The following is a 72089-nucleotide window of genomic DNA, read 5'->3' on the forward strand; positions in this document are numbered from 1 at the left end:
AAGTGTGGACACAGATGAGTGTGGATAGTATGTATGGATGTTTGACAGTGTCTTATGACAAAATGAGTTCTATGTTTTTTCTTTATGGTGTTATTAACTATGTTGCACGATGACAACCAATCTGAGCATTATGAGTGTTATTTATTAATTTTTTTATGCCCCCACCTACAATAGATGATGGGCATTATGTTTTCTGGTCTGTGGGTCCGTTCGTTCGTTTGTCCCGCTTTAGGTTAAAGTTTTTGGTCAAGGTAGTTTTTGATGAAGCTGAAGTCCAATCAACTCGAAACTTAGTACACATGTTCATTATGATATGATCTTTCTAATTTTAAAGCCAAATTAGACTTTTGACCCCAATTTTACGGTACATTGAACATAGAAAATGAAAGTGGGAGTTTCAGGTTAAAGTTTTTGGTCAAAGTAGTTTTTGATGAAGCTGAAGTCCAATCAACTTGAAACTTAGTACACTTGTTGCATATGATATGATCTTTCTAATTTCAAAACTCATAACTGTTCCAAAAGTATTCTGATAGAATTTCAAGCATTTTAAGCCAATATTATCAACATCTACTAATGAGTCTTAATATGTCTACATATCTAAAAAGTCATAGTATTCAACAGGTAATGCAAAACTATTCCTTTTCATTTTTTTTTGTTATACGGATACACATTTGAGTGATACATGTACCAATACAATATTTGTTGTGGTATGAAAGTGCAGTAATTAGCATTTACTGTAACTATGTTAATTCACACAAATTGAAAAATAAACAAATGAATGGACCAGATGCTCCGCAGAGCCCAGCTTTATACACCTGCAGAGGTCGAAGCCTGAACAGTTGGGGCTAGTATTGACACAACATTCAAGCTGGAAACAGCTCTGAGTTTGGATTGTGATTAAATAGATGACACAGCTCAGGTTTCTGACACAGAATGAATGTGGTCTAATGAACTTAAAATATTTGTTTTGCTTTTGGGATAGGAGCAATTCACTATGCTGTTGAATATTAATCCTTTCAAACAAAAATATCTGAAGAAATTTTCTTTTTAATTTCTGAAATGAGAAACATTTAGAGGAGAAAAACTTCAGTTAAGAGATCAGAAACTAAAAAAATGTATAATTTTTCCATTTGTAAAAGGGCATACCCTAGAAAGTGCTTGCAATCACTGAATGGTTATTAATGACTGCTTTAATTTATCAGTTGGTAATAAAGTGAATATTGCATTGTATATTGTATAATTGATTTAAGTTGACTGAACAAAGAAAGATAACTCCAATTTTCAAAGAAGATTTCATAAAGCATTGGTATTAGGTAATTCAACAACCATTCTGGACAAACTCCAATTAAGGGTCTTGAATTTACAAAAAATGTTTGTTTTTGGTCCGTAATTATTAGACTGTTTGTCCCATAACCCACACAATATATCTGAACCTTCTACTTATGGTATGAAACATTGTGGTACAATTTCAGAACAATTGAAATACTTATTCACAACTTTTTAAACCGACACTAGATTAAGGCTTGTTTTGGGTACCTTTGTACCCCTTATTCCTAAACCTTAGGGACCATAACCCCCAAAATCAATACCAAGCTTCCTTTTGTGGTTATAAACGTTGTGTTATAATTTTGTTGATTTCTATTTACTTATAATAAAGTTCTTATCCAGAAACCATCCATCTTTCGGACAGGATACCAATTTACGACCCCAAATTTTTTGTGGTTGTATAAAAATGTTGAACATGTGCAATGAAGTATAGTTTTAGAAATCGATTAGACTGGATAGGCCTTATAATTTTTTTCCCTCCTAATTGAAGGACCATTTACACTCAGGGCCGAGTCATCAGCAGGCAATACAGATGTATTAAAACAACCTAGCATCATATTGCTAGTAGTGGGAGTAGCATTGTCCGGTAAATTTGTTCCCACTTTTTTTTTTATAAAATGTATGGTTCAAATCAAAATAGAATGCTTTTATCTCCTGAATACTTACATTGTACATAGAGATGATACTACTTTGACAAATCCTTGTCCATTAGAGTTGTCTGTCAAATCTTAATTTCACAAAGAATGAATTGCATAACAATGAACTGAGCTCAAAGCAAAGTACTTTAATAATACACTTAGACAAAGAGCTAAATCCAGTGATATACTTTGTACTACATGTCCTTCATGACCATCCATCCACCCAAACCATATCTCAATAACATTCCATACTACATGATTGGATTCAGAAGTCCTGAAAAAGACATGACTTTTTTTTTTATCGTATTTTAAGTATATATGCACAGGTTAAAACTTTACTGTGGTATAATCATTCAGTATCCAGCAACTATCAATTTGCTTCATGCACATATTGATATAGGTTGATTGCTCCGCTGTTGGAAATTAAAACACACCTCCACCTAATTTTAGTCAACTGACGAAGAAAAATTCAAAATTATATAAAATGTTATCTAAGACTTGTCAGTGTCTATTTCCTTTGCCACTGAATAAGATTCCATATTTACAACCAATGAAAATCAAATATCCCCCTTATAGACTTAGCATTGAAATCTAAAAAAATTGAAACAATATATCTTAAATATTTCAAATGCATGTACATTTAATAATTCTCCAAAATTCACTTTATTTTACCTTTTTTGGTTTTCTGTTGGAGAATGTATATTGACCTCTATGTAGCCTTTTCAACTTATAAAAAGGGGGATACATTTGGGATTTCCATTGAATTAAAATTTTCTGAAAGAATTGAAACCATTTATTTTCAATAAACAATAAATATTGAAGTCTATAACAGGCATCTGGGAACAGGCTCAACATTATTTCTAAACATGTATTAATATATACCAAAATGTGGACAAACCTACATTAAATATTCTACTTCAACGACTTTAATTAGTGGAGTAGATCAAATTAAAAAGTCACAATGGTTAAAAACTCCAATGGCAGTCTTTCCTGCTAAAATCTGGATGTGTAGAATTAGGAGATAACTGTATTGTATTTTAAGCTTGGCCTTCGTAAAACGTAGATTTTACTGTCGCAAATTGAGTTTACCTAGCGACGCGGAGCGGAGACAGGTAAACGGATATTTGCGACAGTAAAATCAAGTTTTACGAAGGCCAAGCTTAAAATACAATACAGTTATCTCCATTCTAATGCCGCATCTTAAAATAAATGTTATTTTTTGGCTTAAAAATGGCATTAATGAAAAAGTCCGCGAAACTGTCGCATTGTTTTTAGCATCTTAACAGTGTGACGTCATGTGTTTAATCTGGATGTCAAACATGAATTCTAAACGTATTTTTACTTTTCGTACACTTCATAATGGTTTCAATATAGACAAAAAGAAGATTTTGAGGCTAAAAACGAGAATATATTGTTAATTTTTTGAGAAATTACATATCCAAAAAAAATCGGAATTCAAAATGGTGGCTTTCTTAGTTACGGACTGGTAGAACGTGGAATTTAACCACTCAAAATATTTATCAACGTCCAATGAAAATTATCGTTACAAACTAATTGCATTAGAATGTGATATACCATTTTTGGGTCTGTATACTGTCCTTTAAATTTAAGTCATTTTGACACAGCAAAATATGAAAAAAAATGTTAATTATGGTCTGGAAAGCACACAGTTTGTGATATTTTAAGGTATCTTTACTAAGAAAACCTGCAAATCTCAGTGGCAGATCCAGAACTTTTCAAAAAGGTGTGGGGGCTCTTAATGGGCCAGAGGGTTGCCCACTCCATCAAGCTTCAATGATTTCTTACATATATGTCATCAGCTTAATTTCCCCCACCCTGTGGTCTGTCTATGCATCTGTTTATCGTTCTGCGAAATAGTACATGGTCAAATGTGTTCAATATGAAAATTGAAATTAAGATGGTAAAATCAAATATTAGCCGTTACTGTAAATGGACTTATTTAAAAGTATGACTTTTCAGCAAATTTAAAGGGAAATGACACGGAAGGGGCCAAATAGTGTTCAAGGGGAGCAAATGCTGTTTAAATTAGTATGCAGGTTTTAAATATAGAGGGAAGTTGAGTCATCTTTTTGGGTGAAGTTAAATACTGACTAGTGTGTGGGTCTGATTGGGTCTAAGCGTGACCAATATTGACAATTTTTCGTAAGCGTGAAACGTGAAAGTCAAATTATTGTGTCATGAAAACGGGAAATAAGGTCTGTCGTGAAAACGTGAAATGGGGTTCTGCAGGACCCCGGAAATGACAAAAAAATGAAAATTGCTCATGTACATAGTGTAAGCGGGATATGGGAATCTGACAAAACAGTAAGTGGGATCTGGGATCAGAACCCCCCCCCCTTCCCCCCCCAATGAGACCCCTTATGTAGATTTACCTTCTAATTCTATATAAAAAAACACAACTAAGAACTACGTTTAACTCACTTTGACTACTGATATGCAAACCTAGAAATATTTCATAAAATAGTGATTGACAGATTCATAACACTTTGAAAGGATAATTCAGACACGTGTTACGCGGGAAGCATGTTTTAAATTTGTTTACAAATAATTATGTCACGTGATGGCGCACTGACCTCAAGTTGCATCGCCCTTACAATTCACTAATACATGACCATTTTCATGCAAACATGCAACGTGAATGTGATTGGTTATCATATAATACAGAAATAATGCATGCACAGTTTAAGAAAAAATTAGTTCAATAAATTGATGCGATTTTCACTTTTGACACGAATAGGTCGGGTTGACATTACTGTCATCGGAGATAGTATTGAGATAAATGGGATAAAAGATCATAAAACGGACCGTCAAAAAGGTCTAGAGAAGCACATCAGTAGAACCTTAACATTAATAAGTAATACTTACCAAAATTTCTCTAATTAAAGAACTACATAACTGAAATTTCACAAAGATAACGGTAAACATTTTGTTGATGGTGATGATGCTATTATTCAGGGTCAACGGAATTTTTTGCGTTGCGTTTAAATCATTGAGGCCATCTATTTTTATTGCGGGTTCCACACATTTAAATCGGAATTAAAGAAAAAATGGAATGTTGTTAGCAGAATCAAAACAGAAATGATGAACATTGCAACATTTTCAGCAAAATATAAATAGGATGGAGGATCTGTGTATTCACATTATTTGTAAAACTCTCCTTATTCATGTGAAGCGTGTGCTTTACATCGAGGCTTGCTATGCTTATCATTGACGCCACAGTACTTCAACCAATCAGACAATGTTTATTTTGGGCATTTGACTTTTTTTAACTCAGATTTTGGAATATTTTAATCGAAATTATAGAAAAATGGAATGTTGTTAGTACATATAAAATATAAAATGATGAATACTTTTAGCTAAAGATAATTTGGATGGGGGTTCTGTGTATTAACATTATTTGCACAACTCTCCTTACTGATGCCATATTTTGGAATTTCCGTGACCTAAATGGTTCGCGAAAATTAATATTTTTATATATAGTATAGTAATGAGGAGATGGATCCTCTGAATCCGCTAGTGCTACCAAATTACATATTGAATTACAAAATATATACCTTTACTCCTCTGACAAACAATAGATTACGAAGCATCAGTTCTCCACATTTTGGAAATTCCCGTACAAGTTGTGACATGCTTTTGTCAAGATCATCATCATCAATATCTGAATATGTCCTAATACCAATACCATATACTCTCATTCTTCTGTACAAAGTGCTTTCAGAAATAGAAAGTAATTTGGCCATATCCTTCACGGAAAAATTCGCCTCTATCAGGTGTTCAAGTATGGATTCGCTTATGTTATACTCCTTTTTAAAAGATGTCCCAGATCCAACTATTTCTTCATTGCCATATTTTATACATTCTACCCTCAATTTTATCATATCAGCTGCATTAGTAAGACCTAACGAAGTCAACTCATATTTAGATAATTTTCCAACTATTCCTGGGTATATTTTCTCTTTTAAAAACTTTGAAATGTATGTTTCCATTCCCAATTTCCTCAAAACTGTCTCCATTATCAAACATTCAATCTCATGTGATTAATAATCTTATGAATCCTGGCATGTTTAATATTTAAAAAAAACGCTTCAAAAACCAAGATGTGGAACAGCTTTATTAGGTTTTCACAGCGTTTAGGTTAAATCTGCGTGAAATTACAGTTTTGAATAACGTAATATGTGTTTGCACATAAAGTACATAGTAATTGCACATAACGTGATAGATATTTGCAAATAATGAAGTTAGTGTTTGCAAATAACGTGACAGGTGTTTGGACATAATGTAATAGGTGTTTGCACATAACTTAATGGATGGTTGCACATAACGTAATAGGTGTTTTCACATAACATAATAGATGTTTGCAAATAACGTAACAGGTGTTTAGACATAACGTTAAAGGCGTTTGTACATAACGTAATAGATGTTTGCACATAACGTAATAGGTGTTTGCACAAAACGCTATACGTGTTTGCAAATAACGTAATAGGTGTTTGCACATAACGTAAAAGGTGTTTGCAGATAGCATTAAACGTGTTTGTACATAACGTAAAAGATGTTTGCAAATAACGTAACAGGGGTTTGGACATAACGTTATAGGCGTTTGCACATATCGTAATAGATGTTTGCACATAACGTAATAGGTGTTTGCACATAACGTAATAGGTGTTAATACATAACAGAATAGGCGTTTGCACAAAACGTAAATGTTCGCAAAGAAAGTAACGGATATTTGCACATAAATGTTATAGATAATGGAACATAATGTAATAAGTGTTTGCAAATTACGTAATAGGTGTTTGCACATAATGTAATAGGTATTTGCACATAACGTAATAGGTATTTGCACATAACATAATAAATGTTTGCAAACAACGTAACAGGTGTTTTGACATAACTTTATTGGCGTTTGCACATAACGTAATAGGTAGTTGCACATAACGTAATAGGCGTTTGCCCATAACATAATAGGTGTTTGCACATAACGTAATAGGTGTTGGCACATAACGTAATAGGTGTTGGCACATAACGTAATAGGTGTTGGTACATAGCGTAATAGGTGTTGGCACATAACCTAATAGGTGTTGGTACATAACGTACCGAATGAACGACATCAAATAATAACTGTTTACTGAAAGAATATATTGTTTGGCATAACGCATTTAAAAAAAACACTATACGTATAACATTATTCACATAATATAAAAATAAATAAACACAACATAAAGCCATCCTATTATAATATTATGAGGTTTTTATAGAACAAAGATGTATTAAAACAAAACGTTTATGATTTTCAACACAACAATTGTAATTTGTGATAGGACGCACTTATCATCTGATATACAGTACAAAAGAATAGACATATTATATACAAAATGTGGAAGAACGTAAAAGTGGTTGCTCATAAAGTGTAGAGGTATTTACAGAATATATAACAGTAACAAAATAATGTAATGCATATTGCAGATAACAAAGAACAGCAATGCCATATCATATAGTTGTTTGACCAATCAGACAATTAATTTGACATAACACAGAGATGCCGTGTCAGGATATAAAGGTATATGCACATGACATAAAGAAGAAATGACAGGACGTAAAGGCAAAGCGACAAAACACATGAAATATTTACACTATAAGACAGTTCCGGCGTTCCATAGTATTGATCTCTCTTAAACTGTACTACAAGGAAATTTCGGTATTGACTTGGGCTAATTGCACCAAGGGGTTTCAAAAAGTTGGAGGGTGGGGAATTTTGTTTTTTATTCTTTTTAAGGAATTCATTTCTTTATAAATTTTTGAAAAGTTTCAAGAAGAAATCTTTTAAAAATTGCACAGTATTGCGTAAAAAATTTGTACGATCCTTGACAACATTTATTTTGTATCAGACACCTATGTTATGTCAAAATATTTGAACACAATCCAAGTTCAGACAGTATCAAGCTTGAGTATTCTGTCCAAATTTGCCCCAACTGTTCATGGTGCGATATCTGTGGTCGAATCAGGCTGCGCTCAGTGAAGCATTTTATTTGTTAATATCTTGAATATTATTATTTCAAATAGAGATACAACTAAAACAGTTTTTAAAAGACAGAGTAACTATAATTGTCGACCAATCAAAACTGCTGCATCTTAAATTTAATTGTACTATTGTTAATTTATCATATTTGTAACCATGAAGAATATCCTAAGTTTAGCATCAGTAAGCAAAAAGTAAAATCCCAAAAAATACTGAACTCAGAGGTAGATTCAAACACTAATTCTTTTTGTTCCAATATAATACCATTTTGTTGTTGTTCTATTATAAGTTTGAAAATACTTCTAACGACAAAATTATTTTATATATCTACATGTACTTGTATGATGTTTACATTATGAAGTAACACACACGATTTTACACCAGCTGATTTGATGTGTACCAAGCCATTCAGTCACAGGATTCTAAGTATTTCAACCCTTTATGGGTTGATTTAAAAAAACAAAACCAAGTTAGCAATGAACGTAGTTGTAAAATTTGTTATCGCTATTTTGTGCATTTTTCTTTTGATCTTTTTTGTGATAATTTTCATATCATGCTTCTCGCTTGAGATGGAAAAATTATCACTAGAAACTAAGGAGACCACGTGCCGTTGCTAACGAAATTGACATTGAAATTGAAAACGTCGTCATAGGTAAGATAGCGATAAACAGATTATCATTGGTCATCTCAACTCGATTGCTTTTCTCACTTTCGCTGTTCCAGCTCAAGCGAGAAAATCAATCTCGTTGAGATGATCAACGATAATCTATAAATATATGCTTTTTCTGGTTCTTTGTTAAAAAATTGTTTCTTTTTGTTTTGATTGAGATTGTGACACGGCGATTACTGTTGTACCCAAATTTTGACAGTTTTACCTTTTACCTTTTATGTCTGTTTTGTTCACGCATCGTTATAAATGTGGAATTTGATACGACTCTCAAACAAGTGAGAGGTTTAGCGCTAAAAAAGCAGTTCCAACCCATCATTTTCTAAATAAGAAAATGCCTGCACAAAATCAGGAATATGACAGTTATCCGTTCGTTTGATATGTTGGACATGATATCGGACATGTTCCTAAGGTCGACATAACTACCATCCCGTTACTTTTTAACCTACCGAGTAAGATTATTTTCCGGCTTTGTAATAACATGAGGAAGGCAACAAGGAACGCATGTTGATCAGGACCTGCTTTGCCTTCCGGGGTACATGAGATTATCCGCAATTGTTGAGGGGGGTCGTGTTGCGGCTGTACCCTTATTTGTGACAGTTTTACCTATTGTGTCTGATTGTTTTGTTCAGATATCGATGTAAATATAATGGAATTTGATGCGAAATAGTGAAATAACAGTAAACATTGAGTTATCATCTTAATAATAGTCTTTGATGTTTTACTACAGTACATTTGAAGTATTTCCAACACTGACAATTATCCTTAATAGAATCTTGGAGCGGAGAGTTTAAATGATTCGACTTCAGCAATAATAAATAAGACTTTAATTACTAGAGTTGTTGGCTCAAAACAAGGTACGGGAGTAACGTTCGACTCTAAATTGACGAAAATTAACAAGTTCCCTGCTGGACTTCAATGGTTCTCCCATGGCACTCTGGTTCCCTCAAACAAATAAACATTGCATCAAAGCGTGTGATTGAGTCAATAGTGTTGAAAGTATATATTTGAATTTAAGGACAAGTTCTCATTTTCAAAGGCCTCATATCCGGCGGACGAATATACAACACAATACAATGTACATTACATGTTAAAATCATCGATGGTGAACGAATTCGTTTTGGTATGAACTAAAATATCAACAATAAGCATAATACATAATGATTGATAGGTTTTAATCGAATATATTAACAGGCGAAACATTTTTTTTCAAAGTATGATAAAAGAAATAAGTTGTTCCACGCTTCGTTGTATACTCATAAATATTTTGATATAGATCGGCAGTAATATTTTAATATTCATGATTATCGCTATTTTGTGCATTTTTCCTTTGATCTTTTTGTGATAATTTTCAAATCATGCTTCTCGCTTGAGATGGAAAAATTATCGCTAGAAACTAAGGAGGCCACGTGGCGTTGCTAACGAAATTGACATGAAATTGACAACGTTGTCATAGGTAAAATAGCGATAAACAGATTAGCATTGGTCATCTCAACTCGATTGCTTTTCTCACTTTCGCTGTACCAGCTCAAGCGAGAAAATCAATCGATTTGAGATGATCAACGATAATCTATAAGTACATTATAGTTTACAGTATATTACTAACTGTTATGATATGTTAATAATATACAAATGTTGTAATATGCAATAAGTTAAAAATTTTACCACTCCGTTTAAATACGCCCAGTTTTTATTTCAATTAATTATCATTATTAAATATTCATTAAAAGTTTTATTTAAATTGGTCAATTACTACTTATTCACTTCTCATGTGCATCTTCCCTATAAACATGATAAACAAATGTGTTACAACCATAACCCTTGGCATTAAATACAATTTCAACAAATGGATAATCAATGCCCATAATTTTGAATTCTACAACAGGTAGAGGACTTTCTAGTAGACTGGTTCCCGATCGTGAGAGAGTATGCGAATAGCTAATACCTGTAATGTAGTCCGGGAACCAGAATAACTTTCTAGTAACTGACTGATGAAGATAATATACAAAAAAGTCGTGTATAACACGACCATTATAAACAAAAACTGGACCAAAGCTGTTTGCATATACATTTATAAGTGCAATCATAACCTGCGATGTAAAAAGAGTTCACGCATATCCAGCCAGTTAAATTAGCAAGAAGTTATAAATGAAGAAACAAATGTGGTTGTTCCAGCAGAAAAAAACTACTTAGAATATCGTTTAACTATTGAAACCCAATGTTTGTCACCAGAGACCCTGGAACTCACAGCAACAATGGTGACTTTTATGTAGTGTAAGAGGTGACCCATAATGTATTTTAATTGTCGGAACCACAATCATAATCTTTTGTTCCCTATTGTAACATTACTGTGCAAGATATATCACAGAAGGTGAACTGCCATGATCGACATAACTGGTGACCGTATTGAAGCAGGATCTCACTCTTTCGGATCCTCTCCCTTATCCGTAAAACATGATATAGTCACATTATTTTGATTGCACTCTCGTTCTGACTTTATTGTGCAAGGTTGTGTTTTTAGAACGTGTTTGTTTTTCTTCATTCTCCTTTTTTTCCTTTGAGTTTATGAGTATCTTCTCTTCCGCTGAGTTATGAATGTCAACTTCTATTTACGAAAACCTTGAATTACTTTAAACACAATAGGAGCTGCTGAAAGATAATAAAAAATGATGGAACTATGCATGAACAACCAATTGAGGGATATATAAAAAAAACCTAAATGTTCCCTTCAATAATGGCAAATAGTATTAATTCTATTAAACTATGTATAAATGTATAATACAGGTGTGCCAAAAAGTAAATCATTCATACGAGAAACAACATTAAACAGAGATCAACCGACGACGACAACTAATTGAGATGATCCTGATTTCAACCAGGAACTCATAGATCAATGGTTGATCGTAGTAACGTTTCACCCCGAAGATATCACCAGCCAAGTACTTTTGTGTTGACATGAATATCAATAATATGTATTTTTATAAATTTCCTGTTTACAAAACTTTGAATTTTCGAAATAAGATTTTCTTACCCCAGATAATAATTACCTTAGCGATATTTGGCACAATTTTTTTGAATTTTGGATCCTCAATGCTCTTCAACTTTGTACTTGTTTGGCTTTATAAATATTTTGATTTGAGCGTCACTTATGAGTCCTATGTAGACGATCGCGCGTCTGGAGTACTAAATCCTGATCCTGGTACCTTTGATAACTAGCATTACTATAATTATTGTATATCCTTTAACAATGGTAAATGATAACGACACTATATGAGTTTTTTTCTTTTGGAATTTCAGGACAATACAGAGAAGAAGGAAAACATTGTATTGGCCCAATTGAGTGCTATGGGGATGCAAAGTCTTTTATATGGAGCAATTAGGAAATTTATACAATCCTTGGTGATGATTTAGTCAACTTTACAACAATTGTCTGATGCTTGGTCCGTTTCTGTGTGTGTTACGTTTCGGTGTTATGTCGTTGTTCTCCTCTTATATTTAATGCGTTTCCGTCGGTTTTAGTTTGATACCCCGATTTTGTTTTTTGTCCATGGATTTATGAGTTTTGAACAGCGGTATACTACTGTTGCCTTTATTTAGTAATGTTTCATGTAATTGAGACGATATTTGGATTATTAGAAACATGAACATAGATTCAACGAAACTTTGCCAATTTTTTATATAAAGAAATATACGAGGGTTGTCCGTAAAGTTTGAGGACACTCTCAATAAAATATTATTTTAACTTTTCTCAACGTAGTCTCCTTTCAAAGCAACACATTTTTTACATCGTTTTACCCAGTCATCAAATATTTTCTCAATCTGTTCTGTTTTCATTTTTAGGATTATGTTCATTACTTCCTGTCTTAGTTCAGGTAAATTGTCGAACCTTTGTCCACGGAGAAAAGATTTGATATGCGGGAATACCGCAAAATCCATTGGCGCTAAGTCAGGGCTATACGGAGGATGTTTCAGACATTCAAATCCAAGTAGATCAATTTCTAGACTAGTTTTTTTAGAGAAGTGTGGGCCGGTGCATTGTCTTGGTGTAATATCACTTGATCTATGTTGGCTGCTAAATAAGGGCGTTTCTTTCTCAAAGCTTGAACCAAATCTCGCCTCAGTATCTGAAAGTACAATATTAACGGACTTTTAATTGAATGCATTTTAATTAAAATAATACTGATATTTTTTTTTATTCTTTGATAAACATGTTTTTAACTGCATATTTCTTTTTATTTATGTTTTAATTATTGTATAAGATTATTCATTATTTTTAAAAGCAAATATAATGTTATATACCTTGGAGTAGTAATAAGAATTACCAGTTTGGCCACGGGGTACAGCATGTGTCAGTATCATTCCTTTCCGGTCCATAAAGAGAATAAACATATTCTTTCCCATTGATTTGGTTATCTTTTCCTTAAGTGGTGGCGGTTAGTTACAGTTTTTCCACTGACTTGACTGATGTTTAGTTTCCGGATCGTAGTAATGAAACCAGCTCTCGTCGGTTGTGATAATCCTGTCTAAAAATCGTATGCCACCACGAGAAACTTTTTTTTAATAAATTAACTTGACAGTTCCATTCTTTTTGTTAAATTTTCTGCTGTAAGAAGTCGCGGTACCCATCTAGCACATACTCGATTCATATTTAAATCATTTGCTAAAATGTGGTGCGCTGTAGTCTTAGAAATGTCACATTTGTCTGCAACTTCGCGAACTGTTAGTCGCCGGTCACTGTTAATAACGTTCATGAAAAAAAATCATCTTTAATTGTTTCTGATTTTCTGAAAGATGGCCTACCTTCCCGCTTATCGTCTTCCAAACTGTCTCTTCCGTCCCCACACCTTTTGTGCCACTTGAATACTAATGAACGACTAACTTTGCTGTGTTTCTCGGACTGTTTTAAGAACTTGTGTGTTTCTGTTGGCGTTTTTCTAAACAAAACTTGATAACCGCCCGCTGCTTCATATTTTCCGTAAACGTCCGTTTTTTCAGTGATGCCGATTCTGGATTCAATGCTTCACATCGAGATTCCGCCGCTATTTAGAAATTTTGACCATTCAAATTTATCAGGTGTAACGTCAAGACTATTGCCGACGTCACAATGCAAGTGTCATGTATTTTTGGCGGAGTTTGAAACTAAAAATAACAAAAATGTGAAAACACCAGCCTGCGTGTTGTGTGATATTTTCGCCATGCTCCGGGTCCCTATTGCTGATATTTATATGAAGTAAGTGTTATTATTTCGCATTTAAAATTGGACAAATATTGATATAACTGAACTAGGATATAGTACAGGATTACAAATATGCAAAAAAGAATTTGTCTGAAATGCTATTTTTAGGCAGACTGTAGCTTGTCCTCGAATTTTACGGACAGCCCTCGTATATATAGTAGAACATTCCCAAAATTGATGACCCGAAAGATTTTTAGATTTTCAATATACATAATATTTTAATTTTTAGTTTAATATAAATATGCAGCAAATGTCATCAGTTTTAGATTCAGATTAACAAGTTTCTTATTGAATTATCTCGATATACAAAACAAAAACAAAAAAACAGCATGAATTCTCATGTATATTTATATAAACACAGGTATAAAAAAGTATTGGTCAATATGTACAATAAGTACCCATCGTAATACTGATATTATGATTCAATATTATTTTAACAAACTTAACAAATATATTGTAGACCAAACAGTCAACCATTCTAATGATTAAAACAAAATGTCTTATAATCGATATAAAATAACGACAGTTAATCCCCTTTGCATGTATATAACTATATTGTGGTTATCTAGTAGATATACCGTTATCATATACTCCTTCCTTTCAATTACGTTCTGTTCAATTAAAAATTCGATGAGTGCTTAATTTAAAACTTGTTATTTCAATGTTATATTTCACATGGCAATAAAAGAGGGAGGTTTGGCATGCTACAAAACCAGGTTTCAACTAACATTTTTTTTCCTTTAAAAATGTCCTGTACCAAGTCAGGAATATGGCCATTGTTATATCATACCGTATAGCGGGTTATTTTCGCGGGGTGTTAATTTTCGCTTATTTTGGCGGATAAATGAAAATCGCGAAAATAAATTCCGCGAAATTTTATGCATACGTTCGGTACTTTCTCAAAGCTAAAGTGAGAACGATATTTTTTTTCCGGTCGGCAGGTCAATAACGGAATATTTTAGTTTAACATTATAAATGCCAAAGGGCATTGTACATACATGTACTTTATAAAATGACGTCGTGAGTTCTAATTAAACTGAGTTTCTTTTTCACACATGTAAAAATATCAGTTGTTTATTAAAAGTCCGAAGATGAGTAAAATTTCTTTAAACATAAGAAAATAATACCGGCTGAGAATTCTGAACTTGCTGATGTAATTGGACGATCTGCATTGACAGAAGCTAACGAACGTGTTGACAAATTAATAGGGAGCCCTTCAAATACTCAAAATTCACCAAAAACACCTGGATCTGCAAAACGAGGGAACTATTTAACTTTTTCACCAAAGGATCGTGCCGATATTGGTAAATACTGCGCACAAAATGGACCAGCCGCAACCGTTAGAAAATTTTCAGGAGCGTTTCCCAATTTAGCTGAAAGTACTGTTCGCGGAATGAAAAGAAAATACGACGAACATTTAAATACAAAAACAGGAAATTGAATTTTGAAGGGGATGTAGATGAAATCCATTCAAAAAAACGTGGCAGACCTCTCCTTGTTGGGAAGGAACTATACTCAAAAGTGCAAAAATATATAAATGTGTTGCGTGACAATGGGGCTGTGATTAACACCCAAATTGTTATCGCAGCCGCAAAGGGAATAATCATAGGAACTGATAAAACTTTATTAGTCGAAAACGAAGGTTCCATAGAAATAACTAAAAACTGGGGAAAATCTTTGCTGCATAGGATGAACTTTGTAAAACGTAGAGGTTCAACTGCTTGTAAAAGCAATAAAGTTGAAAATTTCGATGAACTTAAAAAAGAATATCTCGAACGTATTGAAAAAACCGTTGTTGACTTTGACATCCCATCAAATCTTGTTATAAACTGGGATCATGCTGGTTTAAATGTAGTTCCTGTAACAAATTGGACAATGGCTGTGGAAGGTTCTAAAAGGGTAGAAATTAGTGGTTTGGGAAATAAACGACAAATAACAGGAGTCTTTGCTGGCAGTCTCTCAGGTATGTATACCCTTATTATATTAAATAGTGTTAAATAATTTAAGTGTGTAAAGTACTTTGTCAGGTTTTTCACCCTTATTAATTAGTGTCAAATTACATAAGAGAAGTAAAGTCCTATTGATAATTTTATAACCTAATTAGTACATCAAAGGTCCGATCAATTTCATAATTTATCAACCGTAACATTTACAAGAAATTTTAACACCTGTGACAAATATCGATCTTTGTTACCGGTATACTAGGGATTAACTGCATCAGTAATTAATACATCAGAGGTCATTCAGGTAACACAAAATAATTAACTATAACAATAGACATTTATTTGATTTATAAAACAATAAAGAAACTCACTTATTATTATATTGTTTTAGGAGAATTTCTTCCTCCTCAGATAATCTATGGCGGAAAAACTGACAAATGTCACCCTACTTATAAATTTCCGTCTGACTGGGATATTACGCATTCGGAGAACCATTGGGCAAATACTGATACACAAATGGAGGATGTTAAAAACATAATTTTACCGTACATTAGAAAAATCAAACGTTCCGCAAAACTTAATAAAGACCAAAAAGCACTATGCATATTTGATGTCTTTAGAGCTCAGATGGGAGAAGATTTTCTAGCTTTCTTGGACGAAAAAAACATTAAAGTCGTGTTTCTCCCACCATGTTGCACAGACAGATTACAACCGCTAGATGTTAGTGTACAAAAAGCAGTAAAAAATAAAATGCGTAACTTTTTTGAACAATGGTATTCTAATGAAATCGTTACACAGTTGGATGGAAAAGAAATTGTTGATTCCGAAAATGAACCTATTGTGCCGGTTGATTTGTCTCTAACTAGACTTAAACCATTTTCAGGAAAATGGTTAGTACAGATGTTCCAACACATACAAAAACAATCCGGATATTGTCCGTAGTGGATTCCGTGAAACAGGTATTAGTGGCGCCTTGGATGATTATCTTGAAGACGAACTTCCGCTATCAAAAATGTCACGAGACAAGTAAATCAAAGATATATCTGTAAATATTGGACTATTCAAGACATGTGTTTTAACTAAAATATTGTTTTCAATTACCAAATGTTTTTATTTTTACTATTAAAATCATCATTTCTTTTAATTTCTTGTATTTATACAGAACTACAACACAGATGTTTCAAATGTTTTCTTCCTGTCAATTTGTACAATTTTTTTTTAACTGCAATGATTTTAGGTACCGCCAACATATTTGATTGGGAATTATAAATCCGCCAAAATAAAAACCGCCAAAATTTTTCGTATACCTTGTTGCCCCTCAATCGCGAAAATTTACACCCGCGAAAAAAAAACGCTATACGGTAGTTCGTTTCTGTGTGTGTTACATTTGAACGTTGTGTTTCCGTTGTGTCGTTTGTTTTCATATACTTTCAAGTTTGAATTGTCATTACTATAAGACGTGTCACGGTACTTATCTATCCTAAATTCATGTAGTTGTGTGTTACAATAAATGTTGTGTCGTTATTCTCCTCTTAAATTGAATGGGTTTCGCTCAGTTTTAGTTTGTTACCCCGATTTTCTTTTGTCCATTGATTTATGAGTTTGAAAAGCGGTATACTACTGTTGCCTTTATTTATATATAAAAGAAAAAGAAGTTAGATTTTTCAGTTTTGTCTTATTTTAAAAGTTGACAATTCGTATAAATCTATCATTTGATTTGCAACCATCTCAAGCAAACATTAACCTTATGAGATTATGGTTCGACATTTCCTTGGATTTTGAAAGTCTCAAAATATCATATTTTTGTATTATCATATATCCATGTTCTTTTGACTACATAACAATGGACTATGTCTCAAGCGTAACTATTTATAACGCTTCGACGGAAGAACTGATGATGGATTGTCATTATGCGTAAGCATTATTTAGAGAAAAAAAATATTCTGTAAAATAAACTCTTTTCTTTTAATGTACATAATCAAAATCAATTTCAAATGCTTCTAAAAAGGACTTCAACGTACAAGACTTAGTATATATTCTGTTCTGTTCTTAGAGCAAACTTGAAATTTGTATGTAATGTTTATCTAAATGTACTATATCATTTTACAATTTCCTAAAGAAGTTACAGCGAGTACAGAATACGGCAGCCAGGCTCGTTACACGTACCAAGAAGCATGATCATATAACACCAGTTCTTGTGTCTCTTCATTGGATCCCGGTGCAGTACCGAATACAATATAAACTTCTTTGTATACTTTCAAAATCCTGCATGGCCTAGCGCCCGTCTATCTTGAGGAACTCATTAGTGCTTATCAACCATCAAGATCTCTTAGATCGGAAAATGCCATGCAGCTTATACAACCTCGTGTACGCACCAAAATCTATGGGGAAAGACGTTTCGACAAAGCTACTGCGAGCCTCTGGAACAATCTTCCTAGCCATCTAAGACATGAACACTCAATCGAACTTTTTAAGAAAAATTTGAAAACCCATTATTTTAGACTCGCATTCAGTGACTATATGTAACTTTTCATACTGATTTTTTTTAACTTTGTTCTTTTCGTTGTAGTATAAATGCCTTTTAATTTTGATAATTTATTTTTTAAAATTTTCTGTTCCTTTTGTTTTTATTTTTTATATGTGTTTCAAAATTTTATTTCATTCTTATTGCATTGATTGTTTTAATGTTTAACACCTTATTTTTTTAACTGCATTGATTGTTTTATGTTAAGCGCTTAGAGTAATTTTAAATAAGATAATGCGCTATATAAATATTGTAAATAATAAAAATAATAATAATAAAGACGTATTGATAATATAATGATTATTTTCCCATTTATTATTTGAAAACGAATTAATTATAATGGTTTATGTCATGTATATGATATCAATACAAATGGATGTGGCATATTTAAACGCTATTAAGTAACCGATTAACCAATGAAATACTCCTTTTCAAATAATCTCAATATTTTAATATTGCGTTTTTTTTTTTATTATAGGCCTTAACAGTATAAAAACAATAACAATAAGATTGGTAAAAAAGACTTTATTAAAAACAGAAAATTAAGACGAGCTACATGTTCACTATGCTGCGAGATAGTTATCATTCAAGTTATCATGTTTTCTAAAAATGTTCAACCTGTAATGCTTCTTAATCAACTTGATCAATTTATTGATTGATATATGGTTTTGATGGTATACGCCAATTGGTGCACTTTTGCTATTACGTGCTGGTAAAATGTAATGGTACAGGCGACCCGGAGAAGTCACAAAATTGACAGGATAGTAATACAGTAGTCGAATTACTCAGAACACTCTGTCACAGATACACCCACCTATTAGATATATAGATTTATGATTTAAGGTGTACTTTTATATCTTCTTTGTTAATGGAAAAGCAATCCGTAAATTATGCAAAAGTAATTATTTCAATATTCGGTATCACTGATAATCTATAAGTTATATGTGTGACTAGACAGAAATGAAACTTTGGAGTAAAAGTATGAAGGAAAACCTGCACATGCTTCAGCTGGACCCTTAACAAAAGAATGGACTAGTTCATACTTAATTCCGAAAAATAAAGATTATATAATATATAGATAAAAATACATTTGCATTTGTAGTTTGACTTCTAGGTTTCAAGAGGACAAACTTTTCCAATCATTAATTTCTTTCAGACCCTTAAAAAAATCTTTTAAGGTTTAGTTGGTTTATATAAAGAAATCTCTCACTTGTATGACAGTCTGAATAGACACTAAATCACTATAAAAACAAAGTAATATGTAACAAAGAAAGGCAAAAGGTCAAAAAGGACATTTATTTGATAAAAATGAAAACAGGGATACACGAATTTACCATTGCACAATAACACTTTGACGGGATGCATAAGTACAAAGCTACGTCAAATAGATATCACCAAAACAGACTAATATGTAAAAGTAATATTCATTTAAGCAAATTCAGAATTACTATAGACATTATCAAGATGATAAGCAACGTCAGAACCCAAAATGTACAATTCAAGACCATCGTGAATTATTTGTGAAGATGATACGTAATATTTCTCAACTAGGTCTTGATACCTTTAGATGACTTTTTTTAAGTTATTAACTTATACATTTGACACCTTTAATAATTGCAAAAACGATTAAACTATAATAAACGAAAGGCGTTATTTTCGCATTAGAGTTCATAATTACCTATCATATTGATATACAAAAGATAGTCAATGACGGGTACAAAGCAGAATGTGATAATGCATAAGTATTAGACCATCAATCATGTTAAAATAACAAGTAATTTGTATTTGAAAATATAAAACATAAAGATTCAAATTAAATGTGTCATATTTTAGAATTGAAATCATAAATAGTTTATGAATTTGAAACACATATGTCCATCAATCAATACGTGTAATGTTTACAATTTCAATACCCTTTATACTATTGTGTTAATATTTTATTTCTTCCCATCTCGATAATGCTCATGACCTTATAAAGCAATATCACTCACATTTCTAGAAAAAAAATCCAAAGTAGAAATACTAATCAAAATAGTCACATTGAGCTATTAATGTGATGTAATAATCATCCATGTTATAAAGATAGTGATACAATAGAATGGTTATCAGCATTCACAATTTAAATTGAATGATGCACAATAGAAAGGGTAATAAAGATGATCTAGTAAAGACATACGTTTTAAATTAAGCACGCACCTCAATTTCAATTGAACAGTACGTAATAAAAAGGAAAGAGTATATGGTAACGGTATATCTACTGAATAACCTCAATATAGTTATATACATGCAAAGGGGATTAGCTGTCGTTTTTTTATATCGACTATAAGTCATTTTGTTTTAATCATTAAAATGGTTGACTGTTTGGTCTACAATTTATTTGTTAAGTTTGTTAAAATAATATTGAATCATAAAATCAGTATTACAATGGTTACTTATTGTACATGTTGACCAATACTTTTTTTTATACCTGTGTATACATGAGAATACATGTTGTTTTTTTTTTGTTTTGTATATCGAGATAATTCAATAAAAAAACTTGTGAATCTGAAATCTAAAAATGATGACATTTGCTGCATGTTCATATTAAACCAAAAATGGGTTCATGTATATTCAAAATCTAAAAATCTTTCGAGTCCTCAATTTTGGGAGTGTTCTGTTTCTATATATAAAAAATTGGCAAAGTTTCGTTGAATCTATGTTCAAATTTCTAATAATCTAAATATCGTCTTAATTACATGAAACATGACTTATTGTTGTAAAGTTGACTAAATCATCACCAAGGATTATATCAAGTTTCATAATTGCTCCAAATAAAAGACTATGCATCCCCATAGCACTCAATTGGACCAATAAAATGTTTTCCTTCTTCTATGGAGCCTCCTGAAATTCCAAAAGAAAAACTCATATAGTATCGTTATCCTTTACCATTGTCAAAGGATATACAATAATTATAGTAATAATCAAGTTATCAAATGTACAAGGATCATAATTTAGTACGCAAGACGCGCGTTTCGTCTGCATAGCACTCATCAGTGACGCTCAAATCAAAATATTTATAAAGCCAAACAAGTATAAAGTTGAAGAGCATTGAGGATCCAAAATTCAAAAAAATTGTGCCAAATACCGCTAAGGTAATTTATATCAGGGATAAAAAAATCTTCAGTTTTTCAAAAATTCAAAGTTTTGTAAACAGGAAATTTATAAAAAAAAAATACCACATTATTGATATTCATGTCAACACAGAAGTGTTGACTACTGGACTGGTGATACCTTCGGGGTGAAAAGTCCACCAGCCGAGGCATCGACCAGGTGGTGTAAATAGTTACCAGGATTATAATTTAGTACGCAAGACGCGCGTTTCGTCTGCATAGGACTCACCAGTGAATAATCCTAGTAAACAGAAAGAACTAAGGCTTTAACATGTAATTCTAAATAATGTTTTTGAAAGTTTTGTACTTTTGTTGTGGTATTTGGTTGCTTTTCACTTTTAGAAGTTTGGATTTCAATGCTCTTCAACTTCGTACTTTATTTGGCTTTTTTAAACATTTTTGGATTCGAGCGTCACTGATGAATCTTTTCTAGACGGAACGCGCATCTGGCGTATATATAAAATGTAGTCCTGGTATCTATGATGAGTTTATTTGATTAAACTTGTACTTCACGTCATCATTAATTGATAATTATTTCCTATATTTTACCTTCTTTATTGCCTCTACCAAATTCGGAACATGGCATTGTTCTTTCTCTTGTTTCGATGATTTTTGTCTGTCGGTTTTTATGGATTTCCCATTTTGAATTTACTTTGTAGATCGACATTTTAAATTTTAAGTTATATAGTATATTTAGAAATAGATGTGCTTTGCATTTATCATTTCAGCTTTTGAAGATTGACAAAAATGCGAGTCTAGATTTGTGATTTCAGGAAAATCTGCACACGACTTAATGTATCAAATTTCGGAAAGCTTTTCCGATTGTCGTGATGTATCGACATACAAGAAACTTCAATACAAACATATAAGCAAAAGTTTTTTCTTTCTCAAAAGTCACAAACATAGTGATTTATAGTATTGAAAGTATATTAAGTTGATTTATATACTGATTCACTAATTTTTACCAATGAAATGTTCGTATTGCAAAAGACAAAACAGGTATGATTTATCATATTCTGAATGTGTTGTTAGTTTTATACGTTTTCGTCATTATCTTTACACAATTTCGCTATATTATAATAAAAACATATCGCTCTGATGAGCACGATATATCAACAATGGTTATAAAATTGTTGGATACAGTGATATGTTTCTATCTTTGAGTGATAGATTTTAATTACCTGTGTCCCCTGCAAAGAAAGCAACTATTGGCAAAGCATCCTTATTTGTTACATATCCTTCATCGGATCGCCAAATACCATCATTGATATCGCAATTGCATAGTACGTTGCTTTGTTGACAGGTCTGAGAAATTCCACAGTCACAAATTCTCTTTACTTCAGATCCGTGAAAAAATACAGACGGTGGTTTGTAGTCATTGGTTGCCAAGTAGGATGTGCTTCGATTTGTCCAGTACGTATACCACTTCTGATTTCCTATATCCCACATTAGAGCATGTTTACATTTCCAACGTACAAACTGTCGACAAAACTGGGATGAATCTATTCATTTGCTATTATGGCAACAACGTACTCGAAAGGAATATCATATTTGACGTTAAAACTGTAGGATCCATGCGCCTCATAGCCATTTACATATACATCTCGCTCTCCATCGTGATCTGGAAACATCAAGAATGTTTTGACGTAGATTATAAACACTTAAAATACAATTCCAGTACGAGGTATTTGACATATATAAAAAAAAAAGAGATACGGTAGGGTTGCTAAGACCACTTTTCACAAAAGACAAAATGACATATAAATTATTGGTCACATTACGGCCTTCCAAGTGATCAAATCCATACCATAACGTCAGCTATAAAAGGCTCCGAAATTAAAAATCGAAAACGAGCAAACTAAGGTCTAATTAATTTACATTATAAAATAAAAGAAAAACAAGTATGTTACACAGCAAAAAAATTACAACCACCGAATTACAGAATCTTGACTGGGGACTTACACATAAATACAGCATATGGCGGGGTTATACATGTTAGTCGGATCCCAATCCTGCCCTAGCCTTTGACAGTGGTCAAACAGTACAATTTATAATCGAACTATAAAAATCCGATAAAAGGCTTAATTTATCAGATGAATTCAACTAGAAATACATTTTATAAACTAACGATCCAGTGAAAATAAGATGATATTTATCATAATGGAAATGGACTTAAAGCTGGACGAAAGGTAATAAACGGAATTTTAAATACATAGATAAAAAAATTGACAAAGCCATTGCTAAAAAAGAAAAAAGACAAAACAAATAGTACACAAGACAGAACATAGAAAACTGAAGACTAAGCAACACAAACCCTACAAAAAGCTTGGGGTGATCTGATGTGCTCCTGAATATTTAGTAGATTTTGCTCCACATGTAGCACCCGTCGTATTACTCGTGTTAATAAAACCCCGGTAAATAGTATTTTTTGGTAGGTCACATTCGATCGTGGAAAGAGAACGGGATTGTAGGACATTATAAATATTTCCGATTTTTTTTACGACGTAAGGAGTATAACCGATATCATCTGTCAAACGGATATTCCCTAATCGTCAACCAACTCATGATCCTAATTATGAGACTGATGAAATGTTTTCGGATAAAACATAATCCAATATTTCTTACTGTTATCTCGATCGCACTTACCTATTTTCCTAACCAAAATGCATGAACCTTTTATTGGAGAAAAAAAATATTCATAAAAACGTATTTTGCGCGTCTGGCGTATCAGGTTATTAGCCTGGTACCTTTGATACATTGTACCTATAAAGTCTTCCAGTTTTAAATTCCACACCTGGTTATAAAAAAAGTTTGGTTGAACTGAGATGAAGAAATGCAGAAATTGAAATACAAAATATAAAAAGAAATTATGAAATAATTTACATACAATTCAAACTTGTCAAAACACAGAAAACTGCAGTTACTAGACGTTATTTGATACTTTTATTACCAAATTTGATGATGTCCTAGTCAAAAATTCAATGAGTAAAAAACAATGATCTGGAAGGTTGGAACTCTTTTTGTTTTTGGGTGAGAATATCTATGATTTTCTTGTGTCGAAGATATACCTATGACAGTTACTCCAACTCCATTTTCCATTTCCATATCACAATAAACCTGGACAGCTTTCAGTTGAATACCATTAGATGTAATTGGTTCAATTAATGCAGTTTGACTATCCAATAAGCCTTTTGTTTTCCAAACTAAAAACTAAAAACATTATGATTTATAGATATTATTTATTAAGTGGAAATCCATATCTTTTGAAACGATCAATTGTTGTGGTTGTCTCTTGTGTTATGAAGTGCGAGAAGAACAAATCATTTAACAAAGAATTATTTTATCTATAGTAGGCTTGTTTGGAGATATTATATTTCTGTCTTTATCATTCATTGAATTTCTTTAAAAATTAACTCTTCAATTCCCTTTATTAAATCATCATGAAAATTGCACATTGACGATTTTGTTTTCATTTTTTAGAGCTAAGGATATTAGTTTGAAAAAAATCTAATTAACCAATTCATATACCTGATATGCCTTTCAAGACTTTAAATTATGCCTACAAATTTGAAATGAAAAGGAACATGCATTTAGATCTATAATTCGATCGTGTTTTATTTTTGATTCGAATTTTTTTTTTCAAACAATTTACATATTTCATACACGTGAATATACCTAGAGCTGTTAAGAATTACATTTTTATTTGTGTAATCCTATTTTAATTTTTTTGGGTGTAATTAACTACACTTAATTAACTCAATATAAATACGAAGCCTGAAATTGTACGCCCCACACGCATTTAGTATACAAAAGGTCAACAGTTACGAACGACAAAACAACAAAAATAGAAAGGTTTGAGAACCTAATAGACTCGAAAAGACATTTAGGTGTAAACCTAACTGATATTATAAACTATTCTATTGAAATAAGATCAATTTTTTTTTTAAATATATGATGCCATATTGTATCTTTTTTAAACGCCCACCAGTATCATTACACCCAAATTGATGACAATTCTCTACAGATGTTACTTCTCCGGTATTATCAATGGTGGCGTGCTGATGTGACCTGGTTCGTATTCCTCCTTCACATGTCTTTGAGCACTTACTCCATGAACTCCAGTTAAACAAATCTTCCCGAGCTACAAAAGTACAACGATATAAAAAGAAGAAAATCAAATAAGGCAAATTCAAATTATGTAGAACAAGTAAAAAGATATTTTATTGCTTCACAAAGGTTAAATTGTCACTCATAAGGAACACATATGGTAACAATTAGAATTAGACAAAAACATTTAAGGTTCGAAATAAAACATCGATGAACGAGAAAACCATGGCACTGTTAGGTTTAAAGTGAAAGAAAAAAATACACTCTACGAATATTGATATAAATCTGAACACCATACACATATTACGTCTACAAAATAATCATCAGTTTTGCGTGAATTAAAATATTAAAAAAAAATCAAAGTATTGCAATTACAATACTCCTGCACAATTTTCTTTTCATTTTCACTATAAAATAATTCTATTAGTATTATTTGATAAAGGTTTTCTGAATTGTTAGTCACAAAACGTATTAATATCTAACGTCTGATCACAAGAGTGCACGCGCGGAAATGTATTGTTTTCTTAAAATATTATTGATATTATGTAGATAGTCCTAAACATAAAGCTTTATTACAACAGTCACAAAAACCTAACATTAATCAAGAAAACTAAGCATTGACCAATGAACCATGAAAAAGAGGTCAAGATCAGATGAACCATACCAGACAGGCATGTTCAGATAACAATTCTTCAATACAACAAATATAGTTGACCTATTGCTTATAGTTTAAGAAAAACAGACCAAAACACAAAATCTTTCCACAGAAAAAGAATCGTTAATTTGAGGTCAAGGTCAAATAAAACCTGCGTGACTGAAATAGAGATCATGTAATATTTCAATAAACTAAATGTAGTTGACATATTGCATATATTATTAGGGAAAAACAACAACTCAAAAACTAAACTTTGAACATTGGACCATGACAATGAGGTGAAGGTCTAATGACGCCTGCCAGTTGGACATGTACACCTTACAGTCCTTCCATTCACAAATTATACTAGACCTATTGCTTATAGTATCTGAGAATATGGAGTTGACCACCAAAACTTCACCTTGTTCACTGATCCATACAATGAGCTCGAGGTCAAGCGTCTGATGGGCATGAGGACCTTTCAAGGTACGCATATACCTAATATAGGTATCCTATTGCTTATAGTAAGAGAGATTTCAACATTTCAAAAAAAACCTTTTTATAAGTTTTTGAACCATGAAAATGAGTGCAAGGACATTGGATATGTGACTGACGGAAACCTCGTAACAAGAGGCATCTATATACAAAGTATGAAGCATCCAGGTCTTCCATTATCTTAGTTATAAAGCTTTTCAGAAGATAGCCAACGCCGTTGTTGCCGCCGCCGCCGGATCACTATCCCTATGTCGAGCTTTCTGCAACAAAAGTCGCAGGCTGCGACGAAAACCAATAATTAAGCTTTACAATATGTAAGGATCTGGTGTGTTTATATAGGGGGTGGGACTCGCTGTTTATTCATTGCGAAAGGAAATGGAGATACAATAACCTACTATTTATGTGCAAAAAATAAATGACACGAGAACTCGGAAATAAGCAAAAGAAAAACCACCTTAACGACACAAACAGGCAAAATGCATAAATCAATGTGTTCTTATTTATATGTTAGTGGTATATGCATACATTTGTAGTCGTTGTTGGTTTTGACTAGTCAGTTAGTGGCAGTACTCTCAGATCTGTACAAAGTATATTTCTGTTGGTTCCGATGTACACGTATTGTTAGTGATTTTGGTCAAATTTGAAAATATATTTGTAATAATGTGTAAAGTTTTTGTATAATATTGTTGAAAATGCGAATGCGCGTCGATGTTTACAATATCAATCATAAAAGAAAGTAAGATAAAACAAATTAAACTGAAGTGCACTGTTTGGCCGAGTTCATTAATCCAAAAGTCACGATGGTCTCAATTATGAGGATTCATTCAATTAATGGAAGTCGAAAAATCAGTGTCGGACTAATGAGAATCTGAAGATTTAAGACGGTATTTCCAAATTTGATATTGATATATTCAAAATAAATGTGGACAATTTCAAGATTAAAGTTAATAGTTCAATGAGTTAAGTCGTTAGAAACTTCAAAATTAAAAAAAAATCTATTTTAATGAATCTAATAGAATTAAACGTGCACTCTTTTTTTATAGAAATTTTTTGATATTATCAAAATATTCACAAATGTACCGATAAATAACTATTGGCTTCCAAGACGACACTAATTTGCGACTTTTCCTGTATGCAGTGACCTTAACTATTAGACCTCTCGTTATAACTTTGGCCACGTTACAGCACAAGGGTGAGTGATTAAACAATTTAAACAAAAATATACTTGAAGGTTTATAGACATAATATATTCTTAAAAACACGTGTAATACAACAAATCATTTAACAACTGTTTAAGAATATTTTGATTAACAACTGGTAACACATAGATAATATAAAACACATGTCATGGTTCTTTTAATGCATTTATCTTTCACGCTTTCCACTTGCTTATTATTATTTTTATTCTGTCACAAACCGGTTCACTTCGGCAACAACCTTGAACAATTAGTTAGCTTGCGACCAACAACCACTAAATGAAATATTATTTGTCGAGATACTTAAACGGGATATGTTTACCTTCCAGGGGCACATAAGATCACCCCAAGTTTTTGGTGGGGTTCGTGTTGCTGAGTCTTAGTTTTTCTATACTTTGTCTTCTGTACGATTATTGTCTTTTTGTCTTTTTTTTTATAGTAGACATTGCTGTTTTCAGTTTATTTTCAATTTATTAGTTTGACTGTTTCTCAGGTATCATTTGTCCCTCTTTTAATAGATGTGTTATAATATTAATTTAGAATATATGCATTCATCGGTTAGATAATTTCGATAACATCAAAATGTCACGAAACTCTATTTATATAACTCTAAAGTAAACAAATCAACAATTAAAAATTTGTTATTCCAAGATTGATGTTGACAATTTAAATATTGAAGTTTATGATTCCCAAATAAAAGTTGGAAATTTCAATAACAAAAATACAGAGTGTGCGCGGACGCCTACTTGTAAATCCCAACAAGACACTAAGTATAAATATGAGAGTAATCGCAGTTACGAATATCTAGTTTAATTTAAGCCTCTCACAACCAGTAAAAAAAGAATGCAGCTAAGACTGGGCAATTTTGACTGATTTTTTTAGTTCGTTTCTATGTTAAAAAGTGACATCAATGACCGAGGTTAAGGGAAGGTTAGGTTCCCGCTAATCTGTTCAACCAACTACAATCTGTATGTATGTGTCTGTCCTAAATTAGGAGCGTTACATTCAGTGGTTGTTTTGTTGTTGCTGTATTACATACTAGTATTTGTTTTTCATACATAAAAGAGTAGGTCCGGTAAGAGGACCGATTTTGGCCTCAAATTTCAAGTTCATCTGAAAAAAAGATTTTGGACACTTTTTATACACTTAAGTATCTATTTCAGTTGATTCTATTTGTTAATGTGAAAGATTTTAACTGATGTAGTCTTAAAAAATGCTCCGATTTAAGCTTAAATATGAAGAATCCATTAAATATGCAAAAAAACTGTCACTTTTCAGATGTTTTTTGCCAAAAATCGAAGTGACCGGATCCGTGTTCATCCTCAACCTTAATATATGTTATGTATTATGAATACAACTAACATTTCAATATTAAGAATGAACAACAATGCGACCACTTTCATGTAAGACGGAAACCGTCTAAAATTTAACCAAAATGCTAAAATTGTGAAGATTTCAGTAATTTAGCATGACGTAATAATGCTAGTACCCGATATATGTGAATTGTATTGTAAAGAACAGCCCATATTTATGTAGCAGTTTACTTTCCAATAAATAACTAAAAGTTTAAATTTCAACAGTTTTATAAACCTGCTATATTTGGGGCCAAAATGTGGTCTTACTTGACCTACTCTTTTGTACTTTTACTATACCGTTTTACTAATGTTATTATGGGTCCTTCAATAACTGACTACGCAATCTGGGCTCATTGTTGAATACAATACGGTGACTTATAATTATTAATTTCTGGATCTTTTGATGTCTTGTAAAGAGTTGTCTCATTGGCAAGCATACCCGATCTTCTTTTCTTTTATATAATATACAACAGTTGTATACGTCAATTATTCTACTAAAACAAGTGCAAGATCATTATCTTGATTAACAAGATACGTACCTCTGCGAATTGTAATCCAACTCTTTTCAAGTCGTGGTGCCGAGTAGCAACTCCCTGACATATCAAGATAACAAGTTTGAGTATTGGCGTCAAAGTTGGCCACACAACAATTTATCTCCACAGAACATGTGTATGCACAGTTGATCTCTGTTACACCAGATTTACTTTTATATTGGTATCCCTCCCCTGAAACGCGTTTGTTATATTCGATTGAAAAGTAGTTGCCAGAAAGGCCCAACACGAACTTTATTGCAAAAAGTATTAAAATGCAAACATTCATGTTGTATTTCAAAAATTGTTAATGTATTAAACGTTGATGATAATTTGTGTCTTTATAGTTCTGAAATGTTCTGAATTATTTAAAACACATTAATGATTTAAAGTTTGAAGGAAATAATATTGAATTATACGCCAGGCATCACTTGTAAAAATTAATTTAAAGCAACGTTGCTGTTTTCTTATATAAAAAATCCAGTTTTAATTAGATATTCATTTCACTAATTGCGATTGCTAACATATCATTTAAAGAAATTTAATTTTGAGCAAACACGTTATGTTAAATAATCAAATAAATATTCTGGCAAAATATGAAAACAGTGACAAAAGGCCTGATTAAAACTCTAGGTACAAAAAACGACAAACAATTAAAACAGACAGCAACAAATTACTAATGTCTCTCTAAATATAGCTATTTATATTAGAACGCCTACTTTTCACTATTGAAAATGCACGCACAGGAAAAATCTATTTTCCATTAATCGTTTTTTTCCGTCTGAGAGGTCAAATTTGAGTTTTGCGGTTTCAAGTTTGTTTTTTAATATTAATTTTATACAATGTTAATAAAATGCAAAACTGATTTTGATCAATTATTTTTGGAGTCAATTGCATAAAATTGTCAATGCTTGAAACTTCTGTTTGATACGTTTTTTATCAATCAAAAAAAAAATATACAGCTTTATTTCTGACAAAAAAAAGGGTTCGTTTAGAACTTTTGTCTTCTGAAAGAAAGTACTCAATATTGACCATGCTATTTTTCAAGTGCAATTATTACTTTAGGCAATTTCCATAGTCCACACCTCCAGGAATACAGCATGATGATTGTTTCAGTTCAACTTCAAAATAGATAAATTCATAAGACTTTTTTTTATGGATTAATAGTCTAACCATTAAATTGCGTATATGTCTCCAAATTTGTAGATTTGGGCAAATAACTAGACCGAATTTGTACTGCGATTGTACAATCCAAGATGGCGATATACCATCAATCTACCTAAAAAAAACATATAAGAGGCACATTGAAGTCGTAGCACTTTCTAAGACAAAATTTATTGTAAGTCCAACTTTTCACACTTTCAGACTACGAAAACAATATTAGTTTTAGTAATTCTGCTGATAACAAATCCTTACAAACATCAAACCATCCGTATTGGATACACTGGATGACGCTAGGACAAATTGGACGGCACTAGGACAAATTTGAACGACACTAAGAGAAATTGGACGGCGCTACGACAAAATAGGGAGCCAGGATTAAATGGGGTGCCAGGACAAAATCGCACAACCTCGCTTTCAATCATGACTTCAGACGCATGGAATTTATAAAGTATTGTAAAATTATCCCGATGTAGGCAGATGAAAATAAATTCGAGATCGGCAAAGATATGAAGTTTCATTATCATTTTAACCGCTCTAATTGGTTAAAGAACAAGCTTGTGATTATATAATATTATGCTGGACTGTAATCAATTGTGACATACTTAAACTTATAAACACTGACCCATATTCTAAGCATAAGTAATGAAAATCTGAATTCAAACATAGACACAAGAGACAATGACTGGTACCATCTAAATGGTGAAATTAAAGATGGCAAAATGTCAATCATTGTACGCCTCCTCTTATACAATCAGAGCCAATAAGTTTTCATCAGCAATCGGAATTTAGAACGAAATCTCCCAAAACTCTGATTTGATCTGCTTCATAGATTAAACGCATTGCGTGAAAAATATATCATACTCCCTTTGCATACATGACATGTGCATAATAGTTAAATAACAGAAAAGTCTCGTCCAAAAAAAGATTAACTCTGGTCTAGATATTTACATACTTCATGGGTAAGTCCTTGAAGGTGATGTCAAAAAAGATGATTAGACATTCCTTCACCATCATCATGATTATAGATTGAATTAATAATCCCTTTGAGCTCAGTCAGATTTGATCTAAATGCCTAAGTTTTTAAGCTGTAAGCCAATTACTGCAGTTTACCCCTATGTTCTATCTTTACATAAATTTATGGCGGCTAGGGTTATTTTATGAAACTGTTTATAAAACACAAACTTTATACAAGATACCATAAGGATCATTCAAAATAAGTCTGGCTGCAAATGGTTCTGTAGTTTCATAGGAGAAATGTTTGAAATAGTTTACACCGTACAGGTGACGACGACAACGATGAACGATGCAGAAGGACGAAAACAGACACATAGTTAGTCGAAAAACTCACGTTTCCTTTCAGGAAAGGTGAGCTCAAAATGCAAGTTAAGTACCTTGTGTTATATTAAGGTATATCCGACTTTAAAAAAAAAAGAAAACAATTACTTGCAATTACTCTCGTGCATGTTTAGACTATACGAACTCCATTAATTTGGATATGCTTCAGCAGAGGTTTGAGGAAGAGCGACCAAGATCGACACAACTTAAAAGTTTTCCTGAAAAAATTATGAATAAGTGGACCAAAACGATGTACTGGTATCTCCACTGACTACTGATATATTTGTTGTGTTCGTGTATCTCTAGATATCCGTATATAGTGGTCTGATCTGAAACCTTATCAAATTCACCCCCCCCCCCCCCTTTGATTTTGACATTTCAACTAACATATATAAGAAGAAGTGGTGATAGAGTGAAACTAGTTTGACAGAATAATCAACGGTCTTAATTTTATAAAACAACGTAACTTGAAGGACGTTTTCACACGTGTAAACACGTTTGAAAGTAGTTCAATTAAAATGTTGAACACTGTTTATAAAAGAAATCGCGTTTATTCTGGAAAAAAATCACATCTTTGAGTTAACTTTTGAATCTATAGAAAGGAATTCATATTGAACCCGATATTACTCTTTTTGGAGTAAACGAAATTCCCTCCATTACCCTCCGTTACCTTGATTCGCCTCGAGCTCATCGTTATCAAGAAATGAGATTTGAACATTTATTAACTATCGCCTTTATATTTTAATCACCAATCTATTCACTTTAAACAAATATTATAATTGCGATAAGACGTGTCACGGTTATTGTCTATCCCACATTAATGTATTTGGTTTTGATGTTATATTTGTTATTCTAGTAGGATTTTGTGTGATGCTCGGTCCGTTGTGTGCGTGTTACATTTTAATGTTATGTCGTTGTTCTCCTCTTATATTTAATGCGTTTCTCTCGGTTTTAGTTTGTAACCCCGATTTTGTTTTTTTTGTCCATGGATTTATGAGTTTTGAACAGCGGTATACTACTGTCGTCTTTATTTATAAGTTATATCGTTAGTTACTAAACTAACCCCATATGGATCCATGGAGGGTTAGCAAATCCAGAGACCGATGGTATTCATCCTATTTGGTCCGTATGGTTTATATATATAATTAGTAGTTAGCCGTCACACAGATGTATCACACGCTGGACATTGTTTGCAGCGTTTTGATGAAAAATAAAAAAGAAACACACAAAAAATATTCATGAAACCCCTAGGAAATTTACTAACTCCCTACAGACCCCTATGACGGCGTTAAACCAATCACAACTTGATAATATTCCCGCGGTGCTATAAGTATGATTAAAACATGTGCAAGTGGTTTAGTGGTAAGTGCATCGGACTACAAAGGGTTCTGGTTCGATGTTCGGCTTTCCCTTGACACCATTTGCGAGTATGGTCTTGAGGAAACGATGATAGTCTGTCGGAAGGGGACGATAAATGACTGACCTGTGTTAAGAGAGAGCAATATCTCTTGCACATAAAAGACACCCTAGTAGATTTAGAAAAATAGTAGGGTAATGCCGCTACAAGGCAGCACTCGAACCCGCAAGTGGAAAGGGGGTAATATAAGTTGTAAAACCTGTTTCCCAATAAAATAAAATGTTTAAACTAAAAGTAAATACTGGTTTCTTTAAATATCTGCCCATTTTTCAAGTTATGCATTTCAAGCATTGCTCTCAGCAGTAAATCGTTTGCCAGTCTATTTGTTTTCATTACTTCACATAAACCATGTGTTACTGCATTCGTTTATATTACCAGTTAAGTATACTACTAGTATCTATCATTCTGGTGTTTTATTAATGCAATTGTAGTTTAACACTATTCAAAAGTCATAAATCGATTGAGAGAAAATAAAATCGAGGTTACAAACTAAACCGCTTGAAACATCAAAATTTAGCAGGAAATAGGCAATCTTTGTCAATAAAGGTCAGAATCAAACGCATGCGTGGTTTGAACTTACACCTTCAGTATGAACAGGCTCATGTATGGTTGCTGAATATGAATTACAAATACCCTTTGTTCATCAAGGCTCCGCTTATGATAGTTGTCATTGTACATGTAATAAATACATTAAATGCTTAATTATTGAAAAATCCATAACAGATGAAGCAGTTTCACTTGTTGGGCAATTATTTCCCTGTCTTTTATGAAATGATTCAGTTATATCATGTGAAAACATATTCTAAGCATGCACATTTTGAAATAACAGATAGATCAAAAAAAGATAGTGTCCTAAAATCTATATAAACATTATCTTTGAAATGAAGCATGCACAATTGTTCTAAAGTTGACTTGATTGTTGCCAAGGATTGTATTATTACTCCCGACTGCTCGATATAATACTAGACAGTCCCATAACACTCAATTGGGCCTATGAAATGTTCACCTTTTTCCACGGAATGTCCTGAAAAATAAAAACCAAAGTATTGAATAGTGTCGTTTTAATGATTTTAAGATAACTAAAAAAATAAAAAAATTAACAACTGTATAGGCCCCATGGCGTCATTTTCGCACTGTGCGAAAAATAGAATTGTTGCGATTAAAGTTCATTGCAGTACTTGCGAAGAATTTAGCGAAAAAAAAATAACAATTCGATTTTATCAATTTCTTTGTTTTTTTGTTTTTCTTCGAACTTGCTTGATCAGACAATATTCGTTATTCACCTTAAACTCAAACGACTTTGAAAGAAAATCAATATAATTAACCAGTCGAGTGCATTTTATTTTTGTAGGAAACAAAGGACTTATTGGTAAAAGCGTTGATTGAATTTTTTTTAAGAAATGGTGTGGTGAAATGCCATCACGTGTTACCTTAACGATTTATTTACATGTTTGCAACACACGTGTTTCAAGCATATGTTTACGTCGCGACTTTTGTTCTTTTGACAATGTTGCAGAAAAGAAAAGAAACAAATTGCTACAAAAAAATAAATTCAACCAGAAAGAAAAAATCTCTGACTTTTGTCTCTATACTACAATAAGACGGAAAAATACATATCCGAGAACCTTAATTAGCAATTTTACCTGACCATATCGGGAAATAGGTATTTAGTCGGATCTTAACACGTACGTGTGATTTGTTTAAACCGGTTTTCGATAAAAAAAAAAAATATACGAAGAAATGTCAAAATGTTTAGGACTTAACTAAATCCGTATTTCGGTAAGATTGTGCAAGCATGCGATTTTGATTGCGTCTTACACTTTGAAAAGCGAATAATCTGTAACTACTTTATTCAAATATTCTGTAAAAACGTTAATTTTGAGCTATGAAAGTCAAGTGGCTAGAGAATTTTTCCTGAGGAAGTTTTAAAAAAGTGCAAAAAAATATTTGTACAGTGGGTTAGCTTGCATTAGTCTTCACTATCTATAGATTATTAACTTTTGGTTATATTTATAATTCAGAATCATCATTGAAGGTGGAGCGCGATTGCGCAGTTAATTAATTATATGGATGTGCCATTTGTATGATGAGTGACATTCCGTGGTATTATGTGCCAATTCGAAAAAGTTATACGAGAATTGTCTCCCCTTAACAGGTTCATTTTTTTTTATAATTATGTTTAGGTTTCTGATATAATTTTAAATAATTACAAAATGAATCAATGCAATATATTTCAGTTTTTGTTATTGATGTATCAAAACAATTGATGTACGAATATAATTTCATAAATTTGAAACGTTTAAAATTTTTACATACCAATATAAAGAACTTTTTATCATTTTTGAAATAGACTATGAATAAAAAGTGCATGATAGACTGATTGGGAAATGAGCCAGAGTTATCTATTTGTGATCACAGAGAGGGACTAGCAAGCAAATTTTGATTGCAGCTAATTCATTGTTAAACAAAGATCCTCTGTAAACGAATGTTATTTTATACAAATATAAGGACTTAGTTAGCTAAATCTACAAATTTTATTTGAAATTATGAATTTTTATTGCAATAGATTAATATGCTACCTTAATTGTTAAATATGGATCTTGTGTTTCCAGAAGTAAAAAAAATACTGTTAAATAATCCATAATTTTAATCTTTTGAAAGTAAAATGTTAGTCTTTATTTAAAACAATGTAGAATTAAAAAAAAACTGGTTTGTAAAATAATCATAGACAACAATGGGACAAACCGATTACATTTTGTGAAAGGGTATGACAATCGTTAATTGGCTAGACATAATTGAAAGTTGCGAACAATATATTGTCTTAACGAAAATTGTCGCGAAAGAAAATTAATCTAGTGAAAAACCATGCCCTAGTCTATTGCTAAAGATCGTATTTTTGTGGTATTTGGTTTTTGATTAATTCAACGTATACTAAACATCTTCATCAATTCATCAATATTTCATGAACTAATATATATGTATATATTTTGTGTGTGTCAGATAATTGCAGAAATAGATAGCAAGCAACAACAATCTTATGTAAATCAGTTGTTACAATTACCTCATGGTACTCATCGCTATGAAGGACTATCAAACTGATTGGCTACGAATTGTACTTGTTTAAAAAAAAACAATCAGATAATAAATAAGTTTTATCTTTATTGCAATTCAGGGTTAGTTGTTTAATAAGTCGTTTTATTTTTTACCAACACAAAAGATGTGTTGAAAACTAATGTTTACCTATACTGCATTTTGTACACACGTATTTTCCGAAATATATTTTTTTAATTTAAGTTCTAGGTACATTGTAAACCAATAAATAGGTAGTTTCAAGTTAAACATATTCGCCACCCCTTAAATTCTTATAGTATTTTATATTCTTGAAAGGCGCGGAAATAAGTTGGTCTAAAATAAATATGCAGTATTAAAAGTATATTCAGTATACAAAGATTGTTCTACGTTTGCAAATTGTGACTTGAATGGAGAGATACCGGTAGCTCATTGGCACATCTTCCTATATATATACATATTATCTTCTAATTAACTCGTACTAATCGTTATGATACCTACATGCGTTGATAGTTTCACCAAGTGATTAGTTTTAGTAATGTGTAATTTTGGTTTTGCAATACATAGCACAGACCTTTTGTATCTCTTCTGGAAAATATCGTGAAATTATTTATTAAAATCTTCATCTTTAACAATTGTTTATCCTATTTTTTGTGTAATGAAATTTAGACTGCCAAGATTAACATGATGCATCATGAACTCTTATGAAAATTTAATTAATTGTCTGTGGTGATTAAATGTCATTGCTTAGTCCCTTTTTCCTTACCTGTGTCCCCTGCAAAGAAAGCAACTATTGGCAAAGCATCTTTATTTGTAACATATCCTTCATCAGATCTCCAAATGCTATCGTTGATGTCACAATTACAGAGAACGGTGCTCTGTTGACAAGTGTCAGCAATTCCACACTCACAAATCCGCCTTTGTTCAGATCCATGAAAAAATAAAGAAGGTGGTTTGTACTCATTGGCTGCTAAGTAGGCTGTGCTTCGATTTGTCCAGTACGTATTCCACTTCTGATTTCCACCATCCCACATTTGAGCATTAAAACATTTCCAGCGTACAAACTGTCGACAAAACTGGGAGGAATCTATTACTGCAACTACATGCTCGAATGGAATATCATATGTGACGTTAAAACTGTAGGATCCATGTGCCTCATAGCCATGTACATATACATCTCGCTCTCCGTCGTGATCTGGAAACATCAAGAATTCTTTAATGTAGATAATAAACACTTTAAAATACAGCTTTAATGTACTAGATAATGGTTAAACGCGAAAAAGAATAATAATGATATAGAGTTTGGTTTGATTTACTGATTAAAGCATCAAATTTAAATACCAATAACATCTAGATTTAAGCATCTGATAACAATGTTTTTGTAAATTTGTAACCATTTAGAAAACGTTTATCTTATAAGGATCGATAAATTTATAACGGTTGTGTCAGAATTGTAAAGCACGGTAATAAAATTAAGATGTGCTGTCCCGCTTTCTACAGATTCAATCGACTTTTAAAATCAAAACTTTATCATGTTTATATTTATGATATAATTGAAAAAAGGTTTTAAATAATTTTTGGAAACAAAATTCCAGACTTATTTACCAGTAATACATATATTATATTCATAAAAGACAAAAACGTCAAAACAGACACGTGCATAGAAAACAATATGAAAAATAAAAACACAGTATGATGGTGCCAAAGAAAATCATTGCTCAAAAAGGGGAAATTAACAATTTGAGACGAAGGTCCTCCATTTTGTCAAGGATACAATGATCTGGAAGGTTGAAAGCACCTTTTTTTTTTATTTTGTTGGAGAATATCTATCAGAATAATATGTCGGATACATACTTATCACACTTACTCCAACTCCATTTTGCATATTCATATCACAATAAATCTGGACTGCTGGCAGTTGAATACCATTATATGTAACTGGTTCAATAAACGCAGTTTGACTATCCAATAGGCCCTTTGTTTTCCAACTATTGCAGTTGATAGCTAAAACATGATATATTGATATTATTTTTGAGGACATCTTTATCAATACCAACGATCAATTGTGAATCTTGTCTCTTTTATAATGAAGTACGAGCAGAACAAGTCCTTCGTGAATTATGTTTAATATTAATTAGACTCATTTGGAGAAGTTAATTTTTAAAAAAAATGATCAGAGGAAATATTGTATTCGCTTTATCAAATGATAATGAAAATGCACATTAGCGAATTCATTATTTTGTAAGAATTGAATTTAGTAAGCAAACAGTGATGAACATCAAATTAACCAACTTATAATACCTAAACTGCCCTTTAAAGATGCACTAGCTACACAAAATCTAATAAAACAACTCATTATACCTGGAATTCCCTTTTAAGGTACACTAGCTATAAAAAATATAATTAAACAACTCATTATACCTGTAATTCCTGTTAAAGGTACACTAGCTATAAAACATCTATTTAACCATTGAACTCATTATACCTGGAATTCCCTTCAAAGGTGCACTAGCTATAAACAATCTAATTAAACAACTCCTTATACCTGGAATTCCCTTTTAAGGTACACTAGCTATAAAAAAAATATAATTAAACAACTCATTATACATGGAATTCCATTTAAAGGTACACTAGCTACAAAAAAAACTAATTAACCATTGCACTCATTTTACCTGGACTGCCCTTTAAAGGTGCACTAGCTACAAAAAATTCTAATTAACCATTGGACTCACGAGACCTGGAATGCCCTTTTAACGTACACTAGCTACAAAAAATCTAATTAAACAACTCATTATACATGGAATTCCCTTTAAAGGTACACTAGCTACAAAAAATCTAATTAACCATTGCACTCATTTTACCTGGAATGCCCTTTAAAGGTGCACTAGCTATAAAAAAAATATAATTAAACAACTCATTATACCTGGAATGCCCTTTTAATGTACACTAGCTATAACAAAATCTAATTAAACAACTCATTATACCTGGAATGCCCTTTTAACGTACACTAGCTCTAAAACATCTAATTAGACAACTCATTATTCCTGGAGTGCCCCTTTAATGTACACTAGCTATAAAAACTCTAATTTAACAACTCATTATACCTGGAATGCCCTTTTAACGTACACTAGCTCTAAAAAATCTAACTAACCATTGAACTCATTTTACCTGGAATGCCCTTTAAAGATGTACTAGCTATAAAAACATAAAGTAAGACTTTTATTTTGTTCAATCAGTTCAAAACGTGTAAAAGGAGAAAACAATATCGCTTTTAGCAGTCAGTATGGTTTTATTTCGTCAAAACAAGCTTAGATATATTGATGATGAATTACTCATATGCAAGTGAATAATTTGACCTCATTGAATCCTTATTCATGCGAAATTCAATTTAACCCCTTAGTTAGAAATGGATACCGCATGGATTGTGTTCAATTATTTAAAGGAAAGGAATGTCAACATTAAAAGCGAAACAAAGGTAAATCATACTGAATCGATACATAAAAAACTATTTTTCTATAGTAACAAACGATGATTAACATATATCTTTTATTTTATTATGTGAACTTTAATTGACCTCGAAAATTTTAAATGCATGAGTCTGATATCTATGGATACATATGTTTAGATTGCTTGTATTGCATTGCAATCGGAGGTCTTTGGAGTACAACTTGACATTTTTTAATTAGATGGCATCTAGACTAAAATACACATGAAATGAAGCTTCATATTAATGATCCGATATATTGTTTATTTCATGCTTTTTATAATTTGGATAAACGTTCTACATTGTTATATATGAAATAAGAGAAAAGTAGTCAAATCGGTGAAAATGAATACGACAGCTAGTTTCACTTAGAGCTGTATAAATCTTCCCTTCAAATTTGAAATATAAAAGAACATGTATTCAGATCTATCGTTCTATTGTTTGTTTTTAAATTCGCCATTATTTTTATTAAACAATATCGTACATGTGAATACACCTAGAGAAATTAAGAAAAAATAAATCTCTACTTGTTTAATCTTTGTTTAGATTAAAAAAATAAAAAAAAATAAACTCTTTATAGATATCAGACTTAAATTGTACGCCTAATACGTGTTAAGTGTACTAAAGCTAAACAGTGACCTCGGCTGATGTTAAAAAAATTCTATTGAAATAAGATCAATTTCTTTTTTTCGAAATATATGATTCCGTGTTGAATCGTTTTTAATTGCCCACCAGTATCATTGCAACCAAAATGATGACAACTCTCTATAGATGTTACGTTTCCGGCACTTTCAATGGTGGTGTGTCTGTTTTGATGTGTCCTGGTTCTTATCCCTCCATCACATATCTTTGAACACTTACTCCATGGACTCCAGTTAAACAAATCTTCCCGAGCTACAAATGATAACAATATGAAAATTAGATAATCAATTTAAACAAAGTCGAATTATGTAGCTAGAATTAGTAAAAAGTGAGTGTAGGTGCTTAAAAACATTAAATTGTCACGCGTAAAAATCTAACAAATATTGTCCTTTCACAAAGGTTATTTATCAAAATTAGACAAACGAACACATAAAGCTAGAAATAAAATTCCAGTGCAAAGGTTAAAAAGCAACACTTTAAGTTTAAATAATTAAACCATAAAATAATTATGCTATTTGATGGATTTTTGTATAAACATGATAAAAGAAGGACGAAAGTTACCAGAGGGGCAGTCAAACTCATAAATCTAAAATAAACTGAGAACGCCATGGCTAAAAATGAAAAGGACAAACAATAGTACGCATGACACGACATAGAAAACTAACAAATGAACAACACGATCCAACCAAAAAACTAGGGGCGATCTCAGGTGAACCGTTAGTGTGAGCAGATTCTGCGGCACCCGTCTTTTTGCCTATGATATTACAAATCCGGTAAATAGTGTAATTCGGTAGGTCATTGTATAACAAGAATATGTTATATATTCACGTGGGGAGCAGGGTCTACCTACCCTTCCGGAGCAACTGATTTCACCCTTCACGTGTGGAGCAGTATCTGCCTACCCTTCCGGAGCACCTGAGTTCACCCTTAGTTTTTGGTGGAGTTCGTGTTGCTTATTCTTTAGTTTTCTATGTTGTGTCGTGTGCACTATTGTTTGTCTGTTGTATTTTTCATTTTTTTCATTTTTAGCCATGGCGTTGTCAGTTTGTTTTCGATTGATGAGTTTGACTGTCCCTCTGGTATCTTTCTCTTTTATATTTAAATGTGCTAGTAATTTTAGCCTTTGATAACAGAGTATGCGATATAGCCTTTGCTCATTGTTGAAGGCCGTACAGTGATTATTAGTTGTTAACTTCTGTGTTAATTAGTCTTTTGTAAAGAGTAGACTCATTTGAAGGCATACCACATCTTCTTTTTTCTATATGTAATATTAAAAATTTGTATACGTCAATTATTCTTCCAAAAAAAATTAATACAATTTTTAATGTTTTGTTTGAAAAAATACAAACCTCTTCGAATTGTAGTCCAACTCTTTTCATGTTGTGGGGCTGAGTAACAGCTCCCCGACGTATCAAGATAACATGTTTGAGAATTGGCGTCAAAATTGCTCACACAACAGTTTATCTCCACAGAACATTTGTATGCACAGCTGATTTCTGTTACACAAGATACACTTTTATATTGGTATCCCTCCCCTGAAATACGTTTGTTATATTCCAGTGAAAAGTAATTTCCAGAAAGACCGAATGCGAATTTGATTGTAACAAGTATTAAAATGCAAAGATTCATTTTGTATTTCAAACACATGCTTATGTATTGAATGTTGATGATAATTCGTGTCTTTATGTACTTAAATAACAGTTGAAATATACTGAATTATTTATTACAAACTATTGATGAGGTTGAAGTTAATCATATTGTATTATGCGCCAAGCAATATAAGTTGTAGTTAATTTAAAGCAACGCTGGTTTTCTCTAATGTACCAAATCTAGTTTCAATTAGAAACTCCTTTCATTAGATGTGTGTTAACATATTATTGAAAGACACTTAACAATGAGCAAACACATTATAATAAAAAATTATATACTCTGGCATGAAACCATTATATAACAGTGACAAAAGGCCTGATTAAAACTCTAGCAAAAACTCTAACTACAAGCAAATAACACAGAAAGCAACAAACAACTCTCAGACTTAAAAAAACCACTTCCCATAATATTTTTATGACAGTAACTAAACATATTACTGTAAAATCTAATACAGTAAAAACAATAGTATGTAAGTTCAACACTAAATGTCAAAACAAACAGTTTTTTACTGCACATGCCATTCTATAGTCTTAGATTTTCTAATGTAAGGTAAATGCTCACAATACTGTGAATTTTAATTAAGTCGAAGCACATATTTAGAAATATATCCCTCAATAAGCTGTACATTTCATCTTCATGTGTTGACATTAATATCCATCATATGGTAATTTTTATAAATGTCCTGTTTACAATTGTGTGAATTTTCTAAAATATTTAGGATTTTCGCATTACAGGCATACTTTAATCCTGCTGCAAATGTTTGCACCTGTCCTAAGTAAGATATCTGATGTACATAAGTTGTCGTTTTTTATGTAATTTATACGTGTTTCTCGTTTCTCGTGTTTTTTTGTATATGGATTAGACCGTTGGTTTTCCCGTTTGAATGGTTTTACACTAGTATTGTTGGGAGCCCTTTATACCTTGTTGTTCGGTGTGAGCCAATTCTCCGTTTTAAAGGCTGTACATTGACCTTTAATGGTTTACTTTTATACATTTTTATTTGGATGGAGAGTTGTCTCATTGGCACTCACACCACATCTTCCTATATCTATAGACAACCTTTGCCGTATTTGACAAAACATTTTGACAGTTTTGTTGCTCAATTCGCAACTTTGTACATGTTTGGCTTTATAATTATTTTGATCTGAGCGTCAATAATGAGTCTTATGTAAACGAAACGATCGTTTGGCGTATCAAATTATAAGTGTAGTACCCTTGATAACGATTCCAACACGTTCAGACTACGAAAACAACAGGTTGTAATTCTGTTGATGACAAAATCTTTACAACCCTAGCAAATATTCAACCATCCGTATTGAGCCAATTGGGAATGTAATGCCATTAATTGGAAAATTGTGTCGGTTTTGGTGTCAGGCCACCTATCTGTTCAACCAAATTTTGCAATATTCACAGCTTTCACAGCTTTCTAAATATTTTACCTTAAGTTTTACTTCGTGGAAACCAGGCATATCCTGAATTGTACATGTATCAGCATTCTACATGCCAATTTTCATCATACCTTTAAAGCCTTCAAACAAATTAACTTACCTTCAAACAAAGATACTCCAAAAAAAACCTGGTTTTCTAGAAATCTAAAATAAGTATACTATGGAGCGCATTAATCCTCAATTTTAAATGCAAACTCATAGACAAATAAATGTTGACTCAAAATGAACTAGATATATGTCTCTTTCACAAAAAGTTTCATTTCTGCATATTTGTTGGTTAGTTTAAGTAAACAAGGACATCAAAAGCACAATAGGGAGTAATTGGTGGTCTGACATCTTTTCTCACGAAAGGCATGTTGATTTTTTTTGGTGTCTGTGATGTTGATACTTTGTCCAATTGATATGTTTAATTTGGAACAACGGAAGTAAGCAAGCTCATTCATATTTATTTTTATTAACCCATTTATTGACAAAACATCATTGATTTTTCAAACAAGAAAAACGTCAAAGTTCACCTAATAATCAATTGGAGATAAAGGATTGCAGGCAGTTTTGATATTCTAATTACTAGGAAAAATAACGGTGTCTAATATGCAGGAGCTTGGAATATTTATGACATGTGTGAATCAACATTCATGTTGTGTTTTCTAAACAATTTCAGAAAATTGAAAATTAATTAAAAAATGTAAAGTGTTGTTATCAAATTTGATCAAGTTTTTAATTGCAGAGTTGTCTATGTATAGAAATGAAGGAATTCTACGGAAGATATGATAACAAAATAATATTTTCCCCATAATTTAAATAATGAGATTGTCGTACTGGTACGCGATTTGGTCGTTTCAATTTTCAGTATTTGCTTTTTTTCCATGTGTTTAATTATGGCACTCTCAATAATTGGAGGAATCAGATTTACTAGGTAAAGGTGACAAAGCTAATGATGTAATGAATAGGGGGAAACGATCCAAAAAAGTGTCAGAGCTACAATGGTACAGAAAGTATCAAAACGTGACCCTGATCAAAGACGAAAATCATTGCGTATTGATTGGAATAAATCCGGTCAACATAAGTAACTATTTGTGTTATAGAATAATATTGGACCATGAACAACCCAAATAAGAACATAAATAGTGCACTTTTTCGAACAATGAATCAAAACGAAAATACAAATTTTTACCTTTAATGAGAAAAATAGATTAATAAAAGTACATGCGCTATTACTTTGTATCATATTGTAGTATGATTATATTGTAGAGCTAACATTACGTTAATGTACCTTATTTACAAATATTTGCAGTAGTGCAACCTCGATTTCGATTATGACTTTAAAAGCATGAAATTATAACGTTTTGTGTTAATTGTTTTTCAGAGACGTTATCAGGGAATATCGGGGACACATATGATACAATTTTTGTTACAAATTTCGTGTAAAAATTCCACGTTTTTAATCTAAATTTCTCCCGGTGAGGGCAAATGAAAATAAGTTCACAATCGTGAACGGTATCAAGTGTTATGATCATTATAACCATATAATAATATTTTTATTGCATATTTGCTGTAACAATTTACTAAGTTTACAGCTTTAACTTAGTATCCATCGTGTTAGCATACATAATGATTAAGGGAAGCACTCTTTGGCAAGATATTATTTCTTCATAATATTAGTTTTCATAACATAAGTCATTTCATAGAATATATATTTGATAAATTATTGTGATTACACATACATAATATTTTGTTCCTTTTTCTCTTTTTCATAGTACTTTTTTTCCGGAATCAACTCCGTTATCGGTGTGATCCGTGTTTCCATTAATATTGGGCACAGTACATACCACTCTTACTATGATCAACCATTGATCTATGAGTTCCTGGCTTAAAACAGGATCATCTCAATCAGTTGTCGTCGTCGGTTGATCTCTGTTTAATGTTTTTTCTCATATGAATGATTTACATTTTGGCATACCTGTAGTATACATTTATACATAGTTTATTAGAATTGATGCTATTTGCCCATTATTGAAGGGAACATTTAGTTTTTTTTATATATCCCCCAATTGGTTGTTCATGCATAGTTCCATCATGCTTTATTATCTTTTAAAAGCTCCTATTGTGTTTAAAGTAATTCAAGGTTTTCGTGAATAGAAGTTGACATTCATAACTCAGCGGAAGAGACGATACTCATTACCTCAAAGGGAAAAAAAGAGAATGAAGAAAAACAAACACGTTCTAAACACACAACCTTGCACAATAAAGTCAAAACGAGACTGCAATCAAAATAGTGTGGCTTTATCATGTGTTACGGATAAGGGAAAGGATACGAAAGAGTGAGATCCTGCTTCAATACGGTCACCAGTCATGACAGTTTACTTTCTGTGATATATCTTGCCCAGTGATGTTACAATAGGGAACAATAGGTCGTGATTGTGGTTCTGACAATTAAAATACATTATGGGTGACCTCTTACACTACATAAAAGTCATCATTGTTGCTGTGAGTTTCAGGGTCTTTGGTGACAAACATTGGGTTTCAATAGTTAAACGATATTCTAAGTAGCTTTTTTCTGCTGGAACAACCACATATTTTTCTTCACCTATAACCTCTTGCTAATTCAACTTGCTAGATACGCGTGAACTCTTTTTACATCGCAGGTTATGATTGCACTTATAAATGTATATGCAAACAGCTTTTATCCAGTTTTTGTTCATAATGCTCGTGTTATACACCACTTTTTATATATTAACTTCATCAATCAATTACTAGAAAGTTCTCTTCCTGTTGTACATTTCAAAATTATGGGCATTGATTATCCATTTGTTGAAACTGTTTTTAATGCCAAGGGATATGGTTGTAACACATTTGTTTATCATGTTTATAGAGAAGATGCACATGAGAAGTGAAGAAGAAGTAATTGACCAAAATGAATAGAACTGTTAATGAATATTTAATAATGAAAACTAATTGAAATAAAAACTGGGCATATTAAAACGGAGTGGTAAAAATTTCAACACATTGCATATTACAACATTTGTATAACCTTAACATAACATAACAATAAGAAATACACTGTAAACTATAATGTACTCATGAATATTAGAATATTAGAGCCGATCAATCTTTAAATATTCATGACGATCTCTTCAAACTGTCCTTGTTTCCAATGTATACAACGAAGCGTGGATCAACTTATTTCTTTTATCATACTTTGAAAAAAATGTTTCACCTGTTAATATATTTCGATTAAAACCTATAAATCATTATGTATTATGCTTATTGTTGATATTTTAGTTCATACCCAAAAGAATTCGTTCACCATCGATAGATTTTAAGAGTCATTCTCTGTAAGCATCAAAATCATGTGGAAATGACATGTCACAGAAATAGTTCAAAATTTGTAAAAATGACCTAACAGTTGAGATATACTGAAAAATACAACCAGTTTCGTTTAAAATTTTGTGGTTGCTATGGTAACGGTTTGAACACTTTTTGGTCAAATTTGACAAGGAAAAAAGGCTAAAAATGTGCAGTTTCAGTTAGATGAATACGGCCTTCAAGAGAATAAAAAAGAAAATTGTGTTTGCTATTATGAATAAGTATGGTAACAACATATTTAAAAATTGCATTTAAAAAAATATACTTAATAGCATGTATGCCAAGAACCTAGCTCCAAAAAGGGTCAAATTCCATGTGTATTGAAAATCCAATTTTACCCTGTTTTGAAAGCTTCGAAAATTTTCAACCCAGATTTTCCCAATATTGTTAAAATAATTTTTAAATAGTTTAACCATTACTTAATCAAAATACAAAAAACTGGGAGGGGTATATTTGAAAATTTTGCTAAATTCAATTTTTTGAAAACATGGTTTTTCGAAATTACTGTTTTTCATATTGTTACAAAAATAATATTGAAATTGACAAAAATGCGTTAAATGTCTGCAAATACTTAATCTTAATCTCAGAAAAATATACATTTTATCAAAATTAAATATAACAACTGCTGAACTCTACAGTCTCAATTTAAAGCCCCTTTTAGATACCCCTGTGTAGCAGGAGTAGTTTCCCCTGACTTACTCTTCAGACAAGAAGACACAAACGTTTTTGTTTGTCTACAGAAAACAATTCCAATTGTAGGACCATGACAAATGTATTTAAAGTACTATAAACACAATAGAATGTGTTTTGTTTACAGCTCGTTGTTTAATCACAAATAAGACTGTTGAAAACATTCCCGGTGCTCTACTGAACTTGTGAAAATGAAATTATTCTATCAATTGGTTATTGTGCTAAATTATTTTAGTTAAAATTTTACAAATTATTTTTTGGTAATGTTTAACACATTCCCTGCAATTGCTCATGCAAAATTCCATTTAATTGAGAAAGGAAAAGGAAAACTTTGTGCCTGGTGTTGAGTGAAGTTGAAACACACCAAACAAGTAGACAATTAAAAGAAGAGATTAGGTCTAGCAGTACTTGCTGTGAACCTGATGACAAGAGGAAATGTTCTGCCAGAAAGAGACATACTTGTGACACTAAAACAAAATCAAATCTCTAACTGTATGAAATTATTGATGTGGGGGTTGGGACAAGGAACGGGACTTCAAGCCAAGATTACCATTTATAGCAGTATCTACCTGTCTAACAAACAGCTGCGCCATGAGTGCATGATACGGTCTGTCATATTTTCAAAGAATAAAGTTCAATTACTTCTCTCTCAATGTCATATTTAGCTAATGTATGAAAATCAAAAGTTAGCTTGCATCAATAGATATAAACAATTCACCAAAGTTTCATGATATTGCCGAAAGCATTTTTGAGTTATTATAAAAAAAAACTTATAAATCCCCCTTTCTTATGAATAAAACCTTATGACTCAGAAATGTAAATTGTTAAATTTGTAAAATTATAAAGGAAGCTTACATCAATAGATATAAACAATTCATCAACGTTTCATAAGAATTGCTGAAAGTACTTTTGAGATATTGTCTGAAAAGTGGAAAATCCCCCTTTTTAACTCACCTGACCCGAAGGGCCAAGTGACCATTTCTCATCACTTTGCGTCCGTCGCCTGCCGTCGTTAACTTTAAAAAAAATCTTCTCCTCTGAACTAATGGGCCAAATTTTACCAAACTTGTCCACAATCATCATTGGGGTATCTAGTTTTTTTACCAACCATGATGGCCGCCATGACTACAAATACAACTTAGGGGTAAAATGTAGATTTTTGCTTATATCTCTGAAACCAAAAAATTTAGAGCAAATCGACCTGGGGGGGGGGGGGGAATTGTTAATCAGGTCAAGTTCTTTCTATACTGAAATTTTCAGATGAATTGGACAACCCGTTGTTTGGTTGCAGCCCCTTAATTGGTAATTTTAAGAAAATTTTGCAGCTTTTTGTTATTATCTTGAATATTATTATAGAAAGAGATAAAGTGTAATCAGCAATAATGAACAGCAAAGTAAGACCTTAACATAATTCAACATACCCAAGATGGTCAATTGACACCTTAAGGATTTTTTGCCCTTTATATTCACTTTTAAACAATGTTCATGAATTGTATACATTTTTTAAAATATTTACAAAATATTTCTCACTGTAACTACTGGGCCAAGTTCATTATAGATAGAGATAATTGTAAGCAGCAATAATGTTCATTAACGTAAGATCTACAAACACGTTACCATCACCAAAACACTATTTTGTCATGAATTCATCTTTGTCCTTTGTTTAACATGCACATATACCAAGGTGAGCGACACATACTCTTTAGAGCCTCTTGTTTTATGAAAAAAACGGCGTTTTACGTTTCCGCAAATTGGCATTACTTTTTCGGAAAAAAAATATGACGTTTCCGCCAAAAAAATATTACGTTTCCGCAAATAAATATCTTACTTTTCCGGAAAAAAAGTTACTATTCCAGAAAAAAAAATATTACTTATCCGCAAATAATTATGGAATACCTGTTGATCGAAAGCACAGTCATAATAAAAAAAAAAATATTTATTAAGTAAAAGGTCATCAGTGCATGCAAGCAAAACTCGTCATAACGTATGAAAACGTATGTCCAAAAGACAGCACTAATCAGATATATCTTGATATATATGAGTTCATAAGCCAGTTCTCGGCAGAGTACATGTACGTGTAGCCAATACGTCGTACATAGTCCATCTTCTTTTTTTCATATTTCCGAAGGGTTGCTTTTACGGTTAGATTTCTCATCTGTAAGATGTTGTTTGAAGTTTCAATAACACATCGACAGAGACAAAAGTATTAGGATGGCTAGCGTAAAACTGCTCCTTTAGTTGGGTATGAAAGACTCGGCACCATTCATTGTTCTCTTTTCCTCGGGGTCAAGAGGTGATGCCTAATTTATCTAATATATATTCAACCAGGTAATTTTCCGGAAAAATTATAAATGCAAATTGCGGAAACGTATACTTTGAATTTGCGGAAACGTAGTATTGGGACTTTAAAAAATTAGCGGAAATGCAATACGCCCGAAAAAAAACCTGTTTTCGCATACCTGCCAACTGTCACCATTTGCGGGGGATTTCCCCCATGAAGGCTCCTAAATAGAAATTTTGAAAGAGCAATTTTGTTTACAATTTCAAACAAAACATTTGATTCTACAAGGGCTATAGGCTTGTAACAGAATGAAAAAGCCTAAAAACAACATTAAATATATTAAGGCCCCCTTGAAGGTTTTGTAAGACTGTAAAAGCAATATTGCACGCTCAACTGCCATGGGCATTTTGAAAACTTGGCAGGTATGATACTGAAAATGTAAAATCTAGAATTGAAAATCAAAAAGGAGTCCATGTCAAAAGATATAAACAATTTACTAAAATAATTTGCAAGTTGGTAAAAGCATTTTTGATTTTTGTCCAAAAACTGGAAAATTCTCCTTTTCTTAAGAATAAAACCCTATAAACTTAGAAAGGTAAAATCTAAAAAAAAATTAAAAACGAAAGGGAGCTCAGGTCTATAAATATAAACAATTCACCAAATTTTTATGCAAATTGATAAAAGTGTTTTTGAGTTAAATGTCCCAAATGTCGATGACGGACGGACAATGAAATTGAGACTGAAAATGTGTCAGAGAGACAACAACCCAACCATAGAGTAGACAAAAGCTGATGGCCAGCAATGGGTCGTCAATATATATCTTTATTCTCATAAACCAAAGTACAATGCAGTATACCAAAATACATCCTGTAAATAGGCGTATAAAAAGTAGCACAATTCTGTTGTTGACTAAACAGCTGTTATTGATCTTTATGCTTTGAAAATAGGACGAGTTTATCATGTGGTCAGGACATGTATTTCCATTCTCTAAAGTTAGCCTCAACCAAATGTGATAAAACTTATACACAATGATATTTACTACAAAATACAGATCAAGTTTGAATTTTTGTGATGTCACTTTAACTATTCAAGAGTTTTGCCTGTATGCTAAACTTTAAAGACCACAAGCCGGAAGATTAATTATTTAAAAAGTTTGGTTGGAATAGAAGAATTTATTAAAATAATGGAAAAAAAAACATTGCTTTCATGTTACACTTTGCGGTAAACATTTCCTAAAAATCGCCATATTTGGACGAAGACCGGTGATGAATTTGTATTCTATATTCATATCTGTAGATTTAATTTATAATTTTACTGAAGATTAAATGTATAATTTGCCCACTGTTATTTTTTGAAAAGGTTGAAAGATCAATTTATCATTTAAAGCATTATAAAATTAACTAGGTTAACAATGATTGATGGTTTGTATGCTGCTTTCAGCTATATTGTAATATTTCAAGACGTTTTGGATGCAATTAGATTTCCTGACTATCAGTTTACAAGTAACCAGAATCAACATTGAATATTATACAAATTACAATTGGTTTCCTGGCCCAAGGGAGATATGTTAATTTGTTCACCATGTTTCCACCGAAGTCAGTGTCCGAGGGAAAATTTGTCTGTTTTAGGGTAAACAAATCTACGGAAGCCGGTTAGTGTCAGGATAGAGTTTTATTTTTAAGTTGTTATAACGACTAAGCTAACTTGTTTAAACGACTTAGCTAAGTTATTATAACGACTTAGCATATTTATCTTGTTATAACAACTTAGCTAAGTTGTTTAAACAAGTAAGCTAAGTCGTTAAAACAAGTTAGCTAAGTTGTTATAACAAGATAAATATGTTAAGTCGTTATAACAACACAGCTAAGTCGTTTAAACAAGTAAGCTAAGTCGTTAGAACGACTTAGCATATTTATCTTGTTATAACAACTTAGCTAACTTGTTTTAACGACTTAGTTTACTTGTTTAAACAACTTAGCTAAGTTGTTATAACGAGTTAGCATATTTATCTTGTTATAACAACTTAGCTAACTTGTTTAAACAACTTAGCTACTAGTAACTTGTTTAAACAACTTAGCTAACTCGTTATAACGACTGAGCTAATTTCAATCGTTATAACAACTTAGCTTACTCGTTATTCATTCTTTGCTTCATTTACTTTTTATTTACTATAATCATTGCTGTACCAACTTTGCAGAAATTAAAAATATTTCTCTGAATAAAAACTACAATATCTTAATCTTACTATGTTGAATTTAAACATATTTTAGAATTTGGATCAACAAATATAATCATAATTTGACAGAGATCAGTTGTCAATAGCACAATAAATAATGCAAGTTAATTCCATCATGTCAAGTTATCTAAACATAAGTATTGATAGCAATAGTTTAGTATGGTTATGAAAACAATTGCGACACATACTATGTAAAAAGAAAAGGCAGATAATTGAAAGCTTTCAATTCAGTCGTTCATTATAAAGTTACCAGTTTCCAACTACATGCATGCAAAATTGGGTTTCATTTGTCTAATCAGGGAATGTATGAAAAAAGTTAACAGATAAGATCATTCGAAGGATTTTTTTGGTCATTTTTCGTATAAAAAACATGATATTTATATCTCATTTTTTTTTTCATTGACTACATGTATGTAAGGTATCAGAATGTGTGTAGTTTATTTTCATGTTATTATTTGATAATAACTAATCATCTGATATAATAAGGATTGCAATAATAACATTTTTTTCCCTAAAATTAAAAAAAAAATTCAAAAAATTCAAAAGTGACCTTTTTTCAAACAAAATTTTAAAAAATATAAAAAATATACCCTCTGAGATATTTTTGTCAAAAATGCATCAGATGCAATATTTTATAAAGATGATCTTCGTTTATGCCAAAAAATCTGGAAAAAAAAATTTTGAAGCCATAAAATTGAGTTATTTTGTGATTTTTTGCAAATCTTGATTTTTTGAAAAACATCAAATTTTAAATTTCAATTTTTTTACTTTAGATGAAAAAACTTTCGAAACTTTTAAATGTATTTTGAAACACTTATAGATAATAGTTGTAGAGCAAAGGAAAACTGGGGATAGATGTGTCCAGTCTATTGGAAAAAAAAGCGGTAAAAAGGGTAAGAATGGAGTCTTCATCGAGTATTTTTGGTGTTTTTCAACCAAAATCAGAGCAACTTGTTTCCATGGCAACCAACACTTAAAATTTTTAAATGATTATTATTTTTGTTGACAGTGCAACATAACTGACCCATGATATGAAAATAAAGGATATCCATGAGTATGCATTTCTCATTTTCTTTGAAATCCTTTGATGCTTACAGAGAATGACAGAGAAATATGTAATGTACATTGTAATGTGTTGTATATTCGTCCGCCGGATATGAGGCCTTTTAAAATGAAAATTTGTCCTAATATTCAAATATACACTTTCAACACTTTTGACTCAATCACACGCTTTAATGTAATGTTTTATTTGTTCGAGGGAACCAGAGTGCCATGGGAGAAACATTTACGTCCAGCAGGGAAATTGTCAATTTTCGTCAATTCTGGTCAGAGTCGAACTCCCGTACCTTGTTTTGAGCCAACAACTCTAGTAATATAAGTCTTATTTATTATTGCTGAAGTCGAATCGTTTAAACTCTTCGCTACAAGGTTCTATTAAGGATAATTGTCAGTGTTGGAAATACTTCAAATGTACAGTAATAAAATATCAAAGACTAGTATTAAGATGATAACACAATGTTACTGTTATTTCAATATTTCGCATCAAATTCTATTATATTTACATCGATTTATGAACTAAACAATCAGACACAATAGGTAAAACTGTCACAAATAGGGGTACAGCCGCAACACGACCCCCCTCAACAATTGGGGATAATCTCATGTGCCCCGGAAGGCAAAGCAGGTCCTGCTCAACATGCGTCCCTTGTCGCGTTCCTCGTGTTATTACAAAGCCGGTAAATGATCTTACTCGGTAGGTGAAAAAGGAACGGGATGGTAGTTATGTCGACCTTAGGACCATGTCCGATCTCATCTTTGACACAGATATTCCACAACGGTCAATCAACCCGTCATGGTGTCCGTTCAATTTACAAAGTGATGATTTCAACTACACCATTTGGAACCCGAAATCATCTCTTTTGTCGTAAAGTTTTGTTTTCAACCGACCCTCATAGTCAATATCAAGATATAAGTCCTAATCACATTGCAAAATTCAAAAGTGCAGACATATCAAACGAACGGATAAGTGTCATATTCCTGACTTTGTGCAGGCATTTTCTTATTAAGAAAATGATGGGTTGAAACTGGTTTTTTTTAGCGCTAAACCTTTCACTTGTTTGATAGTCGCATGACATTCCACATTTATAACGATGCGTGAACAAAACAGACATAAAAGGTAAAAATGTCAAAATAGGAATACAACAGCAATCACCGTGTCACAATCTCAATCAGAACAAAAAGAAACAAATACTTAACAAAGGAGCAGAAAAAGCACATATATATTTTTTAACCACGTTCATTGATACCTTTTCTTTTTTTTTTTAAATCAACCCATAAAGGGTTGAAATACTAAGAATCCTGTGACTGAATGGCCTGGTACACATCAAATAAGCTGATGTAGAATCGTGTGTTTTACGTCATAATGTAAACGTCATACAGGTACATGTAGATATATAAAATAATTTTGTCGTTAGAAGTATTTTCAAACTTATAATAGAAAAATAACAAAATGGTATTTTAATGGAACAAAACGAATTAGTTTTTGAATCTACCTCTGAGTTCAGTATTTTTTTTAATTTTACATTTTGCTTACTGATGCTAAACTTAGGATATTCTTCATGGTTACAAATATAATAAATTAACAATAGTACAATCAAATTTTAGGTGCAGCAGTTTTGATTGGTCGACAATTATAGTTACTTTGTCTTTTAAAAACTGCTTTAGTTGTATCTCTATTCAAAATAAAAACATTCAAGATATTAACAAATAAAATGCTTCACTGAGCGCAGCCTGATACGACCACAGATGTCGCACCATAAACAGTTGGGGCAAATTTGGACACAATACTCAAGCTTGATACTGTCTGAATTTGGATTGTGTTCAAATATTTTGGCAAAATATAGGTGTCTGATACAAAATAAATGTTGTCAAGGATCGTACAATTTTTTTACGCAATACTGTGCAATTTTTAAAAGATTTCTTCTTGAAACTTTTCAAAAATTTATAAAAAAAAGAATTCCTTAAAAAGAATAAAAAACAAAAATCCCCAACCTCCAACTTTTTGAAACCCCTTGGTGCAATTACCCCAAGTCAATCCCACAATTTCCTTGTAGTACAGTTTAAGAGAGATCAATACACTTAAACACAAGTTATTGTCTGGAAACTAGAAAGATGCTTGATGTTGGCCCTTTTTTAGCCCCAAATCCTGCATGTCTGGTGCAATCACCCACAAGACAAATCTCAGCCTTCCGTTTGTAATATTGAACCTTCCGGTACAATGTCAGAATGATCCGTACACTTACACACAAATAATTGTCCGGAAACACAACGTTTCTTCGGACGACGACACAGACGACTATAACTCAGGTGACGACATCATAGCATTATACGAACCAAAAAAAGTTTGACGGTCGTATAAAAAAATATTTTTATTATGAGAATTTGAAATAGCAGATTTATGAAAAGTGTCATTAGATAGATATAATTATCTAATAAAGACCTATTATCATCTTTCGACAATGAAACTTGAACAATTGTTGTAAAGTTGACTTGATAGTTGCCAAGGATTGAATAAATGCTCCCGACGGCTGTATTAATATTAGGCAGTCCCATAACACTCCATTGGGCCTATGAAGTGTTGCCCTACTTCACCGAAATCTCCTGAAAATGAAAACCAAAGTATTAGATAGTGTCGTTTTTAATGACTTGATACTGCGAACACTGTATATAACCCCTGTCTATAATTTCCGATAGCTCCATTTTCGCAATTTGCCAAAAAATTTAAAAAATGCGATAAATAATACATTTCTAGCAAAAGAGTTAAGCGATAGGAATTTAACAATTCGATTTCATCCAACTTTTATCGGGTTTCTTGAACTTCACCTCATTAGACAATACTAAATAATCGCAATTAACCTAAAACTCATTACGACTTTAGAACATCAATTGTAATAATCAGCCGAGTGCATTGTATATCTGTAGGAAACAATGGACGGAAGGTGTTGATTATATATTACTTACGAAATGGCGTGGTTAAATGACATCACGTGTCACCTAAACTGGCTTGAGGATTTTATTTTGCAACGGACGTGTTTCAAACACATTTTTAAGTCTGGACTTTTTGTTCTTTTTACGATGGTGCAGGAAGGAAAAGAAAACATTTAATTGTAATTGTTAGGAAAATCTCTGACTTTAATTAGTCTCTATCCTTCAATCAGACGGTAAAATATATATCCGACAAATTTATTAAAGCTGAACCTTGTGTTCCCGGAAAGGCAAACATTTATTTCTATTTTATGATCAATAATTCTATTTTACAATATCGTTTGAAAAAAAGTATATTTATTACAATGTAGATATAAAAAAAAGTTGGTAGAATAATCATGGACAGCAATGGGGCAAACAGATTTATTTTTTGGTAAAAGGCAGGACTATTTTAAATAAAAATGTATTTATGTTACTTGTTAGTTGGCGAAAAAAAATAGAGTAGAGAAACATATAACGTTTTGACGAAAACGGTTACGAAATCAAATTTGACCGAGTGACAACCCTGCACCTGACTATAGCTAAAGACTTTTTTTACCAGTATATACTTTTTTATGTTAATTGGTTGCTGTTTATTGCAACCTATACATAAAATATTCATTTATTCATCAATACTTCAAATATTTATATTTTTTTGTGTGTTTCTATTATGATTGTGCGAAAAAGTTTTTTTAGTTAAAAAGCAGCACACATTGTGTGAATAAGTTGTTGAAATGAACAGTATGGTACTCAACGTTATGACGGATCATCAAAATGAGTGGATACGAATTGTGCTTGTTGTTAAAAAACAATCAAATAATAAAATAGATATTATCTTCAGTTTCATTCAGGGCAAATAGTTTAAAACAGTTTTTTTACCGATATATTAGATATTCTGACAACAAACGTTTCCCTATACTATATTTGTATTTTGGGTATATCTTTTTTAATCAAATATATTAAAAATTCTTCGTAGACCAAAAATTAGGAAGTTTCAATTTGATCCTATTCACCGATACCTAAATTTTAACAGTTCTTTTTTTTTTTTATTCTTGAACGGACATTAGTTGTTCGACAAATGAGTGTTTCAGATTCTAATGCATTCTGGGTAATATTTTTAAAAGCGTACACCAAAATGTTTTGATTAGTAGAATGTTCCAATCAAAAAAATCCATCAAATGGCGTAACATTATTTTCATTTTGGTGTACGAACAATGATATTACCGATAGTCATTTAGATTTTGAAAAGGCGAATAAATAAACAGTATAAAAAGTATATTCAGTAGATTGATATTTTACAAGCTTTGACTTGGATGGAGAGTTGTCTCATTGGCATAAACTCCTATATATATATTATCTACTAATTAACTCACGCCTTATTGCCATGCAACATACATCTGTTGGTAGTTTCTCAAAGTGATAAGTTTTAGTAATGTAATTTTGGTATGAGATCGCCATACACAACACAGACGTTAATTATGTATCACCTATGGGAGAAAACGTTGAATCATCTAATGAAATCTTCATTTTTAAAAATTGTAGATGCTTTTTTTTCTGTTCAAGTTAAGAAGTTAAGACTGTCAAGATTAAGATGATATGTCATGTACAAGTATGGATATTTAATTATTGTTATGGTAATATCATTATAAGTAACATCTACTCTTACCTGTGTCCCCTCCAAAGAAAGCAACTATTGGCAAAGCATCCTTATTTGTAACATATCCTTCATCAAAACGCCAAATGTCATCGTTGATATCGCAATTACAGAGCACGTTGCTTTGCTGACACGTGTTATCAATTCCACATTCACAAATTCTCTTTACCTCAGATCCATGGAAAAATCCAGACGGTGGTTTATACTCATTGGTTGCCAAGTATGCTGTGCTTCTATTTGTCCAGTACGTATTCCACATCTCTCTGTCTATATCCCATATTTGAGCATTAAAACATTTCCAGCGTACAAACTGTCGACAGATATTGGATGAATCTATAATTGCAACAACGTGCTCGAAAGAAATTTGATATTTGATGATAAAACTGTAGGATCCATGCGCCTCAAAGCCAGCCACCGAAACTTCTCGCTCTCCATCATGATCTGGAAAAATTAATAAACTCATCATAGATACAAGGATCAAAATTTTAGATATACGCTACACGCGCGTTTCCTCTACAAAAGACTCATCAGTGACGATCGAATCAAAAAATGTTAAAAAGGCCAAATAAAGAACATTTCATTTCAATAGATTACGTTACACTTTGATGTACAACTTTTAGTGCGAGATATTTGTGAAAATAAATACACTTGCTTAATCATTACAAATGACAAACTTCAGTATCATATCACAACGAAGGGTTGCAGGTATTTTATATAATGGTGTTTATGTATTAAAAAAGAAAGAAATACTCAAACTTTCCTGATTAGATGGAACGATCAATTCAGGATTAAAATAAGATAAATAATAAAATACTGTAAACCTGAAAATGTTCATGCCGTCTCTATTTCACGATTTGCCTGTTTAATTCTTGCCGTTTAGAAATTTGTGTTATATAGGAGGAGACCTGTACAAAATTTAGTCATTGATTTCAAAACAGCATAGTTACACATCATGAAGACATTATAAAAATTTATCAAAACACATGTTTGTTTAAAGAAAATGAAGTATTTTCGTCTGTACATTAATGAACATGTAAATTTGAATTATTTGTAAATAAACTCATCATAGATACCAGGACTAAATTTAGTATACGCCAGACGCGCGTTTCGTCTACAAAAGACTCATCAGTGACGCTCGAATCCAAAAAATTTATAAGACCAAATAAAGTACGAAGTTGAAGAGCATTGAGGACCAAAATTCCTAAAAGTTTTGCCAAATACAGCTAAGGTAATCTATGCCTGAGGTAGAAAAACCTTAGTATTTCAAAAAATTCAAAAATTTGTAAACAGTAAATTTTTAAATATAACAATATCAATAACAATTCATGTCAGCACAAAAAGTGCTGACTACTGGACTTGTGATACCCTCGGGGAAATAAATCTCCACCAGCAGTGGCTTATTTAAAGTATATTGAGCCAAGGCTCCGTGTTTGAGGCCGTACATTGACCAATAACGGTTTACTTTTATGTTTTTTTTTTATTTGGATGGTGGGTTGTCTCATTGGCACTCATACCACATCTTCTTATATCTATTAAATGAGTAAACTGCCACATTTAAGTTTGTTTGTAAAAGCACACACACAGTAAACATTAACGACCACATTTGATAATAGCAAATTGGAAGCATCGAGGATAACATCTAGTTAATCAAACTTTTTATGTTATAAATAAGTGTAGCAGATCAAAAGTGTTAAACTATTTAGAAATATTAAAGGTGTCATTTATCCAATTGTCACAATGGTTGTTTATATGAAATATCAATTAGTGACGTTTGCTTGAAAAAGATCTCATTTTAATTCATTTGTAAAGAATTAAAAAGTTTTTTTGCACTTCCTTTCATTTAGAAATGAAGTTTTTAATTTGTGCTAATGATCTGTAGTTATAAAGTGGAAATGTATTTAATCATACTTGTGTACGTTATCAGACGGACTTCCATCTTTTAATCATGTTTACTTGAAACAGTCTTGGAGGTTTAAAATTTTGTTTATACTGGCACTGCGTAAATAATGAGCCGCGAAAAAGTTTATCTTAACAGAAAATAGAGCCAAAGAGCGATGAAACGGTTTTGTATTAAATATACTTTATATAGCCAAACGATCCGAGTACATGGACAAGATGTCATCACAAAAAATAAGCATAGTGTTCTTCCTTTGACGTTTGCATGTTTGTTTTTTGCTGTGCATAAAAAAAGTAAAATCGCAAAAATACTGAGCTCTGAGGAAAATTCAAAACGGAAAGTCCTTAATCAAATGGCAAAATCAAATGACAAAACAAATCAAACGAATGGACAACAACTGCCATACTCCTGATTTGGTATAGGCATTCTTAAATATTCCGATTTTGTTTCATAGATTGATATTCCATATTCTGTTTTTTGTTTTCATATTTCAGAGACAGAGAGACAATATATCCTACATAAATTGTTCTCATTGTTTATAGCTATTTATCATATATTTAGTACAAAATACAGCTATTTTGTATATCTAATAAAGGTTCGTTTTTCCAGTCTGTATCACCTACCCTGTATCGCATACCCCGTATCGCATGGCTAAACCCGTATCGCATACGCAAAGGGCCCTTGGGCTGATATTGATGTCTCGGGATGATACGACATATGATACGGATTTTGCCATGTATTATTCTCTATATATTAACTTCTTATACATAATCCACTTGCTTCAATCAAATCTAAGGATAGTTGTATTTTGGCAATCATATCTCTCAATTTTATATATTTATTTAAGGTAAGATTCTATACTCAAACTAAAATATTGCAAAGAAACGTTGATATGAGCCTCACTGATGAGTCTTATGTAGACGAAACGTGCGTCTGACGTATGAAATTATAAACCTGACACCTTTGATAACTATTCAATTTTGCTGATAACACAGATTTGTTTAAATTGAAATGAACATTATGCAGAAAAGAAATGAAAGATATAAATTAATCGTGCAATCATTTACTAGCAATTCAAACTTGATACAATGAAAGAAGATGTAGGGATAAGTAAATGTGGTGGTATTTGCCAATATATTATCAACCAAAATCAATTATAGGTCACTATTCTGTTTTGAACATTGAATAAGGTTCCATACTTAATAAAACTTAAGAATATCAAACAAAAAACAAATGGAACAATTTAAACGAAAAAAACCAACGGCATAGTTTATATTAAAACAATATATATATATTTTCCCAAAAGAACACTTCCGACATATTAAACAATAATTTGGATGAGTTAAACACGTTTTTAACGCTGAAAACGTTCCATATTGTGGACAGTACTGTAACAAATCACAATATAAACAATTTATGACACTCATCAGATTAGTTCTGGAGCAAAAAAAACTAAAACTTATTTGAAAATTAAAAAAAAATCGCTTAGTACTGCATTTCGTGAAATTAAGTTGAGAGCTTAAGAACCACATAAACGATGATATCTGCGTTAAAAATATCAATTAATATATAAAAACCCATGATAAACTGTTTGATGAAACCATGGCCTTTTAGAAAAAAAACTTATTTTACTATGATATTAAAGAATGTAGAGATTGTGGTATTTATGAAATATAAATTGGATGGTTGGCGCAAAATAAGGAAAACTTATTAATTCTTATTTGAGACTATATGATCTTTTGGTCATTTACATACCTATTTTAGTTACTCCAACTCCGTTTTCCATATAGCAATCAATTTCCACAGCTTGTAATTTAACACCGTTAGATGCAATTGGTTCAATTAATACAGTTTGACTATCCACTAGGCCCTTTGTTTTCCATTCATTGCAGTTGAGAGCTGGAAACATAGATGATGTTTTAATATTATTAAAGCTCAAATTGCCCAGCGATTGATAAACTGACATGATTCTTATAATGGTATTCGTGATCCCCTTTAATAGATAAACACTTCCTTAGAAACGACAAATAAAATCTCCAAGGCAAAGATAAATTTTGTTGCATTTGGTTATCCTTTTTTAAGTCCCATTTGGTAAAAACGTGTGCGAAAAGAATTTCTCAAGTTATAGTAAAAATTTCTTTGTGTTTCTCACAAAAAAAAACGCTATCCTAAAAAAAATGTGTTTGTTTGCTCATCTTTTCTTTAGTTTCTTCAATTTTTGAAAAAATCATTTAAACACGTTCGTGTGTTTCACATCCACCTGCTGATATAAATGATTGGTTTAGGAGCTAACTACTGAAATAAGACCATGACTTATATGATGGTTTGTTGTTTGAAATGCTCACCAGTATCATTGCAACCAAAACAATGACAGCCCTCTACAGAAGTTACGTTTCCGGTACTCTCAATGTTAGCGTGTTGGTGTGTCCTGGTTCTTTTTCCTCCTCCACAAGTTTTTGAGCACTTACTCCATGGACTCCAGTCAAACCTATCATCCTGTTCTACAATAGTCAATAATATAAAAACTTTATTTTCAGATAAGACATGAAAGAATAAGAATTATTTAGCAATTAGTCGAAAGAAATATTTTGTACTTTAAACATTAGATTTTCGAACACGAAATTAAAACGATAGCCAACATATTGTTTGTTCAAATAAGGAATCTACCAAAAGTAGACAAAACCAGTTATAATCTTGAGAAAAAGTATATAAACCGGGAAATGAATAATATTCAGGTTTATTAAAGTGATATAGTAAACAAGAACTATCTTTAAAAAAGATATCCGACGTATTAAAATTTGAGTATATTCACCAAAACCCTGCGGAAATCTCACATGCGTAGGTGCGTTCGAAAAGTCATGAACGATCGAACAACAAAGTTTACATTAAAAATTATATAATTGTTACGAATAAACAGCTGTCATGGATGCAAAGAGCTATTGGAGAAACAATTATTTTAATAAAACTATAAATCTTCGTAAGATCTAGTTCGAATATTTATAGGTTTTTACTTGCCATCACGATATAATTAACGAGACGTTTTTTCAAACATACATGTAACCAAATCACCCACCATGACTATCACAGTATTTTGTCCAATCACAGGAAACTATAGCGACTATGTCGGAAAAACACTTTTTTTTTTTCGGATTTTTTTTTTTTTTTTCGACAGACACATGTTTCGTGTACGTCTAAACATCTGTGTTGCAAACATAAACAAAAAGTTTAATGCATTCCAAAATTCCATCATTCATAATGTTCTATCCAAATATATCTTTTCTGAAAAGGTTATTTACAGCTGTGTTTAGCAATTTAGTAATTCGTTGATTTATTTTATAGTATTTAAAAAAAATCGAAATAAAAAACAATTGGTACGGCATTATTAGTTACATAATTCGCAGTTGTCTTTAAACGAGAATTTAACGTGTCAATAAAATTCATATTTGTTGAGAACTTGCCTATTACAACTATGTAACAGATTTAATCTGATTTTATTATCACATGGTCATCAGTTATTTATATTTTTTTCTTCATAAAAATTCCACGTTTGGACAATTGCACACTGCATAATGAATTTATCCGGATTTTTATTCACCACTTATGTCCAAAAAATTGTCCAACATCACTCGTCATTTTTTATATAGATTAGACCATTGTTTTTCCCGTTGAATGGTTACACTAGTAATTTTTGGACCCTTTGTAGCTTGTTGTTCGGTGTGAGCCAAGGCTCCGTGTTAAAGGCCATATAATGGTTTACTTTTTTTTAAAATTGTTATTTGGATGGAGAGTTATCTCATTGGCACTCACACCACATCTTCCTAAATGTATTGTGTGTTTTCTTTCCTTTTCTCTTACTAGAATGTGTTCCTAGCTTGTTTTCCGCATTGTTTAATCTAAACGTCCTTTGGTCTATACTAAACATGAAAATAATCAAATATAACGCATTCTACACTCAAATAACAGCGCATAGGAACGTATACATTCATTAAACTCTTCATACACAAATGCATATTTCAATCAATCTACTAAAATCCACCCTAGAGAAATTATGTTTTGTATTACAAGATACGAACCTCGGCGTATTGTTATCCAACCATGTTCATATTGTTGTTCAGAATAACAACCTCCCGACATATAAAGAAAACATGTTTCAGAATTGGTGTCAAAGTTGGCTACATAACAATTTACCTCCACAGAACATTTATCTGCACAGCTGATCATCGATACACCAGGTTCAGTTTCATAAAGATATCCATCTTCGGTGATGCGTTGGTTATATTCAACAGAAAAGGAATTGCCAGAAAAGTCAATCGCCAGGATTGTTCTTGCAAAAATCATAAAAAAGCAAACGTTCATTTCGAATTTCTAAATATTGTTTTGTGATGGATGTTGTGATAATTTGTTTCTTAATAGTTCTGGATTGTATACTCAGTTATTCAAATTATTTTATTGGATAGTCGAAAGTCAATCGTCATAATTATGAACGTGGGTTTTCCTATATCAGATATTGTTTACTTAGATACCTGTTCCATTTAATGATTGGCTGCATATATAATTAAAAAATCTTAACAATGAACAAACTTATTATATTAACGTTTGAAAACTCCCTAGATGACAAATTATGAATATTTAACAATATCATAATCAAAGACCAGATTCATGCAAAAAAACAAAACAGAACGGCAAACAACAAACAACTCGTATTGATTAACGGCTTTCTGCCAGTAAGAAAAATAATGTGATAGAAATGTAAATAGTTGTATATAATTGTACTGAGTAATAGAGTTTTTTTCATTTTTTTTTGCAAAACAAATATTTAAACATAATGGATATAAACTTTGGGTCTACATGTAATTTTAAACAGTGGTACTTTTTCCGCGAGATCGATTTTATCTTTCAACGTGTAATCGAAGTTTTACCTTAAATATCTGTACTTTTGCATCGACATTTGAAATGTATTTTTCATTGAGGTTCAGGGATACACCCTTTGTAAAAACAACTTCATTAACGTTTAAAAGAAGTACATGGGCGTCGACCATGACTCACCAAAAATGACCATTAGAGAGCTATTGGAATAGTTGATGCCAGAAAGTGTGCTGGCGATGTCGCAGTTCGATTAAATGCGACATAGGTCAACAGTTTGGAGACTTATAAACAGATATAGGCAAATTGAACTACACAGGAAATGCCACGATCTCCTAGACAAAATAAAAAAAACATCAATGGAAAAGCGCTATTTTGATTTACTTCAATACAAGTATAACAGTAAAGGCAGCTATTGGAGTGTGTGCCTCGGCTCATACGATTAGAAATCGTATTCATCATGTTCAAATATCTCGAATGCATGCGATAATAACACATATATAGATGGAGCTCACACATAACCATCAACATCACAAGGCTAGTCTGAACAAACCACCATTCATGTTTGCTAAACAAATACTGTATTACAAGGATGTTTACAGATGAATCCCGTTTTATATTGATAGTCGCATACGATTACAGCACCAGAAAAATGAACAATACCACGAAAGAACTAAGATGCAGAAGGATGATTTTGGGTGGCAATTTAATGGATGGGGGAGGAATTTATATCGGGGATAATTTATTTTAGCGATTGGACATTGGACATTGAATGTGATGAGATATTGTTATAGCATCTACAATCGTTTTTCTCTCGTTATTTGTCCAGCGTAATCATAATGGATTCCATTTTATACAGGACAATACAAGACCACATACCTCTCGCCTAACGATGATTATTTTCCAAAAGAAGAACATTAACGTTCTTGGTTTGCCAAGTCGATCCCAGACCTCAATCATATCAAACATGTATAAGATCTGTTGAACCGACGCATCTGTAACAGTTACGGTGATTCAAAATTTTCCAAGACTTGAAAATGCACTGATTAGGGGATGGGATGCCATTCCACAACGGCAAATCCAACATTTTCTCAATGGAATGCGAAAATGCTGCCAAGCTGTCATCGATGCACGGGGAACATTGGAGATATATTTATTTTAAATAATTCCATACCCATTTCTACATTTTGAACCTAATGTGCTCTTTACAACGAAATACTCAGTGATTATGAGTGATAATCATCAATAATGTTTCTGACTTGGCATAATTTTCTTCTGTTATTATCAAAATCAATATGTTGTTAAGTTGTTGTCATAAAATTCAATTTTATAATTCTGTTGCAAAACTTTTGTGAGTTAAGAACTAGTATATTTATCACTCAACGCCAACAATTAACTGTGTTACATTAACTGTCCCCTTTTATTTCATTATTTCAAACGTCTAGCTTCGGTTTATTCCGTGATGTGCAGACAATTTGCTGTATATCAATGACAGATAAAGATACAGCAGCTGCTACTCATACTTTGTATCTAGTACGTCTACTTTTTTCACAAATTAGTCAATATAAAGATATTTTATGCGATTGTCATATCAGTGAAAGTTTCAGCTAGTTATAAAACCAGGTTTAATCCACCATTGTCCGCATAAGAAGAAGCCAGTTTATAATTAGGGTTTTGATCATTGTCATTCATTCTTTTGATGTGTTTGAGCTTTATGTTTTTCCATTTACTTAGGGTCTATCCATTTAGGATTTTCTTCGGAGTTCGGATTTTGTTTTTTTACTTTTTACACAAAATGTATCAAAGATGAGACTAAAGAGTTGTCTTTGTGACCAGGATTTGTTTCAGATAAATCGATTTATGACTATTTAACATTGGTGTATTACTGATTTCTTTATTTGAACAAGCTGTATGAAACAGAAGATGAAGTTACACAAATGTGTATCAAAACGATGGTTACAAAAATGGTCGCAAATATTTATAGAAGATGTATATCCTGTGTTCCATAGATTTATATATTATACTATTTGAGTTGAAAACAAAAGATAACAAATATATGTTTGATAGTTAATATATTTTATTGTACTATGTTATTTGTTTCATCGAAATAAGTTTTATTCATAAATCTATATAATTTTGATGTTGTTCTGTGATATATAAAACTTTAAATATATTGGTTTCTTCTATTTCAATAGCTCTTGTGTACCTATCAATTAAAATATAAATAATAGACGACATTGTGATAAGTCTTTGTTGTCGGAAGTTCACTTTATATTTCTGAATGACACTGATAATTGACAGTACATGTATATCTCTTTCGTCAGAAGTTCTACTCAATTGCTGACGAATATTTGATAATAGGAGAATGGCAATTTCATGGTCTCCTACTATGCACAATTTTTCTCATAGTTCATTTGTCGATTTGGATGTGCAAAACAAATCTGAAATATGCACAGAAATTGAATAAAATAATAATCACAACGCCTCAGTTTTGAAATGTTTTTGAATTGATTCAAAGTGATAGACACTAATGGGCATGTCTATTGAATTTCAATAATTATAAAATATAGATATATGAATACTTTTAACAGTACAACGTAAAGAAGAATTGAAACGTGATGTGAAGAAAAATTTTGTGACATGTCGTTTATCTTTATGATGGAATTCATCAGAGATACCAGTTTTAATAATTTATAATTGAGAATCGAAATGAAGAATGTGTCGAAGAGACAATAACTCGACCATAGAAAAAACAACAGCAGAAGGTCACCAACAGGTCTTCAATGTAGCGAGAAATTCCCGCACCTGGAGGCGTCTTTCAGCTGGCACCTAAACAAATATATACTAGTTCAATGATAATGAACGTCATACTAATTTAAGATTGTGTATAGACACAAAAGAACTACAACCAGAGTTGATTTAAAAAAACATTAATGCATCTGAATAACACATACCTACATTGTATTTCTATTTAAAGAGGAAACTATGATTGTAAAAAACCTAGCGAAAACACATTTTACATTATAAAGTTGAAAAGTCGAACTTCAAATATATTATTTATAAAAACAAGATGAAAAACAAGGATTTTCTTTAGATGTATGCAATAGAATGGTATATGTTAAACTATTTGTATGAACAGCAGTGATTGTGACGATGAATCTTTTGATTTTGACCCATTATGAACAGGGAAATGAAGTTGTGGCTTCAAACATTTCACATGATTCAACTTTTACATTGCTTATCGTAAATGACCGCAGTGTCTACCAAATGATATTTCTAAATTGTATAACAACAGTTTCACAATATATCCAGTAATGTTTCGTTGCTCAAAAACTAAAATTCAAACACTACTTAAACCATGACTTTTCATTTAATTAATTTTGTATACTCATGGTGTTTATTTTGGAGGAAAAGTATGTTGTAAAAGAGGGACGAAAGATACCAAAGGGACAGTCAAACTCGTAAATCTAAAACAAACTGACAACGCCATGGCTAAAAATGAAAAAGACAAACAGAAAAACAATAGTACACATGACACAATATAGAAAACTAAAGAATAAACAACACGAACCCCACCAAAAACTAAGGGTGATCTCAGGTGCTCCGGAAGGGTAAGCAGATCCTGCTTATAAGCTTTGTTCATTGTTGTAGGCCTTATGGTGATCTTTTGTTGTTAAAAAAAATAAATTATTTTATATCCTCTTTTAATAGAAATGCAATGAAGGTATGTGTTTTTCAGATGCATTATTGTTTTTTAAAATGATTAAAATATGATGAAGAGTACTCCCTCACAACAGTTAGGTCGACAAATATCCTGCACTGGGGTGCCCTTTTACTTGTAACTTTCGTGAACAATTATTGTTTACGCTCGCCATCAAATAAAACGAGTTAAAAAGAAAATAAAGCACGAAGTTTATGAGCATTGATATCACAAATATAAAAAAAGAAGATGTGGTATGATTGTTGATGAGACAACTCTCCACAAGAGACCACAATGACACAGAAATTAACAACAAAAGATCATCATAAGGCCTACAACAATGAACAAAGCCTATACCGCATATTCAGCTTTAAAAGGTCCTGAAATCACAATGCAAAGCAATTCAAAGGAGAAAACTAAAGGCCTCGTTATTCGTTGACGGGATTAAAAAGAAATGCAAACAAAAAATTGAACAACTGTAACCGGGGGCTTTTTACCTATTCGATCATCCGTGTGTTTCCTTCAAATATCTCTGTTATCAATCATAACATGCAGGTTCATTATATATTTGCCTCCTCGTGTGTCCTGACTTAATCCTTAGAGTGAATAAAATGATTGAAATATGATGAAGAGAAATCCCTCACAACAATAAGGTCAACAAAATACCCGTCTTAAGAATGTATGCTCATGTGAAGTCATCAAAGTAGCATTGTCAATGCATGATATCTGATGTTAAATGAAATGTAGATCCATGTTACCGATTGTGTTAAATGTCTTGTAATTTAACAACTGTACTCAGACCATATTGTTTAAACGGTAGCGGATCGATTATACGATGCCATATGATGCAGTTTTGGCTTATATCTTATGGAAGAGAGATCGGTCTTATATGTTTTATTTTACTGTCGTCCTTTTGGAAAAAAGGTTAAAAATTATCAGGAAAAGATCAAACTGAGAGTGATAGAATGGTGAGTCATTTGTAAACGAAACGCGCGTCTGGCGTACTAGATTATATGCCTGGTACCTTTGATATCTTTTTATACCACAGGGTTGATGCCACTGCTGGTGAATGTTACATTCACGAGGGTATCACCAGCCAAGTAGTCCGCATTTCGGTGTTGACATGCATATCAATTATGCGGTCATTTTTATAATTTTTCTGTTTACAAAACTTTAAAAAAAAACTTATCTCTGGAATATATTACCTTAGTCGTATTTGGCAGTTTGGATCCTGATGAGTCTTATGTAGATAAAACGCGCGTCTGGTGTACTAAATTATAATCCTGGTATCTTTAATAACCAATGTTTTAGTCATCACAACACCCACCAGTCACTAGGATACGACGGATAACTTATTTTGGCCTAAGAACATTCAGTGTCTCACCTGACCAGCAGTTGGTTTTATACTTTTTCGTTATGCCTACGATGGTTTTGTTTTATCTAGGTTTCGGTCCATAAATGTTAAAATACAGTTTTCACCCTTTTGTAGTACAACGAAAAATCGATTCATATAAAAAAGAAGATGTGGTATGATTGCCAAAGAGACAACTATTCACAAAGGAGCCAAAATGACATTAACATTAACACTTATAGGTCACCGTTCGGCCTGCAACAATGAGCAAAGCCCATACCGCATATAGTCGGCTATAAAAGGCCCCGATAAGCCAATGTAAAACAATTCAAGCGAGAAAACTTACGGCCTTATTTATGTAAAAAAAAATGAACGAAAAACAAATATGTAACACATAAACAAACAACAACCACTGAATTACAGGCTCCTGACTTTGAACAGGCACATACATATATAATGTGGCAGGGTTAAACATGTAAGCGGGATTCCAACCATCCCCCTAAGCTCGGACAGTGGTATAACAATACAACATAAGAAGTTGTTCCATCATCAAATGCTTTTGTCATTGAGATCCAATTTCGTAGAACGCATGAATTTCAGTTGTTATGTTGATCAACGACTTGATTTGAAACTTTATAGCATAAGGATTTGTCAGTCTCTGGTGACCATGGTCTTTAATAAGTTTGACATATTCTTTATGGTGGTCTAGTGTTATCATGGGGTGCTTTTTAGGGGGCAGCAAATTCAGTATATATATTTTTTAGGGGGCAGCAAATTCAGTATATATATATCTTATTTTAGTATTACACTCTGCGTGCATCCTTTCACATGTAGACGATACGCGCGTCTGGTGAACCAAATAATAAGCCTTATACATTTACTAGTAATAATGAATGTGAATGGCGGACATAAAAAAAAACAGATTACGAGATGTTTTTATTTCTTGATTTATAACCAATTTTTTTGCAGTTAGTTCATTAAAAATTGATGCAGTATTCACAAGAGAGGCACAAGATACCAGATGAATAGTCGAACTCTTAAATCAAAAATAAACTGACAACGCCATGGCTTAAAATGGCAAAGACAAATAATAGTACAAAGAAACAAAAGAGAAAACTAAAGACTAAGCTAAACGAACTCCACAAATGTATACTTTCCACTCACATGACTAAAATATAAAACATTGATTTTAATCAAATCTATTCGCGTGTCCAAAAAAAAAGTTTTCAGCTAAAAATCAGTCACCTGCAGGCGTTAAAAGTTCTATGCTGGAATGGTTTAATAGTTATTTCTCCGGTTCATTAAACTTGTTAATTAGGTTTATCAAAGTTCAACTCGAGGTTGGTCGAAGTACACCCGTACTAAACAAGTCTATAAGATCATATATGTATGTCTTAATGGGAATGAACATGTTAAATACTTGATAGTATCAACATCAAACGACGAACTTACTTTGTGTGTAGTAAACTCTCAATCGCTATTAGTTCCAATCCAATACACAATGTCTGATTGTTTACGTTGCTATGGCGTATAGAAAGTGGGTTTATTTTCTGTTTGTGTTTTGCTTTATAAACGATTTGGCGTTTTTTTTAACATTCACTAGTTTAAAAGGGATCAGTTGTACTGTTTTGACAGGGAAAAAAAATCACCGATACTGTCTTCCTCTGTGGATTTATTGTTTGAAAGTGTTGACCTAATCGAAGTTTTTTTTTATGGATGTCTGATATTTAATGTTTTTCAAATTTATCCGAAAGTATAACTATTGTTATTCGATCGCAACTAATATGCCTGATGTACAGGAAAAGTTCTTCCGACGTACCATCTTATGACCCTTGTTAAGTTGTAAAGTTATAATTGTAAAAAGACCAATCGCATGAAACTTAAAACTTAAGTAATTCAATGTACAACGCATCGGGTTAACTCAACTATCTAATTTTATTACTGCGGCGGCGCGAAGACATATAAACCCTTGAATTTTC

The 72089-nt window shown here is 32.0% G+C and overlaps 3 protein-coding genes across 3 annotated transcripts; 1 reads left to right on the top strand and 2 right to left on the bottom strand.

The window, feature by feature from the left end:
• The first annotated feature begins 15011 nt into the window (after positions 1-15011).
• LOC134686222 (uncharacterized) lies at positions 15012-17181 on the top strand. The gene is made up of 2 exons (XM_063545900.1): positions 15012-15870; positions 16242-17181. Exons 1-2 carry the CDS (start codon positions 15597-15599, stop codon positions 16790-16792), a joined length of 825 nt encoding a protein of 274 aa, XP_063401970.1. The 5' UTR covers positions 15012-15596; the 3' UTR covers positions 16793-17181.
• A 16991-nt stretch (positions 17182-34172) lies between these two features.
• LOC134686223 (contactin-associated protein like 5-3-like) lies at positions 34173-42580 on the bottom strand. The gene is made up of 5 exons (XM_063545902.1): positions 42301-42580; positions 41042-41203; positions 38680-38829; positions 37592-38020; positions 34173-34780 (listed from the first exon to the last, which is right to left on the bottom strand). The coding sequence occupies exons 1-5, from the start codon at positions 42578-42580 to the stop codon at positions 34719-34721; spliced, it is 1083 nt and encodes a 360-aa protein (XP_063401972.1). The 3' UTR covers positions 34173-34718.
• Positions 42581-56220: 13640 nt separating this feature from the next.
• LOC134687883 (neurexin-4-like) lies at positions 56221-64416 on the bottom strand. Its single transcript, XM_063548342.1, has 5 exons — positions 64270-64416; positions 62542-62697; positions 61952-62095; positions 58312-58740; positions 56221-56282 (listed from the first exon to the last, which is right to left on the bottom strand). The coding sequence occupies exons 1-5, from the start codon at positions 64328-64330 to the stop codon at positions 56221-56223; spliced, it is 852 nt and encodes a 283-aa protein (XP_063404412.1). The 5' UTR covers positions 64331-64416.
• Positions 64417-72089: the final 7673 nt, after the last annotated feature.

This window comes from Mytilus trossulus, chromosome 10 (assembly GCF_036588685.1).
Source record: "Mytilus trossulus isolate FHL-02 chromosome 10, PNRI_Mtr1.1.1.hap1, whole genome shotgun sequence".
NCBI classification, from domain to species: domain Eukaryota; kingdom Metazoa; phylum Mollusca; class Bivalvia; order Mytilida; family Mytilidae; genus Mytilus; species Mytilus trossulus.

Coding starts and splice junctions, on each gene's coding strand:
- LOC134686222 (XM_063545900.1), top strand. CDS start 15,597: ATGAACTTTGTAAAACGTAGAGGTTCAACTGCTTGTAAAAGCAATAAA. Junction 15,871..16,241: donor CTTTGCTGGCAGTCTCTCAG/GTATGTATACCC, acceptor ATATTGTTTTAG/GAGAATTTCTTCCTCCTCAG.
- LOC134686223 (XM_063545902.1), bottom strand. CDS start 42,580: ATGAATCTTTGCATTTTAATACTTGTTACAATCAAATTCGCATTCGGT. Junction 38,830..41,041: donor TTTTGGTTGCAATGATACTG/GTGGGCAATTAA, acceptor ATCATGTTTTAG/CTATCAACTGCAATAGTTGG. Junction 38,021..38,679: donor AGTTGGAGTAAGTGTGATAA/GTATGTATCCGA, acceptor TGATGTTTCCAG/ATCACGACGGAGAGCGAGAT.
- LOC134687883 (XM_063548342.1), bottom strand. CDS start 64,330: ATGTCGGGAGGTTGTTATTCTGAACAACAATATGAACATGGTTGGATA. Junction 62,698..64,269: donor TTGGATAACAATACGCCGAG/GTTCGTATCTTG, acceptor TGACTATTGTAG/AACAGGATGATAGGTTTGAC. Junction 58,741..61,951: donor AGTTGGAGTAACTAAAATAG/GTATGTAAATGA, acceptor TAATTTTTCCAG/ATCATGATGGAGAGCGAGAA.